General features: G+C 36.7%; 1 protein-coding gene across 2 annotated transcripts; it reads left to right on the plus strand.

Annotated features, from left to right (window-relative positions):
• Positions 1-9,986: 9,986 nt before the first annotated feature.
• On the plus strand, positions 9,987-48,906 carry PPIP5K2 (diphosphoinositol pentakisphosphate kinase 2). 2 transcript variants are annotated; one of them, XM_009574588.1, is made up of 29 exons: positions 9,987-10,130; positions 10,767-10,962; positions 11,681-11,771; positions 12,616-12,701; positions 14,095-14,249; positions 14,653-14,754; positions 16,457-16,618; positions 17,745-17,866; positions 19,413-19,514; positions 20,073-20,159; positions 21,108-21,183; positions 21,269-21,378; positions 22,425-22,510; positions 23,177-23,302; positions 23,409-23,530; positions 27,336-27,518; positions 29,513-29,654; positions 30,709-30,932; positions 32,525-32,652; positions 32,847-32,961; positions 34,273-34,380; positions 34,467-34,583; positions 35,339-35,512; positions 39,250-39,319; positions 41,356-41,475; positions 42,365-42,427; positions 46,298-46,429; positions 47,999-48,127; positions 48,783-48,906. In XM_009574588.1, exons 1-29 carry the CDS (start codon positions 9,987-9,989, stop codon positions 48,884-48,886), a joined length of 3,576 nt encoding a protein of 1,191 aa, XP_009572883.1. In that variant the 3' UTR covers positions 48,887-48,906. The 2 variants fall into 2 exon arrangements, with proteins under 2 accessions (XP_009572883.1, XP_009572882.1); XM_009574587.1 differs by lacking the exon at positions 42,365-42,427 and adding an exon at positions 37,845-38,018 and having other exon boundaries at positions 48,783-48,886.
• Positions 48,907-57,531: the final 8,625 nt, after the last annotated feature.

Raw genomic sequence — 57,531 nt, forward strand, 5'->3', positions numbered from 1 at the left:
AGCTGCTGGGCCGGGTCCGGTCCCAGTCCCAGGTGACAGCGTGGGCAAAAGCCTGCTGGTCCTCTTTGTCTTTCGCCCTGACCGATGGTTCAGCGAATCATCAGCAAAACGCGGTGGGCACGGCATGGGCAATAAGCACATCCAGCTTTTTGCCTCATTTTGTGGTTTATTCTGCTCTCGGAAACAGCTTTACTGAAATAGCGGTGACGCGAGTGTGCAGCGTGCTGTGCTGTCAGAAGGGCAGGTGAAGCTGTTCAGTACAAAGAAGTACAAGGGGTGAAAGACAGTGTTCCTAAACGGGGGTGGGGTGATACGACATCTCTTAAACCGCTGGATTCGGGGCACTCTGTTAACATCCCAAAAACTGATGATAAATTCAGTGTAAAATTACTTGGGGCAAGGGAGATTGCTATCTCCATTGTAACCAAGCTAGGAAAAAAAAGCAGCAGCAGTCCCAGAGCTGAGAATCAGTTACATGTAGTAACCAGAAAATAACCTGTTGGGAACCGAGATGGGAGAGATGTATAGATAGAGTGACCTGTGTAACTTTTTTCTTTGTTCTAGTCGTGTTTTCCTGAACCTGGGGAGTTTACTGAGTATTGGTAAGCTTAGAATACACTGGTTTTTTGGCACTTTTATTGTTGCCCTGTAGTAGTCGATTTTGTAGTTAGCCACTGTCCTCACACAAGCAGGAAGACTGGGGGAGATCTGTGTCACAACCGCAGTGAAATAAGTGGTTTCCTTTCTCATCCAAACCACTTGTATCCAGTGCCCTAAGCTGAAAAGCTACTCTTTACAGTTGTTTGTTACACTATTTCTGCATTATGTTGCATCTTTCTTTCTAAGTGTTGTATCCCTTCATCTATTTAAGCTGCTCTGTTTCCATCTTTTCTGCATCTCTTCTGCATCATTTTACTACTCCAGCAGCAAGACAAACTTTTTTTTTTTTTTGCCTAGGGTATCAAAATTCCCATAGAATCTTCCTTTGTTTTGGTGAAAATGTGCATGACTGTAAATGATGAGAGACAGCTAAACCTATGACTTTCAACAAGTTTTGATTCAACCAATAACAAAACTATTCTTGCAATGTAGAACTGTTTTTGGCATAAGGATTTGACTGATGTAATATGCCTCTTTTAGGGTTCAACATGTGAGAAATACAAGTTTTTATAATAGTTGGCTTGACTTGGTTGGCTGATTCTTTCTGTGGAGGAGAGTTTCATCCTTCTGGCAGTTGTGGTTAGAATAGATCAGGCCTCCAGAGGCTGAGCCTAACAAACTTTGGTACAAAATTTTTTGCAAAAACTTTCTCGTCTTTGCAAAAACTCTCTCATCTCTACAAAGCTGAAGTATCAAGTTCTTTGTGAGAATATCGAGGAGTTGTTTTGACATCCTTGAGCGGTATCTCTAAAAGTTCGGAAGCCAGCCGTTCTTGAAACATTCAAGCTTGCCACAAATATAAATGTCTTTGTGATGTGTTTGACAAGGTTTGATTTAGAAAGGAGCTTGGAGGTTAATGAATGTGAAGGTTATCTGTCCTGTGGCTGTGCAGGAGACACTTGTAATGCATGCCAGATGTCAGTTTGTACTAGTGTTTGCCAGTTTAAAAAAATACTGCCTTTCTATCTTGAAGGGAAGACAGTGATATTTACCAGACAAGTTTTTTCTAGACTTTTAAGGCTGTTCTGATGAAGGATGGTAATGGTTCATTTTGCAGTTTACACTCTATGATTGCGAAAGAGTTGAAAGATGCCCTGTGATAGTGCAGTGTTTGGGGCTAAAACTCACAGTTTTAACAGATGTCATTACATATGCTCAAAAGTCACATTTCTGTTGGTGAGATATTGCGGGAAAATAAGTTCTGCGAGCAAAGAATTTGGTAAGGGCAAGATTAAGATACTTGCATTGAAAAGTTATTTCACTTTAAGTTTGGTAATTCTAAACGACTGGAAATATTTTGCTTAACTAACTGTGTAATTACTAGGAAGGAAAGCAAACATGGGGAAATCAGCCAAGTAATTACTGTTTGAAAACTGTAACAGTTGTGCTTTAAGACTAGAAATCTCATTCATCAACAGCCTAAAAGTCTTTCTTCGCTGCAAAGCTGGCTTCTTAATGGAATCCTGGTTCACATGGCACGGTACAACTCTTAAGTTTTTAGTTCCCTGGGCTAAGCTGCTGTAATATGGAGGGTCAGATTGAAATCCTACTTTAGGCACAAATATTTAGGTGGCACAGTTCTTGGAAACTAATTCAGGACCCCAAGAGAAGATTTAGGCAACTCCCGTTAGTTGGCTAGCTTAGCTATATAGCATTTCAAGAAATGTAAGCACCCCTGTAAGTAACACTGACAAGAGATGTTTCCAGTAGGAAATGCCAGTAAGGTGGGTATTTCTGGATTCCTGTTGCTTGAAAATGTAGATGTCTCACTGGTAAAATTTGGCACATTAGGTACCTGCCTTCTGCTTGGAATCCAGAGCAGCGAGCCCTCTCCTGTAGAAAGAAACCCAGTGGCCACCTTTAAAGAAAACTAGTGGTGTATGGGGAAAGTGAAATTGGATTATGGTAGCCTGATGGCTAGAACAGTTGAATGGAACAGGACAAATACTGTTTCTGTTCTCTCCTGTCTCAGTGGTTTCAAGTCCCTGTTTTCTGTTTATTAGAAAAATGTCCTAACCACCAAGTTGAAAAAAGTGTGGGTAAAAGCACCTGTATGTATGCTTTACTGCTGAAGATGGAGTGCAGGTAACAGTGCAATAGCTTTTTGCCCAGGAAACGCATCTGGAACACTGCGGTGGGTTGACCTGAGCTGGCCACCAGGAAAAACCACTCTATCACTCCTCTTCCATTAACAGGGCAGGGGGAGGAAATATGACAAAAAGCTCGTCGGCTTAGATAAGGACAAGGAGATCACTCACCAGCTACCGTCACGGGCCAAACAGACTTGGGGAAATTAATTTAATTTATTGCCAATTGAACAGAGTAGGATAATGAGAAATAAGAAAAAATCTACAAACACCTTTCCCCCACCCCTCCTTTCTTCCCAGGCTGAACTTCACTCCCAACTCTTCTACCTCATCCCCCAAGCAGCACAGCAGGATGGGGAATGGGGTCTGTGGTCAGTTCATAACGCTCGATCTCTGCCGCTCCTTCCTCCTCATGGTCTTCCCCTGTTCCAACGTGGGGTCCCTCCCACAGGAGACAGTCCTTCAGGAACGGACTGCTCCAGTGTGGGTCCCCCACAGAGTCACAGGTCCTCCAGAAAACCTGCTCCTGCATGGATTCCTCACCATGGGCCGCAGCTCCTCCCAGGAGCTCCAGCATGGGCTCTCCGCAGACTGCAGCTTCCTTCAGGGCACATCCACCTGCTCCGGCGTGGAGTCCTCCATGGGCTGCAGGATGGATATCTGCTCCACTGTAGATCTCCATGGGCTGCAGCGGGACAACCTGCTTCACCATGATCTTCTCCATGGGCTGCAGGGGAACCTCTGGTGCCTGGAGCACCTCCTCCCCCTCCTTCTTCACTGGCCTTGGTGTCTGCAGCTCTCTTTCTCTCACATTTTCTCACTCCTCTCTCCCAGCTGCTGTGCAGTGGTTTTTACCCTTTCTTAAATATGTTATCGCAGAGGCACCACCAGTGTCACTGATGGGCTCAGCTTTGGGCAGCAGCAGCTCCATCTTGGAGCCAGCTGAAACTGGCTCTGTCCGACACGGGGACAGTTTCTGGTGTCTTCTCAGAGAAGCCACCCCTTCAGCCCCCCCGCTACCAAAGCCTTGCCGTGTAAACCCAATACAAGCATTTACCTGGCAAGGAAGACTCACGGCTCCTCTTCATTCTTCTGAATGTCTCTTCAAGTCTCAGTAGAGTGAAACTGAAAGGTGACTAGTCTGTTTTGGAATGGGAGCTGCTATAATTTTTCTGGTGGAGTAATGCATAAACTACTACATAGTAACGCTTTTGGAACATTTTACAAAATATTTGCAGTGTTCCTGTAAACAGAAGGAATTTAGCATGTTCACAGTTCTCATTTAGCATAGATTATGGCTCTTCATCTGACAGTCTGAGAGCTGTGCTTGGCTTGTAGGCACAACCAAGTGGCTGGCTAAAAGCAACAAATAAAGGTTACTCTTAATTTTCTCTTTTGGGAGGTTCTTGTCACGTTACTTCCTGACAGATTCTGGAGACTGCCCTACCCCATTGCGTGTAATGGAGGAGCTTGGGACTAGCTGATAGAGCTAGTCACACATTGGACTGGGAGTCTAGACAGGACAAAAAGGTGGTAGGCACCCAGACAGGGTTTCAGTAAAATAAAAACAATCCTTCTCTCTCCCTCTACTCCATTGAAAAGCAGCTGACTTTATCCACTCCAACCAGGAAGCTGCAAACCCATCACTCTCCTCCCAGACTCTCCCAGGATTGCACCACGACTTGCTCCACTGCACTCCAGCACAGGGACAGCCACACCTTTGCTACATTCCTCTCCCCATCTCAGTAATGGGCTGACAGCTGCTACTCACCACTTCACAGGATGTGTGGTAGAACAGAACAATATCTGTGTAAATATTAATGTTTTGTATTACTGACTAGTCACAAAGTAGACATTGAATATTTAAGTAAATTGGAGAGGATATGTATCTTTTGCTGTGAAGGGTACAGTAATAAACAAGTCATGTGTGGTTTGCTCACAGTGTTCTCTTCAGCAGCTTCTGTGTCTTGACATTCTTTCCCTCTTTTTCTGCCTTCTGCCTGTCCTGTCTCCTTTCTCTTCCTGGTCATCTGTCAGACCTGAGGAAATGCTATTCTTGAGCATGGGCCTTATTAGTAGTTCTACAGTCTCACATTTAAATCTGAAGTATTACCAAGTTTCTTTGAATTATCTGTAAAAAGGTGTTACGCATCCACACAGAGCACTTGGGATCTCAGTTGCTGCTGTCGGCTCTCTCTGAGTTCAGACTCCGCTGGTTCTTTTTTTTTCCCCTCTCCCCTCTGCTTCACCCTTGCCCCCTCCCCATACTTTCTGCTCCACCAGCAACCCAAGAAACTGTCTGTCGTTGGTGGTTTGTTACACCAGAAATCATGTTGCAGAATTGGAATTTTAAAACCGGTAAAATGCGTCAGCAGGAGTGAGGCAAACGTTTTTGCAGTTAAATGTACTATTAATGAAAATGTTAGGTATAGTGGTTCTAGCAGGAAGATGTAGAAAGCTTTTTGTCATCCCCCTGAGACTACCTGAAAAATTGCTATTAAAATCATTCGGGTTTTAACTACTTAGTTTGAATTGGAGGAAGCTGGTGATGGATGCAGTTTGAATACGCCTACAGTGGTAAGAACTGAAACTTTTAAGGTAGCAATGGGGGAGAGGGTGCAGGGGAGTGGGCTGTTCTGTTGTTATTATGTATATATATGTACAGAATCATGTAACAGATGAGCACCACTTAGGCTTCTTGTACAGTTACCTGTTTGTTAAATTCCACAATGTAAGTGTCACAAAGTGTTTTGTAGTTTTTTTGTTATAATGGCATTTTCAAAAGTTGTTTTCTTGAGTCGTTCGTGATTTAGAAATGTTTTATAGCTATTTAATGTATAATGTGTTGGCTTGTTTCGTGAGATAACGTATGAGAAGCATTTCTACTCTCGTTTTGTTCCCTTCGTTTCCATTAGAGTGCAGTAGAGGCAGCGTGTATTTGTTCTTCTGATAGCTGTAGCGACACAAAACCTGGTGAAATGCTTCTGTTTATACAGGAGTTGTATATGTTTTTATTCGTATTCGTAACATAGCTGTTAAAACTTTGAGCCTCTTTTACATGACTGTTAAAGCACTGCTGCTATGTTGAGCTGATTTGTTGCTGACAGTTACTGGAATGCTAATCTTTTCGTCTAAGTAAATATGGGAAACACCAGGGCTGGATTCCTGAGCTGCTGAAACATGTGGAATGGGGACAGGAAAACTATTTGTGGGAATATTTGTTAACACTTAGTGAGGACTACATTTTGGCTTATTCTCTTAGAATATACTTGTGGAATTCCTTTAGAATATGCTTGTGGAAGTGGAGAAATGTTCTGTTAGAAAAAAAGTCTGTAGTGTGCCACTGCAGTGAACACTTGGACTTGGAGTACTTAGCAGGCTACCGAAATCTGTGATTCAAATACAGTCCTATTTGTATGTTAATGTTAAGTTTGTCTATGTGTCATTTTATGTATTTAGAATGCTATTTTGTATACTTTCCGCTAATAAGTGATAATAATAGTGGTTAAACTTAAGGATTTTTACTTCTCCTTTGCAGCGTGCCATTTTAGTGCCTTCTAACCTATTAGGGAAAAATTGACATGGGTTTATTTTAAGATGAGAATATAGAATGAGCAGATTTCCTGTTTTCTTTAAACATTTTCTTTTTTTTTTTCCCTTTTTTTTTTTTTGGTCAAGATGTATCATGGGGTGGTCATGAGTAGGAAGTTTTAGGACAGGTGGAATGAACAGGCCATACGTTTGGTTGGAAGCTCTTTTAGGAAACAACGCTGTTAGTTAAATTGTGTTTTTCAAAATTAGTGGAGATTTTTTAATCTGTAAGCTGTAAAACAGAAGTCTTGTGTAACAGCTGAGGTTTGAAGGGAACATAGTCTAATTAATTTTACCTGGAAAGGTCATTGCACGGTAGGAGATTGTTGCCTGGATATACTTGATGCTATCTCTTTGGAAATGGGTCATTGTATATTCCAGCACAAAGCTTTGGGTTTTGTCTTGCTTACATTGCAATTTTCCATGGCTGAGGCATGCATGTAATCTTCTAATCTTCACTGTCTGGTGAGGCTTATGCTCATGCACCAAGTGCGAGAGGATCTAACATAGAGCGTCTCTGCCTCTATATTGCTGCTGCTGCTCACTTCTTAATACAGAAAAATGGTACTGGGAAGACTCTTCCAGGCTCCAGGGGCAGTGAGATGGAATTCTGCATAGGGCACCAGTTTCTCCCATCAGCACTGACAGTACTTCTGGGGCAGGATGACAGCTCCATCTTCTTGTTCTGCCATTTATTATTTCTCCTTGGTGTACAAGTTGAGAACCACGTTTTTATCCAAGCACAGTCTTACTGCATTTTTGACTCCTTACACGAGGAGACTTGTGTAAGTTGTTCACGGTAGTTGCAGTCATTAATTCTCATATTTCTCTTTCCATGTCTCTTTTCTTGGGCTCTTTTTATTTCACACACTACAAGAAAGAAGGGGATTTCTCAATTTTTATAATAGCCAAAGCATTTGGAGGGAAAGAATTTAAATCCCATCTCTGAAAGCATTTATTCTAAAAAATAAATAACTTATTCATTATATCCTGACTCAGATTAATGCTAATGATAGTAGCTTACGGCATCTGCTATCTGGGAGATAAGCTGGTGATCATCAGCAGTCAGAATGCCAATTTATATGCAATTCAATGAGTACATGCAGTAGTTTACAAGCCTGAAAAGTGTCAGTATCTTTTCTTGATCCTGTGTCTTTGGTCTTATTTTACAAACCAAAAACTCTGGGGCCCAGTGCCAATAGCATGGAGTGGCAATCTAGTAATTCGTCTGCCTTCAGACGGGTGAACAAAGTAATAACCTTGCAGAAAATAATCTGTTAACTCCAAGCAGACTATGTGACTGTTCAAAGCCTGTTTTCTGCAAGTGAAGCTCCACTTGAAGGTCTACTTGCCGCCAATAACACAGACACTCTCCAGATTCTTGAGTTAGGAAGGTAGAAAAAAGCTGTTTCAGATAGGTTTGTTAAGGAATTAGGATTGTCAGGTTATATCTTTGTGTCATTTGTAGACAAATATGTTGTGCTTTCCCTTCGATCTTTATTTGTATGGTTTCTACTTGCTTTGAGAAGTAATCACTTGGGGTTAGAGAGACTCAGGGAGTGCCAGAGATCCTCATGAAATACCTAGTCATTAATTGTACACAAACTTCACAACTTCTGCTCTCGCAAAGTGCGCTACAGGAATAGGCAGGGGAAAGAAAGCTGAAAAAACCTCTTTTGATGACCTCCTGCTTATCTGTTCAAGTGGTTGCTTTTCCTTCTTTATGAGAAAACCTTAGGTTTTAAAAAGCTGTTCAGACACTTGTTTCCAATTTACAGAATTTGGGTGGGGGGAGGGGAAGCTGATGCAAGAGGAACTGTTAAACTTCATTTTCAGGTCTTACCAGTTTTTTGGGGTCTTTTCTGTTTTGAACACCATTTCAAAATTCTGTATTAGTTGCCAGTATGTGTTGGCAATAACCGCTGCCTTTCTGAAGCTTGCTAGAAATAGGATTTGGAAAGCTCGCTTTCTTTACCCTTTCATAAACAGGATTGATTTATCTCAATACCTAATTTCTAACTCTATTGGGAGCAGGTTGAATTAGGTGTTTGAAATTTCATTTTGTTCTTGTTGCTTGAAGGACAAATGGCTGTAGTTTCACATTATAAGGGAAAGTAATTTTTCATTAGCGGAATTGAAGGAGAGCAGATACATAACAAATACGTTTAAGAAATTAATCTTTTTAATCCCCTGCTGTCACTCCAGGATCTGTTGTTCGGACCTCAGCTTCAGCTTCTGGATCTGAAACAGCTGTATTCTTTACCCACGCTTAACCTATTGCTCTCTGATTTCGGACAGATTCTTTCTGGGTAACTTTTGCTCTGTTTACCACCCTCTTTCACAGGAACCTGAATGGTTGATCACCATTTACTATTTGCTATTTACTATTGCTTCACTTTGTTCATAGAACAGCCAAAGTAATTTTGACAGATATTTAAAGACAAATTCAGTTCTGCTGAGACATCACTGTTGAATGGCACTTATGTAATGATCCGACTAATAAACAACCTAAAGCGTTTGATCAGATGAGCTTCTAAACAAGTAATTGCTTGTTAATTTTCTAAGTAGTAATAATGGATTATAATTAATGGTATAAAGCCATGCACAACTTACAGCAAGAACAGTTACCTAGTTAAAACAACAGAAGACTGAGCTCTGAGTCTCTGTTTCTGTATACAAGTTACTTGACCCAAGATTTTATTTTCACGACTGGTTAAAAGGGTACAATATGTGTTCACTTCACTAGTACATTAGTGCTTAGAAGTACTTCTGACAGAAGGCGGTGCTAGTATACATCTTTGTAAGTATTAATTTTTCAGTGTGAAAATAAAGCAATGCTTTGTTGGAAATAAAAAAGCAAACATCAAGCTGGCACATACATTCTACTTTCACACTGAAGACTCAGTTTTTTAAACAATAGGTTTCTATTTAAATATAGTCCTAATGGAGGCTTTATAGTTTTCATCAGCATTTTTGTCTGTTTGCCATTGCCATTTGATCAGGAAACTTTTGGGGAAAAAACAGCTGATGCAGGGATGGTGAGTTAAACATCACAAGTATTGGAGAAGATTTTTGTTCTTTTACTTTTTGTATAAAAGATATACTCTGCACTTCATCCTTCTTAAGTTAGGAAGAAAATGCATTCGACAGTTTTTACTTTTGTGAGTTATATTGTCTGTTTTTAAAATGTCTGCGTCAGTAGTTTGAAAATATCTTGAAATTATTCCCCTGCTCTAAACATACATGTAAAAGTGTGGATTGTGTGTAGTGTGCATGGTTTTATTTCTGATGCTTTGCTCAGAGGTATGTAAATGTCCAAATGCTTTTTGTAAATGAGAAGGGTTTATTTTTATGTGCCTTTATCAAGTGTGTTTTTTCTTTTTGTTTTTTGTTTGGATATTTCTTTTAGGTTAAAAGTTGTTGTATCATCTCAGGGAAGCAGTAGCCTATTGTGGATTTCTTGGAGCAGCAATTGAAACCAATAATGAGTAGATGATACCAGTGAAACAGTGTCTGGCAGACAACGTCATCACAGTGGCAACACCGCACAAGCAACATCAAAGAGCAGGGGACTTTTGTGTTCCCGAGTCAATCTCAGCTGCCCAAGCAGCTGCAGTTTCTGCATAGGTCTTTATAGATCTTGTAACCATGTCTGTTAGTGCAACCGAGAATGATCCTCCTAGATTCTTCGTGGGTGGAGAAGATGGAGAAGAATTATTGGATTCAGCCAGATCTACAGATTACGAACATTTCTATGACCATGGGGAAGAAGAGGAGGAAGAGTATGACTCTGTATGTATTGTAGGAGCATGTGTGTTCTATTCTGTATGTTGTCTAGCATTATTTTTTTTGTTTGTTTCTTTTTAGACCACTGGGGGAAAGAAATTTTTAAAAGCTTGTAACATGAAAAAAACCATAGAGTATACAGAAGAAAAGTGGAACTATGCACAAAATAGCTCAGAAATCTAGAATAGTATTTTCTGATTTACTAGTTTTCATAATTCACTTGTAATATTAGGTAATAAGATGAGAAGCCTTGTGACTACTAAGTAGATGTAGAAAAATTAAATAGTTTAAAAATGAATTGCTAGTTAATTTCAGAGTAAGCCATAAGTATGATTTCATTCAGATTTGACATTTCTGACTTAGATTTTGATCCTGTGTATTTGTTTGTGGTACGATACTCACAAAAAGTAGTGTAGAGCTGTTGAAGTTTCATTTTTTGAGACATTTTTCATAAGGATGCAGTGCAGCGTGCTTTCATGCTGCATTTTGTTGCCTGCTAGCAATTTACTTGATTAAAAACTAAATTAAAGGTGGTATGTGAATTTTAACAGAAAATATCTGCTCTAGCATTGTGCTGCTAAACCCCTGTTGTGTTCTGAGAAAACTTAAAAATAATAATTGCTTTTTTCCTCACCTCTTTAGCCACCAGAAAGACAAATCGCAGTTGGGATTTGTTCAATGGCTAAAAAATCTAAGTCCAAACCAATGAAAGAAATTCTTGAACGCCTCTCCATGTTTAAGTACATAACTGTGGTAATATTTGAAGAGGATGTTATTTTGAATGAGCCAGTAGAAAACTGGCCTTTATGTGACTGTCTCATTTCTTTTCATTCTAAAGGTAAATATTCTAATAATACCATAAATATTTTTGACATCAAAATACTTTAACTAGTTTGAGAGTCTTTTTTTTTTTTTTTGTCTTGTAATTTTATCGGATTTTCCTAGGAAGCGATTCATTTGTCTTGTTTAATATAATACAACTGATTTTTAAAATAAAAGCTTTTTAAATGATACTGGTTTCATTTCTTGAGAAAGTCCTGTCTGACATAGTATTTAAAATAGCTATTCCATTGGTAAATATTTGTGGAGCCAGTGGAAATGGTGATGTAATACTTCCTTGGTCCAATAACTGTGAAGGCATGCTACTTTCTTAATCAGAGTGTTGGGTCTCTGGCCACTTGTTCATGTATCTCTGCTAATATCTAGGGTTTTTTTGGGGGCTGGGCAGTGAAACAAAGATGAGTAGACTGAAGTTAAAAATCATATTTTCAGGCAGAGGCAATAAAACTTAGTTCTGGCCCTATGGAAGTAGAGGGCATGTGGAATGAGGAGGAGGGAATTGGACCACTACTTTTGGCAGCCTATATTGAAATTAGGCTGTAGTTTCATGACTTTCAGTCTTAAGCTGATGTTATGTTTGTCTTTGGTTGAGGGAGCATCCTCCTACTGCAGCCATATCTCTGATTGTACTCTAAAGCTTGATTATGAAGGTTCCAAACGGTTTGCTGATGTTGTGTCTTGTAGTTTTAATTTATTTGCCTTAATAAATATTTTAGGATTTCCACTGGACAAAGCAGTTGCCTATGCAAAACTCAGGAATCCATTCATAATCAATGACTTGAATATGCAGTATCACATACAAGACAGGTAAGTAACATTAATTACCTGTAAACAGCAAACTACTTCTAAGTCGGAGACTATGAGAATCTGTTGGTATTGCATAGCAACAGTTCCCGTGTATTGTACAGTAATCTAAATAAAATTACAGTGAATGTTATGTTATATTAATGTATGCATAGTTTTCTGGGATATGTCTTTAAAGGTGTTTTTTCTTTTACGGCTTTTATATTGATATCTCTGAAGACTTACTAAGGTAGAAATTTGGTGATACGTTTGTCTAAAGCTTAGCAAATAAAAAAGTTTACACTCTGAAAATATGTATAGCATAGCTATGTATCGCAACTGAACAACCTCTTGTAACTGTAGAATTCAAGACTTACTAAAGGTCTTTTCTGTTAAGTGGATACTTAACAGAAGTTGTTGGTATTCAAAGATCATGTGGTTATTCAAAGTGAATTTTCTTTTGGGGCTGCAATCATGCATAGCAAATATTAACAAAACAATAGTGAGCAAAATACATAAACATTGGAACTTTCTGAACAGTGAGCAGACTTGCTATTTTGGATGCCTTCAAGTTGCTGTCCTGTATAAATTTTTTCAACCCTTCATGTTAATCTCCTTTAACAAGAGAATTGTTCTGTGTAAATTGCTGTTGCACTGCCAGAGTGGAGAGGACAGGACTGGCATAGCGTATTACATTTTTATTGATACTGATGAGGTCACTGCAAAGGTACAGCTGTATCAGTGACCTTTAAAGCATTATATTAATAAGTAGAGTATTATATATGTAATCTTATCCTGTGTGATTTAAAAAAAAAATTTGTATGTATTTTTCTTGTCTTACTGTGCAACCTTTGTTCTTTTCTTCTAGGAGAGAAGTATACGGTATTCTTAAAGCTGAAGGCATTTTACTTCCTCGCTATGCAGTTCTGAACCGTGATCCAAACAATCCCCAAGGTGAAAACTGATGGCTAAATTATCAACCGTTGGCATCTTTGTTTCCACTGGAGAACAGTACATACATAACGGAAAGCTAAATGTCACTTGCTAGACAATTAATTAATTGGTGGAGAGGTTGATTTCTCCTCCAGTACTTAAAGTATTGTTGTGGATTAACCCCTGGCTGTGGGGGGAGTATGTGAAACAGAAAAGGCGTTGAGGCTGTGTAAGCACTGTTCAGCAATAACCAAAACATCAAGACTGTTTCTGTCACAAATTCAAAACATAGCACCGTACCAGCTGCTGTGAAGAAAATTAACTATATCTTAGGCAAAGGCAGTACAAGTATGCATCTGAAAAGCATGATTCTGGAGCCTGGGGGTCACAATCCTCTTACAGCCATCGTAGAACATCTAGAATATAAGGGCCTCCAAACGCAAGCTGAGATTCTAATACACCGCCAAAGAGAGCAGCATTCATGATGTTACATTACCCACAGTAATTAGTAATTTTACTTAGGAAAGTAATACTGACAGAAACAAGTCAGGCTATTGAATATTTTCCCTTCCAAGTACAAGCAACCACGTAAGGGAATTCTAATCCAGACAGATCTGCAGATGATATACTCTGAATATAAATTGGAATTAATTTTTTCTGTACCTGAAAACAAATGTAACAGCTTTTTCTGCTAAAATGAAAACTTACAGCAGCAATAGCAATGGCAGGTCAAGACACAAGAGTAAGAGATAAGAAAAAATAAAGAAAATTGAAGTATTACTGTGGTGTAGCTCTTAAGAGGTAGGGAATTTATAGGTGAAAATGTCTGTGTAATCTAGGGGGAAAAGGACTCATTTATGCTACAAAAGTCAAATAAAAGCTGCTGCATACAGCCAACCAGTAGCAAAGAGATTCCTGATCCCTGATTCCAGAGGACCTAATCCTCTGTGCCAGGTGCATCCATCACACAGTTTGAGACAGTTCTCAGCCTATTAGAAGTACTATTGCATGTGGCACCACAGTTCACTGTCCATCTGCCATCCCCCTGATACTTCAGAGAAAGGCACTGAAGAAAGAGAGAAACAGTCCTGCCTGCTGTCTTCAAAACATTTCTAAAAAAAATACCACCCATGCAAGCTTATGCATCTGTAGGAGACGATTTTCTGTCTGACACTGAGGGAATCAACAGAAATCCTGGAACATAGTATTAAAGTAACATAATATAGAAGTGGTACAGCAGACATGTTCAGCAAATGATCATCAAGTCTTTGTGCAGTCAGTAACAAATCAATGAACCAAAAATGTAATATATTCTTTCTATTTCAAAATTACGAAGTACAAAATCACCCCAAATCTCTAATCATTTAATTCCATGAATATATTATTACATCTGTTGTTCGCACTGTTTCTTCAGAATGCAACTTGATTGAAGGAGAAGATCACGTGGAAGTGAATGGAGAAATTTTCCAAAAGCCTTTTGTAGAAAAGCCAGTTAGTGCTGAGGACCACAATGTTTACATTTATTATCCAACATCTGCTGGGGGTGGAAGCCAGAGGCTCTTTAGAAAGGTGAGAGTATTGTACTAAAGCTATTGGAAAGTTGTAGATGTCGAACAGAATTGCAGAGTAATTCTATCCTATCCATGTGTTAGCTGGGACCTGCTTTGTCATGTTCTGCTTGTGTAGTAGTGTCAGATCAGAGAAATTAATTTCAGGAGAACATGTAGATTGAATGAAGACCCTTGTTCCTTGCAGTAGATTGTCAACCACTGCAGATTCTTACAGGTAAAAGAAGCATACACTATCAGTGCACTTTTAGAATTTTATGAAAATCTTTTGGGAATGATCAAAATCTACTTGCTTCATTTGGTACAGGAAGTGTTTTCTCAGTACAAGTGTGTTATTTTAAGGAGTTCTGAAGTTTCTCAGACAGTAGCCTATGAGTTTATTAATAGAAAAATATTCATTTCAGATTGGCAGCAGAAGCAGTGTTTATTCCCCTGAAAGCAGCGTGAGAAAAACAGGCTCCTATATTTATGAGGAATTCATGCCTACAGATGGCACTGATGTGAAGGTATGACTACTGCGTGTTCGTATTTATATTTAGAAGAATCAAGTGCTCCAAGAGCACAGTTTTAAAGATGAAAGTATATCTTTGTCTCTAGGATTAATTTTAATGAAGTTTTGGTACAGTTCATAAGTAAAGAATGTAATCCTTTCCAGCTAAACACAGTACTTGTAATGTAAAGCAGTTTTGCTTATGTTGTTGGAATCAAGTGCTGGAGGCTGATTACTCAACATATTGTCTTTCTTTTTTGTTTTATTAGTGCCAGAACAGCATATACTTTCCCTTGTAAAGAGCTAGATGCTGCCTAGATATTTTGTCTGAAGGTTACAAATAAATCTGTAATTGAAACAGATTTTAGCAACTACCTTAGTACTCTAATTAATAAACAAGTTACTTACTAAAATTATATGAAGTTGCAGAAAATGATGCATTGACCTCATCTGTAATTATTTTCACTCTTCTGTTCATTTATTTTCTTAACAGATGTAAAGATTAGGTATCATAAAAGGGTATTGAAATAGAGGAATAACAGAATAGGTATTAAGCCAGCCATGTACAGAGATCGCTTTCTTTCCCTTTGTGTTAGTTCTGGCTATTTTAAGCCCATCTCAAAACATGTGAAACAAATGTTTTGCAATGTGCATGAGAGGTCACCGTATTTAGACAAAAGGTTGAGGTTTAGAGAGTGTGAGATCTAATCCAATCTTAGGCCAAAGAGCCCTTTTATCAATTGCAGTCAACTTCTTCCATTTGGTGATACATGAGGACAATGCTTGTTTTATGTCCTCAGACAAATTCCCCGTTCTTTAAGTTGGTATGTTTTTATGAGCTATACTCTTCAGTTTCTTGCAACGTGAAGAGATGACTTCAGGGGTAGGGACTATTTTGACTACTTGTACTGAAGTCATCAAGCAGCAACTGTGGACTTTAACACCCCAAATAAATAATGGATTTTCTTCAAGTAACAAGTCTGTCAGCTTTGTATTAGGCAGCTTCACGCAACTCACCCTCTTGCCTGAATTGACTGAATTGGCAGTATTTGCAATCATCTGGTTTAGTTGAATACTTTTTTATCAAAGCTTGTTTTTAATTAAAGTGACAGCAGCTCATTTTCAAGAGCTGCTGACAAGTCTCTTCTAGCATATGCCCCAATCCTTTCGGTGAGCATCGAAACTGCGGCAGAGTAGATATCACAATCATTGCAAGCCCCTGCCTTGTCATGCTAAAACTGGACAGACCTTTGCCTTGTTTAGTCCTGCCTAAAATATGAAAATATTTTTTAATGAAGAGAATCACTTAGTCCTGCAGCCAGATTTTCATAATCAAGTAAACTGAAATAATTGTCAAATTAATCTGCTCTCCAAGTTCTGCTGATGTTTTGGAGAGGAAAACATTACTCTTTACCTCTGTACCACCATAATTAAGAAATTAATTTTTATTCATCAAGTTTTATAATTATTGTTTTTCTTTACCTGTTCTCCAGCTGTTTTCTCCTCTTGCTTTGTACAGGTTGTCAGTAAATGATGGGTGTTCTCTGAAGGCAGAGAATGCCATTGAGGAAGGTGCTTTAGAGTGATCTTATCAATGATGAAAGTAGCTAGTATCTTTTGAAGTCATTATCACATCTGAGATAAATTTAGCAAGATGTATGTATATATGTAATGTAATTTAATTACACTGAATCAAGAGTTCCTGTTTTTCAATAAAGGTGTACACAGTAGGTCCAGACTATGCTCATGCTGAAGCCCGGAAGTCTCCAGCTCTGGATGGCAAGGTAGAACGAGATAGTGAAGGAAAAGAAGTGAGGTATCCAGTCATCCTGAATGCAAGAGAGAAGTTAATTGCTTGGAAAGTGTGCCTTGCCTTTAAAGTAAGCTGATTACTTTCCTATCTGATCAAACATTTAGTGTTAATTAATTGTTTATTACATGAAACTTCCGCAGGGTTTTAGTGCACAGAGCCAGCACTGATAATTGCTGCAGAACTCCTAGGAAGGTGAAAAGTTGAACTTCCACATCCACATCTTTTTTTAATCTAGAAGAATTCTTCCTTTAATGCATTGAAAAGTTCTGGATGGATTGCTTATGTTGCATAAGTTTCCTGAATTCATGGTGTTGCTATTGTGCTTTGCTAGTCTACAGTGTCTATGTTCTATGCATAATATGTTCACACATTTTGTTAATGGTTTCTAAGTTAGCGAAACACAATTTCAGTAGTCAAGTTTTTGTAACTTTTGTTACCTAGTGTTTACATTGGGCCCAATTAAATATTAATTTGGTACTGACATGACTAGATTTTCTTTATTTGAAGTGTTTGATATTTTCCATTTTTATATAGTTTTAAGATTCCTTTGTTCAAAACTTCATTCAACCTCTTACCCTCCTTTCACCTGTCTTATTACAAGGCTGTCTTTCAGTCTGTCTCATTACTTGTGTGTAACTATGATGGCATTCTGGTGCCTGTAGGGTGTGAACCTCTATCACCAGCAAAGTGGGCTTTGAGACCTAAAAAAGTAATCTGTTGAAATAGCATCTAGTCTCTTGTACTGATAATGTCAATATTATGTCAATGTCAAAACTATCCTGTCAAATTTAAATTTGGACAAAAATGTTTTCATCGTTATTTTATCTTTTCTTGCCTGCCACCCCTAAAAACTGTGTGTAGGGGGTTAGAATAGGGAATTTGTAGGCCCATCATTGCTTACACTGTAAATCTTGAAAGTTAAGTTTGTGCACGTGTGACTTTGACCTTCTGCTGATACTGCTAGGGATATATAGAAAGGGTAAAATCAAGTTGGGGATATAAACTTAAAAATGTGTAGATGTTTGCATGACATGAGCAACCTAACATGGAACTGGCAAAAGGTACTAAGTATAAAATCGGTCATATTTTTGTCATGTTTTCAGATGAATACCACATTAAAATATAAAGTTTATTTAGCATAAGCAATCTTAAGGAAGGTGATCAATGACTTGAACTTTTATTCTTAAAAACAGCAAACAGTTTGTGGCTTTGATTTGCTGCGTGCTAATGGACAGTCCTATGTCTGTGATGTGAATGGCTTCAGTTTTGTGAAAAACTCCATGAAATACTATGATGATTGTGCTAAAATACTGGGGTAAGAGTTCCCTGATTTATTTCAGGAGTTTTGCCTATTCACTCTGTTGTATGTGACTATAGTTTATGTACTACTTGTTCCTTATTCCTAAATTAAGTATTTAAAATGAAATATCACATAAAATAAGTTATTAAATTAAATAATAAAATAAATAAAACATTAAAAAGAGTCTGAAATCAATAAATAAATCCTAAATAAATTCCTTATTCCCGAAATCATCCAAAACATCTGAGTGTTTTGTGAACGCTTAAAGCTAACTGAATAAGTACTTTGCAAGCTGGATTAAGTTCTTAAACGTAGTTGAGATTTTTTTCAAGTAGAGAAGCACCACTGAATGGTTATGCTTGCTGCTGTTTAATATGTGCCCAAATTAATGTACATTGTCCTTGATCTGAAGCTGGTGTATACTTGTATATTTGTGGATTTCATATCAGTAAATCCAAATTGATGTAGTATCAAGGTGTCTTCTGTCATACCATTTTCTCTCTGCTACTGGGAGCAAAAAAAGATATAACAAGGGATCATAGAGAATTGGGTAGTGAACTCTATGCCAGCGAAATGTTGGCCTCAAAGTAGGCTGATCCCATTTTGGCCAGTTAAACTGGCTTTACCGTAAGATTGCACTGATGAGATACAGCATGACTTTCTGCATTATCAAATGGTCTAGGATCTTACTAAATGGAGGAAGAGCTAAGCTGAAATCCTAGATAACAACTGTAGTATTTTAGGCCACTTCGTGAGTTAGAGTTACAATTCTCAGACCCATTTTGGCTTCTCTTTATTCAAATTGTTGTAGCTGTTGAATTCTCTGAAGAAAGTTACTTCGTCATTTTTTCTTCATGCTTAATTCCTTGACGTAATACATTGCAGTGTTAAGTAACAGCAGATTTTTTTCGAGCTTTTTAGAAATTAAATTTTGGCTTATGCCACTTCAAGACGCACAGTTATTTTCCTCAGTGTTACTGCTTCTTATGTAGATATTAATCTGAAGTTCAGTATATTTTGATGAAATACTTGTGAAACAGAACATTAACAAGATTTAACAACCTTCTCTAGGTGGAGGCAGTGTTATCGTTTTGTAGTTACGACCAGAGTACATTTTTCCAGTTCTATCACAGAACCTTTTGAGAAATTACCACTAAAGGTACCAGTTACTCTTTGATGAGAATGGCTTGCTAATTATCAGGGACTTTCAGTTAGGCAATGGAGTCAGGTATCTGAATATTTAAATGAACAAAACTAAATCATATCCAAGGAACTCTTTTAGGAACTGGAGTTCAAAAACTGAGGTTTCTTACAAATCCGGGGCCACTAGGCTAATACTGTCTCTGTAGCAGTTGTAGTAGCTTTAAATTGTTGTTTAAGTAAGTTTTTATTATACAGTTGAAAGAAAAATATGCATCTAGAAACTCATGACCACTAGTACTCTAAAACCACATTGATAAAAATGCATGTATATATTATCTATTTGGTTTGGAGTTTGTATATGTTGTATAAGCTGTGCTTTAAACTTAGTGGTTTTTTTTCTTTTTAACCCCCTTTTTAGAAATATCATAATGAGAGAACTTGCTCCCCAGTTTCAGATACCATGGTCTATTCCTTTGGAAGCTGAAGACATCCCTATTGTGCCAACCACCTCTGGAACAATGTAAGAAAATAGTGGCTACACCTGTATTATGCAAACTCCTAATGTAACTTTTGTGTGAATTTTCTTTTCTCTTACAAGGTGTGCCCACTTTGGCCTATGAACGCTTGTTTTGTGTGATGAAAACAAGGAAGGAATCACAATTGCTATGCCAGCAATCAGAGTTTCTGATCCTTAGTCAAGCTGAGTATAGAACAGCAGATTTTCAAGTGTAGCATCTTTTATGCATAGCTTCCTTCACTGCTAATCATTGTTCCGGCACCAACTTAATATGCGCTTCTAATAAACATGCTCTCTCATTTAATGAACCTCAAAATCGTTGTTTTAAAAACTGCTTAAAGTAGATATTCTCTAGTTACCCAAGTCTTAAAATCAATATTTATATTTTATATCTTACATCATTTTCAGTTAACCTTATATTCTTGCATATCCTTCCATCACTTCAGTAGTTATGTCAGATAACTATGACTTTGTCAATTGTCTTGATTCATGGTGGTTTTAATATTAAGTAAAAGACCCTTATATAGAGAATTGTGAAATATAACTCTCTTGACATTTCAGGATGGAGCTTAGATGTGTTATAGCTGTAATACGCCATGGGGACAGAACACCAAAACAAAAAATGAAGATGGAAGTAAAACATCAAAAGTAGGTAGAATCTTGGTAAACATTAGTTCGGATGCTTTAGAGCAGAGCTCACTTCTTGGGGATGTGCAAGCAATTAATTGAGCAGGAATTGCATCATACAAGTTATTTTTTGTTTTGTTTTGTTTTCTTTTAAATCTGACTGATGTTGCAGGTAATTAACAAGCATACATCTCTCTTTCTAAAAGGACTGTCAAATTACATGTGCAGACGTTCTTCATCACATGCTGTGCCTTGTGATCAGCCCTGATTGGTCTTAATGAAAATGCATTTGTCTCTATAGATGTCTTTATTCAAAATAATGCAGCCGAGAATATTTCTGGTTCACCATTTGATTGTGACTTCTGCCTTTCTCTTTTTATCATAACTGTTCTTGTGTGAGCTGTCATCTTACTGCACCACCTTTTTGTCTTTTACTTTTGTCAAAGTTTGATGACTGAATTCTGGTAGATACTATCTTTATGTTAACATTCATAAAGTGCCTCACATAATTGGTCTGGAATTAGGTGCAATTTCAGTAAAAAGTAATTATTTGTTTTGGGACTAGATTCTTGCATTCAGAGATACATGCTGTAAATGTGTAGGACTGCTCATTTGGTATTTTTGGTCCCTACTTCTGTTCAGGATCATTCTTGAAGATTAAGAATTGATACAGCTGTATATTCGCGTATTATGTAATTTGATATATAGAATATATTCCCTTTTTTTTTTAACGCTTAGCAAGTCAGTAAGAGATTTTTAGTGTTCTTATTTTTCTAATGTGTTGAAGACTTTCTTGTGAAATGGGATTTGAATGAAGGTTGGTTTGACCTCTGTAGTGCAGGTTTTAACATGCTTTTCAAATACTGTAAAAGTGCTAATTTCAGACCGCTTTAAGTTTAAGAGCCACTTGTTCAAATAATATTTTAATTTATTAACTGTGGTTTTTAATCAATATTCTTTCTCTTAAAGGTTTTTTGATCTCTTTGAAAAATGTGATGGATATAAATCTGGAAAACTAAAACTGAAAAAACCAAAACAGTTGCAGGCAAGTTTGTCTTTATTTTCTTGCTGTGGTATTTTGTAAGTAGAAAACTATTTATTTAAGTAAATCCTATGTTTCTTTTCTTTAGGAAGTGCTTGATATAGCAAGGCAACTCCTTGTAGAACTTGGGCAAAACAATGATTCTGAAATTGAAGAAAGTAAAGCAAAACTTGAACAACTAAAGACTGTGTTAGAAATGTAAGTGTCTAATTTTCAGGCTTCATAGCAACAAAGTTGTATCTGCTACTTTGACCTGTTTGACCAGTTACTGCTTGGATTGCAATGGTTATCAAATATGTAATGATATATTAATTCAAGCACAAGGGTTACCAAAAGAAAGGATGTCATGTTTGACATTATGAAGGAGAACTGGGCCATTGCTCTGTTTTTTCTCCTTGTCTTTTTAATTGAACTTATTGCTTTATCTAGTGTCTCAGTATACTTTTTCTACATGAAAAAGTTACTTACTTTCATCTCAAATTTTATCTTCTTCCATGTTTTTAAACTTAAAGTATTTGAGTACAGGGTCTGCTTCTTGCAGTGTGTGACGTAATGAAATCTGATGGAGCCAGTAAGAACTTTCACTGTGTGTACTGTCTACTTACAGCAAATGGAGGATTCCAAATAAATAAGGCTTTGTATATTACGCCTGAAATATTTAATAATTTTAAAAAAAAAAAAAAAAAAAAAAGAAGAGAAACCGAAGGCATCTAAGTTTGTTAAAGATCTAGGGTCTCAGAACTCTAAATGGTAGTAGATAACTTTAATTTTAAAAAAATCAGGGCAAAGGCAGTTATTATTTAAATTTATTACAATTGTTTGAAATACTGAGTTCTGCTTGAGAACTTAATTGGCTAACAAAACAGTGGCCATGAACACTGCCAGATCAGATTCTGGATACTGATAGCCACTGTAGTTGTGGATCTGAATAGATGAATTACTTGTGCAATCTGCAAATGCTTTTTTTTTTTCTTTCAGTTCTATGTTCACTGTTGCAAAACAAAGTAGTAGATAGTATTTTTAAATGGTTCATTATATAATAGTTGATACTTCTGTAGTCCCTCTGTGCTTGTTGAGTTAGGTTTGTTTAAAGCACTGCTTCAATAAATGGTGGTCAAATGCACAAATCAATGACCAGCATATATTTATTATATCCTGTTACAGGAGTATAGCCGGTTTGGAGGAAAATACTTTAAATGTTTCTCTCCCTCTTCCCCTCTCACTTTCCCCTATTCCTACTTCAGGTATGGGCATTTTTCAGGCATAAATCGCAAAGTTCAGTTAACATATCTTCCTCATGGTTGCCCAAAGACTTCCAGTGAAGAGGAAGGTATTGTATTACTTTTGCACCTAATCACTTGATATCATGTGTGTTTAAATAGTCATGGACTGGTGGTATAACATGTCTTGATGTTAAGAAGAAGGAATATGTTATTTTGAATGAATATTTGTATTGTTGGCAGGTATTCAGAGTCTCTTAATCTGCTGAATCATACACCTAAAACTATGTAGTAAATTTGTATTCTAACACTGCTTTTTTGTAACAGGAAAGTAGGATGAAAAGAAGCTTCAGTGATTCAGTAAAAACGGTGTTTCGGGGCTGGGATGGGAAAATCCCACTCAACATTTACTGCTATCTTTAAAACTTTTATAAGCTTTTCTGGTCCTTGACCCGTGGTTATTGACTGAAATAACTGTAGGGTATTTAGCATCCCATTTGTTCTAATTTTTCTGTCTTGATTTACTTTTTGCTTCAGATTTCATGCTAAATATTTTTCACTTGTGATTTCTCTGTAATTTAACTACTTCAGGTTTCTCTGTTTAAGTGCCCATTTAATTCTCCAGTTCAATATTTTCTTAATGTTAGAATGCTATTAAAGATTCATAATGTTACTGAAGCCCTGCATAGTCCAAATATTTTTGTTCATATGCAAAAAAAAAAAAAAAGATTCATAATCTACTTCACTACTACACACCTTTCTCTGTGTGCAATTAGATAATAGAAGAAATGAGCCATCCCTACTTCTCGTTCTAAAATGGGGAGGAGAATTGACCCCTGCGGGCAGGGTTCAAGCAGAGGAGCTTGGAAGGGCTTTCAGGTGTATGTATCCAGGTGGACAAGGTAAAAAAAAATATAATAATAAAAAAAAATGGGTTGAATGGCATAAAACCCTTTTGAAGATAATCAAGTGCAAAATGAGAGTTTGAGCACAATGTTTGTTTGGTAGGAGATTATGCTGGATTTCCTGGATGTGGTTTACTTAGATTACATAGCACTTACCGACATGATCTCAAAATCTACGCTTCTGATGAGGGACGAGTTCAAATGACTGCAGCAGCTTTTGCAAAGGTACAATTGAAATTGTATTGTCAATTTTAAAAATTCTGATGTTCTCAAGTTTGTTTTTTCTTTTGAAGACTGGGGGAGATTGATGGTTTATTAGAGTCCACAGTGTATAATGAGGCTGTGTTTTAAAAGAAATGTATTTTCAAAGAGTATTTAGTTCAATGTGAAAAAGTATCCAATTAATGTGCCAAGCATTTGAAGTTCTTTGAGCAGATGCAGACGGGTTTTAATTATACAGCTCTAGCAATATACCTTAGTCCTTTCCATTAATAACCTCCAAAATCTTAGAATCGTAGAATATTTTTGGTTGGAAGGGACCTTAAAGATAGAATGGTAGAATAGTTTGGGTTGGAAGGGATCTTTAAAGGTCATGTAGTCCAACCCACCTGCAATGGGCAGGGACATCTTCAACTGATCAGGTTGCTCAGAGCCCCGTCCAACCTGACCTTGAACGTTTCCAGGGATGGGGCATCTACCACCTCTCTGGGCAACCTCTTCCAGTGTTTCACCACCCTCATTGTAAAAAATTTCTTCCTTATATCTAGTCTAAATCTACCCTCTTTAAGTTTAAAACCATTCCCCCTTGTCCTGTCGCAACAGGCCCTGCTAAAAAGTTTGCCGCCATCTTTCTTACAAGGCCCTTTTAAGTACTGGAAAGCTGTTATAACGTCTCCCCGAAGCCTTTTCTTCTCCAGGCTGAATAACCCCAACTCAGCCTTTCTTCATAGCAGAGGTGTAGATCCAACCTCATAGATCCAACCCCCAGGGATACCTTCCACTACATCAGGTTGCTCAAAGCCTCATCCAGCCTGGCCTTGAAACACTTCCAGGGAGGGGGCATCCACAGCTTCTGTGGGCAACCTGTTCCAGTGTCTCACCACCCTCACAGTAAGTTTATTCCTAATGTCCAATCTAAATCTACCTCCATTTCAGTTTAAAACCATTACCCCTTGTCCTATCACTACACTCTCTGATAAAGAGTCCATCCCCATCTTTCCTCTACATCCTCTTCAAGTACAAGAAGGCTGCTGTAAGGTCTCCCTGGAGCCTTCTCTTCTCCAGGCTAAACAACCCCAACTGTCTCATCCTGTCCTCATAGGATGCAGTACTGCTGGATGCAATACTTAAGGTGGGGTCTCACGAGAGTGGAGTAGAGGGGGAGAATCACCTCCCTTGACCTGCTGGTCACACTTCTTTTGAGGCACCCCAGGATGCGACTGGCAACATTTTTAGTTTGCACCTGCTTATTTGTTTAGGGCTTACTTTCCTCAAATTTTGTCAGATTTCTGTGACAGATTGTGTGTGTGTGTGTTGGTTAAAGCACAGACGTTATAACTGATTTGAGATAATGTATTCATTTGACATGGGCAAAAATTGAAATTTTCAGTCACTTCAGTGATTTGGGCCAGAAGATTTGAAGTTCAAAAGGCAACACTTTTCATTGAAACCATCTTTCGTTCATTGATTTGTAACTTTATAGAGGAAATTAGAGGGTTTGAAGCCATTAGAAATGTGAAATTAATAAACTACTTTGCATATATTTAATGGGAAATTGTACAGACTATACATTCAGACTTTTTTTGGAATTAATAGAAGTAGTTTCCTGAAGTTGTTACAGGAGACTTTTTACTTTGGGCCTGTCAAAATGGATACCTAATAAGTAATACATGGTAGCAGTACTACATCTTGGCACTTTATAGAAATATTTTTTTACATGTATTTTTTGATGTGAAATTATAAAAATTTTGTAGTGATGTTTAAAAAGCATGAACTTTTTTTTCAGTACAAACTTGTATTTGTAGGAACTATTAATATAAAACACAGAATTCAGAACTTTCTGTAATGCTTGCCGAAGTATTCTTTTACCCCTCTTCATGCTAGGCAAATTCCTCTTTTGCTGCTCCTCCCAAGTATTCCTTCGAATGCATAATACTTCCACTTGGTAGTAATTTATTCACTTATTTCCTCATTTCAGTGATACAGATCTTTTAATTGTGTGAGAGGACACAGACAGTGCAAGTGTTTCTCTTAAGTGAATGAGTTTCAGTAATAATGCAGACTGATAGAGACGTTTAGGTTTCAGGGGGCCTCTATAGGTCATCTAGCCCAATTCCACACAGCACAGAGCCAGTTTGGATGAGGTTTCTCAGAATCAGATCCAGTCAAGTTCTGAGTATCTCCAGGAATGGAGATTCCATCTCAGGGTTTTCAATTCCACCCCTCATTTTCAGGTCATGTTTCTGTTTCTCCCAAGTAGCCCATACCTGCTTCCACCTTCTGTGTGTTCCTTTTTTGTCCATGCTAACCTTCTGCATGACTTTCCATATGTCAGAGTGGACTGCTTTTGTGCTTTGAGGAGGTTGTCTTTGGAGATCATCCACCTTTGTCCTTCAGGACACTCCTCCATAGGATCCCGTGAACAAGCTAAAGTCTGCTTGTTTGAAGTCCAGGGCTCTAATGCAATTATTTGTCTTGTTCACTTCTCCAAGGATCTGTCATAATACCAGGTTTCAATTACCAAGGCTGCCAATGACCTCCACATTCCTGACACTTCTGAGTAACAGGTCTAGAGGAATGCCTCTGCTTGGTAGTTCATCAGTAACCTGTGTCAAAGAATTGTCCTGGGTGTTTTCCAGAAATATGGATTGCGTGTTCCCTGGAATATTGCCCATGCACGATGTACCCAGGGCTAAGGGCCCCCATGGAAAACAGGGCCCACAATTAGGAGACTTTCTCCAGTTGTGTTAAGAAGTCTTCATCTATTTTCCCTTTTAAATTGGGTGGTCTGTAGCAGAGGCCCACCATGATGTTCCCTGTGCTTATTTGTCCTCTGATCTTTACAAATAAGATCTCAACTTATTTGTCACTGGTTTGAAAGCAAAGGTCCTGGTGTTCAAGCTACTCCTTTATATAGAGCCCAAATCTGCCTCCTTGCCTTCCTAGCTTCCAAAAAGCCCTGTACCTAGCTATAGCAAAACTCCATTCATGTGAACTATTCCACCACATCTCTCTTATCTGAATAAACTTAAAGCTCTGCAAGCGTTCAGAATTCTTATTTCTCTTGTTTGTTTCCATGCTGCATGTGTTGGTGCAGAACTATTTCAGTTGTCTGTCCTGCTTTCTCCTTGGTCAGCAGGATTGAGGAGACAGCACCCCATTTCCTTCCTTATCCCAGAGCCCTTCTGTTGCCAGAAAAGTAACAAAAGTTTCCAGCCTTCTCCATTTTGGAAGTCTCCGTTCCCCTGTTGTTCAACTGTAGCCTTTGATTGTCCTTCTGTGCCACACAGGATCTGGGCTTTTGCCTCTGTAGGGTCTCTGCAAAGACCTTGTCTATCTCCCATTTGTCCTCCCAGGTGCTATTTGGTTTGCTAACTCTTCCCGTAGCTGCTATGTGGTGAATCAATGCCTTGAGCAGAGCATGTCCCCCACAAGTCAGGCTGCTATTGCTCCCAGCCTCAGGGAGAAGGCACCATGCACTCCCTGCAAGCCAAGGCCTGAACAGCTGTGACCTCCCAGGAGCAATGCTGGCACCACTGAGATACGAGGGTCACTTCAGCTGGTACTGGGGATGCTTTATGGCATGCCACCATCACGGCTGCACCAACTGTAGCAATCCTGCACATCAAGGCAGTGTTTTGAGGGCCACTTCTATGCAAACATCTGCATTGTCTTTCAAGTCCCTGTTTATCTAACCCATAGGCAAGTGATAAAATTTTGAATTTAAAATAGTGGTTTGGGTGGTTTTTTAAAATACTCTTATGTTCTCATATTTATCTGTTTGCCTGATTAATCGTATTATTTGTTTCAGGGACTACTGGCCTTAGAGGGTGAGCTGACTCCTATTCTTGTCCAGATGGTAAAAAGTGCTAATATGAATGGTCTGTTGGACAGCGACAGTGATTCTTTAAGCAGCTGTCAGCATCGTGTTAAAGCAAGACTCCATGAAATTCTCCAGAGAGATAGAGAATTTACTGCTGATGACTATGATAAGGTTAGCATACAGTTAGTATCCTATAAAATTAAATAAATAGCCACACAAATTCTTGTGTAAAAGTAATAAGCAGTGATTTTATGTATCTATTCTGAAAAATTATTTGTGTGCTTGCAAATAGTTTGAACTACAAAGGAAGCTGTACCAGTTGCGATATTAGATATTTTCAGCTGTCCTGCAATTTGAGTAATCGGAATAGCTACAAACTTTGAAATAGGAGTAGATAGGGACCTCATTCGTAAATCTCTTTCACTGTTCCATTGAAAATATTTCAAATATTCAAGAAATGAAACTATACTGTTTACACTTTCTGTAATCTTTAATTTGACAATGTGTGGTATTACAAAATGTATTGCCTGCCTGCCGCAGTTGTTTCAATATTTAATCTGCTACAAGACTTTTTTATTTTAACTCTTAAGAATACTAAGATGCTGAAAACCAGTAGAATACTTTCTAATCAGTGAAAGGAAATGTCTTATTAACATGCAAAATTAGTGCATATGAATATAGTTTGTGCTGACTTAGTACAGAACACACATGATTGTTCCTGGGTTTAAATGTAAGTAATGTTTGTAACCGTTAAGAAACTTCTTTCTCTTTCAATTGCCCTTACTCTGTCTGGTGTAACAACTAAATACAAGTCCTCAAATGAGGTTTAAGCTTAAATTGCTATTTTCTAAAAGGTATTGAGAGCAAATTATTAAAAAATAATTTTACTACCCTGCATGTATACTCTATGTAGATTTGCTTAAACATATAGATTAAAAGTATCATCCAAACCACTGCCAGCAGTGGATTTAGTAGTACTAAAAAAAAGTGAGAGGGTACAAGTTCTCAAGGGTTTGCTTATATTCCTCCTTCTTTTTGCTATATAGATATAATGGGATTTGAAAGGTGGCTGGAACTAATAGAGCACACTCTTCTAAGACAGTCACTGATAGTAACTAACCTTTGGGATTAAAAAATGATAACTTTTTTGGGTTTTTTTTGTTTGGTTGTTTTTTTTAACTTACTTGCGATTTGGGAAAACAATATGGGGTTTTTTTCTGTGCCAGAGCACCTTTCCTATTGATTTACTTGGTCATAATAGGGAGGTAGAAACTGCTTACAATTAGGTAGAGGGCAGAAGTTTTCCATATTCAAATTATCTATGCATTTCAGGAAACTGGGAAAAGTGCAATATGTATGTGTATTATGTATATAAAATACTATGTAATGTCATTGTTTGCCTACTTCAAATTATGCAGACTTTTCTGAAAAAATGAGGCTAAGCCTCACTTACATGGATATTGACTGTATTGTTTTAGTGACACTCAACTTGATGGTGATAATTAGTAGCTTCTACAATTTCTATAATTAAGTCAGCTCTGAAGGACATCTTGTATGTTCTTGATATATGTGCATTTAAAGGGTTTCTTTTTGTTTGTGTTTGTGTGCTGCAGTCCTATAGAAACAAAAACCTAAAACAGGAAGAGACAAACCTTTTTTCAGGTATCAGTTACTATTGCAAATCTGGTTCTTCATTTCAGTTGTGCTGAGGATGATACTTTATAGAACAGGAAGTATTATGTGAGGCACGTAGCCTGAAGATAGCATTAGTTACAGAATTTTGTGTAAGCTTTTGAATACAGTAGTTACTTGAAAGGAAGTTGCTAAGTACGTCCAAAGTTTTAAACGTCTTTCCAGTTTTCCTGTATTGGAACAAAAAAAGAGTTTTAGGAACTCCTGAAACTGCTTACATTTACTGTATAGAATTAGTTGCCCTATCAATTTCTTGAATCTCTAGTAAATCTTACTACCTTTTGATATATTTTCTTTTCTTAATGCCTCAAAGGGAGTAGATAATTGAGAAATGGTTTCAAAAATTAATAGCAACCTGCTTGAATGCTTTTTCTCCAATACTTGGAATCTTTTGTATGTTGCATTTTACCTCCCCAGTTCTTTCAAATCTAGTCAGTTTGTTTAGATAATTTTGTGTTTATCTCAAATTGCAGCTTACTCCATCTGGAAGCATCTCATTGATAAAATCAATGCAGGTTATTAAAAATCCTGTAAAGACATGTGACAAGGTCTATTCCTTGATCCAGAGCTTGACTTCTCAGATCAGGCAAAGAATGGAAGATCCAAAGTCTGCAGGTACTTAAACATTTTTATAGATGTATTTAGTTTCTCTTGTTTACATCTGAGAGAGAACTGTAACATAACTTTTCTTCATTAAACTCCCTTTTAGCAGAACTTTAATCAAAAATGGGTTAGGGATTTTCATAGTCTGATTCTATATGCATAATTTTAGAGTAAAACACAGGAGGAACTCGTGGTCGTATTGCAGGTAAGGGTTCTTCGTGGTGTTCGGAAGTTCAGGCTAGTCAAATGTTTGCAGAAATTCTTGTCTTAATTATTTGAAACTCAGCAGTCAACAAGAATAGTAGGAAAAGCAGATGGTACTAAAGCTAAGTTACATAGGTACATTTTTATATTTAAGTATCTTTGCTGATCATAGAATTATGCTCAATATTAATGGTGCTGAACCAATGACACAGGAAAACTAGAGCTGGAAGTGACCACAGTGGTTTTTTTGGTACTAGCCAAATACTAGAATATTTGCTGTCGATGTTCTCTGCAGTGTATAGCATGCAAACAGCTTCTGTTCTGAGGTTGAGCAGCACAAGTGTAACCTGTAGATAGTGTCAGTGGTTTTTGTCTATTTGGTCTAATTTCCTGTCCTGGGATGCAGATAATCCATCCTTTCTACCATTCTCTTGGCTCTTGCTGTTGACACATGCAAGAGAGAGAGACAGATGGGATGTGTGGTCTGTTCTAAAACAGAGATCGTGTCATGCTCCTCTTCCTCCCTTCTAGAATTTTCTTACAGCTTTTTTTGCTGCTTTTATATATATATGATCTGTGCTGTAGGACACATTATTCTTGGTGCTGTAGCTTTTTTTAAAGAGCCAGTGGTGCATTTCTGCAGTGAAGCTTTCTACTGTTTTGATGTAGCTTTGTAGCTGTGATATTTTCAGCAGTAAAATTAACCATTTGCATATCTGTTCCTTCTCCTTAGAAGTAATGCTGTTAATGTATTTGATCCCTTTTATCCCTCTGTATTCAACTGTTACTACCATGTAATTAAAATTTCCCTTTTGTTACTTGGATGGTCTTGATTACTTATGAGAGATACATGTCTACCCAGATATTCAGCTGTACCACAGTGAAACACTAGAACTGATGCTGCGCAGGTGGGCCAAGCTGGAAAAAGACTTCAAAACAAAAAATGGAAGATATGATATTAGCAAAATTCCTGATATTTATGACTGTATAAAATATGATGTGCAGCACAATGGCTCCTTAAAATTAGAAAACACAATGGAATTATACAGGCTTTCAAAGGCTTTAGCTGACATTGTGATCCCTCAGGTAAGAATTTTCAGTTATTAAATAGAATAAATTGTAGAGTAAATGCTTTTTCAAATTTTGTGAAAACGTCTACTCTGTCTTTTCTAGTGAAGGTTCCTGTATTTTGAGTAATAGAAGCCTTTAACGTTACCTCTTATTTTCCAATAGCAAGCTGATTATTTTTTGTAAGAAAAATTTGATTCACAATTCATTAAGCTGTGTTCAAAGTGAATTTTTCTGGCAATTAAAGCTGTGGACATTCTGCTTCTTTTCCTGCAGTGTGTTAAAATAAAAGTGGCTCATCTCAGCCGTTCTTCATGGATTTAAGTGGCGCCCCTGTGAACAACTGTGTATTCTGAAAGTGCATTTAATTTTATTCTTCCTGCTTTTAGAAATTTCATTTTCAGGCTCTTTGCAAATGACACTGTTAGTCTTAATCTACCTCATTTCACTTGTCTTAAGCAATTTAAATTTAAAAAGACCTTTCTGCTGCTTCAAAATGCTAACTCTCCCTGATAAAAATGTACACATTAAGTTTCATAGAATTTCATCCAGAAGCAGACAAGTTAAACTTCCATATACTACAGGCTGTTAAACTCAGGTTAGCTCTAAAATGTTGTAGGCTGCAGGACATGAAATTATTTCCTGATAACAGGACAGAACAGACTAAAGCTTTCCCCAAGTGTCCATGCAGTTACAGAGCACTGTTTTAAGAGAGGTATTATCCGTATTATATGCAGCAAGTGAAGGAACTTCTTCCTCTCCCCATTTCTCAAACTCCCTGGCAGCAAGGAGGACAAAAAGAGCAATGATACTAAGTATGTGTTGTGTTATGTAGGCCTGTTAAGATTAAATTTTGAACAGCGTTAGAGAAGAGTAGGTAAAAATTAAACACAAAGGAATTAAAACAAAGAAAACTTGATAAGCCTACATAATGCAAAGAAAAAGTGGTTATGTTGCTTTCTAGGGTAACCAGAAGATCCATCATAATGATGAGAGCGCTTTCATATCATGTACAGCACAGAGCATGAAGCTTCTGGAAGAGGAGATTTTTAAATATTGCAGATACTGTAACAGATATAATCTTTCCAGTTGTATTTAACTACCATTTTCAGTATTATTTGAGGTGAATAGGAGATCTTCTGTGGGGTGGTTTACCCCAAATGAAGGTAGACATATTAAGCGGGTAATGTGCCTATGTCTCTTTATAGATTGTTTAAAAAAACCAAAAAGTTACTTGAAATCAGGTGAGATGAAATGCATCATAGATGTCTAAATTTGGGTGTGGGGGCGGAGTGGGGTGGGGAGGAGGAATAATTCCCTAGATGTTTTGCTTAAGAAAAAGAGCTTCATCATACCAGAAGGTGAATCCACTTTTGTGTTTTAACTAGTCAATAAAAAACTGTTTCTCTGTGTCAAATCAAACAGCAAAAAGGCAGACCCCTTGTTACTTGAAGGGACATCAGTAATCAAATGTAACAAAAATGTCTAACAAAACAGTTTGCAGCCAGAGCAACCTAGTAGATGACTAATTGGCTTTAATATACAAGCTTTGAATTAGAAGGCATTTTAATCTTTAACTGAATTTTAAAAGTCAGTTTCTTCTTCCACAGGAATATGGTATTTCTAAGGCTGAGAAACTAGAGATTGCCAAAGGTTACTGCACTCCTCTAGTTAGAAAAATCCGTTCTGACCTTCAGAGAACTCAAGATGATGATACTGTAAATAAGCTTCACCCTCTGTAAGTCTTTCACTTTTTTACATAGTTACATTAATTTCTGTAAGACTTAATGGAGATATTCCATAGCTTTCATATTTGAAATGTCTTACTAGCTCATAGTAATTTAAAATGTATGATTGATTTATTTGTGGATAGCTATTTCTGAAGTAGGGATACATCTTAGACCATACTAATAAGATTTTTTTTCTTTCAAGTTACTCCAGGGGTGTTATGTCTCCTGAACGCCATGTTCGTACACGGCTGTATTTCACCAGCGAGAGTCATGTCCACTCCCTGTTATCCACCCTTCGTTATGGTGCCTTATGTGACGTAAGTTGAACACTTTTTCTGTGAAAGCTCTGGTATTTTGAGAGGAACCAAAAGGACTCAATCTTACTGAAACTGTATCAAGTGAAAGCTTAATTCTCCTAAGTGGCTTTGAAATTTATCACACTTTTTCAAACATTTGATTTCCTATTATATACGCAGAGACATATTTCAAATTGCTGGTGTGCACATTGGTGGAAATGCCCTTTAAAGTAATGCTGAGTTCCATTGGTGTGTTCAGCTGTACATGTTACGGTCTCAAAGAGATTTGAAAAGGGCAGATAATCCATTTTTTTGTCTTACATTGTCACCTATAAGTCTTCCAACTCTTTTACCTTCAAGTTATCATTCAGGGTTCTCTTTTGGACTTCACTTTTGGACTGGCTTATTTTTGACCATTGGCGTATTGTCAAGACCTCCCTACCTGACTTCAAGAATGCTCATGTAGTGCAAAGTTTCTCCTGTTCAGTGGATTTCCTGTACTGTCGTAGAATACCTTGAAAGTGGTGTATTATTCTCCATCTGATTGGCTTTGAAACGAAGGACTAAAAAAGACAAGGTCTCCAGATTCAGAGATGACCTAACTGAGCTCTTGGAGAGGATAAATGCAGCGCTACAAAGCCTACACGGCCTCTTCTAAGATAGAGCTTGATTGATATACTAACTTTTGAAATGGTTGTATTGACATACTTGCTTCTGGTAATGGATGACTAAACTCACTGATGGCAAAAACATTTTTAACCCTAGACCTCTGTGACATATGCTACACTCCTAGTTTTAGGCTGATAAACTTTTAAGTTTCCTTTAAGGTGGGTTACTAAATGTATTTTTTCTAGAGCACGAAAAAAGGTGAATATTAGTTTTAAATAGTTTGGGATGTGATGGTTATTTTTCATCTCTGTACTAGAAGCCTTCATTTACTCTGTTTGACTGGTAGAGCGATATCTAGAAACATTTTCCACAATATACTAGTTGAAATGAGTTTATTGCAAAATTAACAGTTCCCATCAGGAGAGTTTAAAATGGTGCCTCTGTCTACAAGACATATATCATCATTAGCGAAAGAACATGAAAGATAAACTGAAATAAAATATGAAAGTTCTGATCTCCACTTCTCATTCATTTGATGAGTAATTTTAAGTTACTTTTTTTTTCTGGTTGTATCTGTTTTTTCCTTAGCTGTGAAAAGCTTCATACTTCTGCTGTGAATGTAAAATCCATGTAAATGGGGAAAAAGGGAAATCATCAGTCTTTAAAAAAAAAAAATAGCTGTTTTTTATTTGTTGATTTTTTTTTTTTCCCCCCCTTCATAAGGAATCAAAAGATGAACAATGGAAACGAGCTATGGATTATTTAAATGTTGTCAATGAACTCAATTACATGACACAGATTGTTATCATGCTTTATGAGGATCCAAACAAGGTATTTAAAAAGGATAAATATCTTCAGAAACAAGTAGTGCTAAGCTATGTATTAAAGCGTAAACCTATTTAATCATTTTTCTTCAGGAACTTTCTTCGGAAGAACGTTTTCATGTAGAGCTGCACTTTAGTCCAGGAGCCAAAGGCTGTGAGGAAGATAAAAATTTACCAGCTGGATATGGATACAGACCTGCCTCCAGAGAGGTAATAATTATGCCTTTCTTTAAAGTAAAAGTTAGGTTTTCTGGATTCAGACATACCTAAAATAAACACTGGGAAATTGTTAGGTAAAAAATACAAATGTGATTTTAATTTTGGTAGAAAAATTTCTAGTAAAATATAGGCAGTCCCAATGTATTATTCCATTTTGAATGGACACTGAGATAATGGACACAGATAATTTGGACCTTCTATGGCTTTGCCAGAATTTTTGCTAGATATACGAAATACTCACTATAAGAAAAGTGCTATCAGCATCAGTGTCACATCAATGATATTCTGGCAACTGAAAGAAATATTTAAGAAAGTAAGGTAGTTTGGCGTGTTTGCGAATACAGATTGTTGAAAAAGGATTGATATTTTCAAAGATGTACGGGCAGGTCTGTGGAGTTACCACCTTCTTTTTGAGAAATGAATGAAAGCAAAGCTTGGCTGGAATCCTTCTGTTGATTTGTGGGGCCAGGATTTTATTACTATGTCAACAGAAAATTGGAGTAAGATATGTTGGCTGAACAGTGTGGTTAATTAGGATCACACTTATATGCAGTGGCTCGTTAGGAGCAACTATGCATAGATTATTAAAGTCTAGAGCAATTTGTTCAATAATATGTGATTTACATCTTGTAGTTTTAAAATCCACTTGCTTTATGTTCACGCAGAAAATTGATTTAACAGCCACTTCTGTCTACATGTTGCAAGGTGTGCAGCTAAATTGAAGATGAATTATGTATTGTTTGTAGAATGAAGGCTCGAAGAAAACCTCTCACAGAAATGATAGTGATGAGGAGGCACATGCTTCTAAAAGAGATGAAACAGATCGGTCAGTAGTGATGTTCAAGCCAATGGTATCAGACCCAATTCACATACACAGAAAGTCACCCCTTCCAAGATCCAGGAAGATTGGTTCTGTTGAAGTAAGTGTTTATGTTCCAGATAATGTCTTTCACAGAAATTAACTTTTGCTTACTTTTAACAAAACAAAACCAAATGTAATTCTGCTTTTGATTACACAGAACCAGTATGATGTTATGTCTCACAAAACGGTTGCTCTTATTCTATGGGAAATCCTCCCTGGCAGTAATTTGTCTGAAGGAATTTTTTTTTAAATGAATTATTATTTTGCGATGAGACTTAATTCCTTTTTTCTTTTTAAGCCATTTTAGAAAAGCCAATATTTGAAAATGAAGACTTTTTCAGTCTAAATTTACATCTTCAAACTAATATACATTGCTTTTGTATTCATCCTTACAAGACAGCTGCTATTGGGAATTAAACAAACCTTCAGGGTGACATGCTGAGAGGGAATGGAGGGATTGGGGGCGGTAGGGGAGGTACAGGAGAGACAGTCTTCTGCTGTATTTGCTTTCATGTGGGGTGAAAGTGACTCCACTTGTCAAGCATTTTAAGGTAAGAGAATAAACTGGAAGCTTTTTTTTTTTAAGTGGGTGGGGTTTGTGTTTCATGAATTCTTTAGATAACATCTTGAACAGTCTAGTCTCCTGTCTTGAAGGCTATGACATCTAGGTGTGCTTCACAGATAATGGCTTTAATGTCACAGAGGTGGGGGGATGCACGGCAGTACCACTGATACCATTTGTATGGTTGAGTGGCAAAGCTGCAGATGGTGCATAGTGGCACTTCTGTGATATTAATGCTAGAAGCAGACTAACAGCTTCTTATTGCCTCATTTTCAGTTGCTTAAAACCATCAGAAATGAAGATTCACACCAAAAGCTTTTCCTTTCATGTTTGTGTTGGGAATGGGCTGTTTGTATGCAATGAAAGTATTACAGATTTGCAAGTAACTTGGTTATTGGTAGTATGGAGAGAAAAAGATGCATGGTTCCCTTCTATGAGGATATCTGTATAACTTCACATGACTTCCATAAATTAACAGAGATAATAAATGTGAATGTCCTACATTTTCTATTTCCAAGTTTTATCATAAACAAATGCTCACAACATCATATTTTGGATTTTTAAAAGCTGTTTTCACTATGATCATGCAAACTCCCCTCCTAGTTATGAGTTCACATACGCACAACTTAATAGTCTATTACTTCAAACTTTTAACCATTTTCATTTTCATAAATTATGTAGAAGTTACTTTTAAAAGGTATCAGTAACATAAATTGCTGATTTTGACTGTGCAGATAGTGTATGTTCAGATGGAATGTGTCTGTGCTTGTTTATTTGCTGGAAGAAAATAGCCAATTTAAAGAAAACGTACACTATGAAACTTTTTTTGAAAAAGTAAAATTGGAAGTTTCATCTGGCCTACTGAAATCTGCAAAACCAGTATTTGGAATATTTAAACCAAATGTTATTTTCAAGTGTTTACAAAAAGTCTTTGCAACTTAAACTGCAACTGCCTTGAACCTTTTTTTGGTTTTTTTTTCCTATAAGACAATTCTCTCTTCACCTATGTCCATTAATTTGAAAGGACACTGTCAGGTGTGAGATTATATGGAAGTTTTAATCTGGGATACAGTCAGCAATATTTACAGAAGGGATTACAACGATTGAGTCATGGAAATAAAAAAAAAAGCAGAGTTCTAACAGTAATACAAGAAAGTAAGGCTCATCAGCATTGGAAATCAAATTCCATATTGCTAAAAATGTTGATTGCTAATCATACATAATGATGTAGAGCATGGAGGATTCTTAGCCTGACACTGTCCTCCCTTGAAGTCTTAATAGGTGTCCAGCATCAGATCATTTTTACGGCTTTTTTAAGTTTGGAAAATTTAGGTTGATGCTACTACCAGTGAGTCAGCTGTAAAGTCTCAAAGGCGATTCTAAAAATGAGAATTTTTTAGATAAGGTTATAGCCTAGAAATGAAAACTATTAAGTAATAAATAGGAAAGTTTAATGTACTTAAAGGGGGAAAACTATTAAACAGTATGTCACGGATAACAGATGTTCTGTTTCCAACAGGTGGGAAATTCTTAAAATTATGAATCAATTATTGATAACAATTACTTTTCTCTCATATCTACTAATTAGTCTACCAGAAATTTGATCGAAGTGTTGTATTAAAACATATAATTGGATTAAAAGATGTAAGTGCAACTGATAACTTCCTAATATTGTAATATTACTCTTCCCTATTCACTGTTTAATAGTTTTAAAAGCAGTAAATAAAAGGGTGCAAGCAGATTGGGTTTTTTTCTTTTCTGTTCATTTGGCTCTGTTGAATCTAACTTTGCATGCTTTGCTGTTTTTTGCCCCCTTTCTCACTTCCAGGAAGAGAGCCCCCTGAGTGTGTCTAGCCCAGAGTGTATTGGTACCTGGCTGCATTACACCAGTGGTGTGGGTACTGGGCGTCGAAGACGCAGATCAGGGGAACAAATCACTTCTTCCCCTGTCTCCCCTAAATCATTGGCTTTCACATCCAGTATTTTTGGCTCATGGCAACAGGTTTTTAAACTTTACTTCATTAAACATTATTATGCATTCCAAGCAACAACCAACTGTCTTTAAGGACATCTAATCCCTTGTTATGGATTATGTTTGAAGCAAATTCTTCCACTTCTTAAAATTACTTCCCGAGAATGTTTGGGGGAAAAAGAGCAAGTGCATGTTTTTCCACTGAATGTGTTACATGTTTTCCTAAAAAATTTGGTTTCTTTATAGGAATTGCAAATGTTACCACTGTAAAAAAGACTTAGTCTACTGCCTAATGAAACAGATTTCTGCTTTGGTTTAGTTGTCCTTTAAGACTTTAAAAACAGCATTGCTTAATTTGGTGGTAGGTAAATTGAAAAACTTTTTAAAAATAATTGCAACCAATACCATTTAAAATAATTTATTTGGTACTTCATATTGCTATTCAAAACTTGTTTTGCATATATCATATTTTCAGTGGCCTGGTATTAACTATTGCAGGGAACAAACTCTAGCACTAATAATTCTCGCCTTCTGTATCCGGAGGTATCTGAAACTCCCAACACAGTACATCATCCATTGACTTGTACAATATTTTGAAGATTTTTCTAAATATTGGGGGGGGAAAGGCAGGAAAAAAGGAAAAGTACATTTTTTTGAAGTACCAATGAAGATCTAAAGTTTGTTTAGTATGTCGAGATATTGTTCACATGTATGACAATGGATGGTGTTCTGTTAACCATATCCTTATTCTTTGAAAATTTTCATAATTTCTTTTTATTGTGGAAAATTCTAAAACTATTTACATAGGAAAAGTTTATATCAGTAAAGGCTGTGAGCATCTGAAGATTACACTGATTGAGCCCGTGCATGGATCAGTGATTGTATGGTGTCCTCAATAGCTTGTCTGTCTTTCCTTCCCTCCCCTCCTTTTTTCAATACAGGCGCAGTTTAGGAGAGTGCATTTGGTAAAATGAAATAAAATGTCTCAAATGTCTGTTCTCATATCTGTCTTGGTCTGTGTCCTGTCTCATTCTGAATGCTTGCTTTGCACCACTTCATTGCAAGGAACTCATATGTGAAATGGACTCCCTTCAGAAGGGGATATTGCATGATCTTTCATGTTTCCTTTACATATTTTTACTAACACTTATCATACAGCTTATTAACACTTGTCTGTCTGAAACAGGCTGCTGTATCAAGTTAAATGGACGTTTCATGCTGCTGTTCTACTTTCCCTTATTTTTCTGTTTTTTATATCCAGGTCCTGTCAGAAAGCAATAGTAACTTACGAACACCGAGAACTATTCTGGAACAAAAGCAGAGTGGTCTAGGTATGTGCCTACAATTGAAATTTTGTTTGATGTTAGCAGCTTTTCATCTGCCCATTGTTCTGTACAGTTGTACATTCTTTGAATAGCTTTTATGTTAACAGGACCCAGTAGTACTTATTATCAATAATATATTGTCTGCTTATGAACCGGACGATCTTTCTGCAGCAAAACTTTTTAAATAAATCATAACTGAAAAGAGCAAATTGTTTGAGACTGTTCACACTACTGACTCTGTACTGCTCGCAACAGGTACACAGGATTATTTTTAACATAAAGTAGATTTTTAAGATAATGTAGATCATGACTGAGTTTTTGCAAGAATCTTTTGGATTGAAATGGCCTGCACTGGAAACTGTTAAAACACTTTTCTTGAAAATTAACGTTTCCTAAGGTGGGCAATTGATGGAATTGAAGGTGTTTTTCCAAGGGGAAGGGAATGGAGAACAAACCTTAAGTTTCTTGGTAATATCAGGGGTTTTGCATACATTCCCTCTCCTAAAATCAATTTCTTCCTTTCAGCATTAGAATGAATCATGCTATAATTCAATGAGATGTTTCAAATTCTTTTAATTCAAGTGGTGCTTTTCTGTTGCTTCTTTGAAACAGGCATACATATGACTGATATGCAAAAATACAAAATCTTGCACTCCTGTAAATCAATATTGCATTTTTTTCTGTGTGTCTTTTCATGGGAAAAATTAAGTGTAGAAAATGCATAAGCTATATGCATAAACTTAAAAGTAGCTTTTCCTTTCTTTGTAAAGATCGGTATTTTTTGTGTGTCTAATATTTCTGTGATACTTTTCTCCCTATTATATTTTTCCCTTAGTAAAATGCATACATCAGGTGCTCTTGTTTATCAAAGTCATGTTTTTTATTGTGTGCTTGCTAGTTAAACAACTTTCCTTTTGCCAATGTGTGACACAATATGGCTTGTGGAAGTTGATGTATTTCTGTGCATAGATTAAGGTATTAGATTTGGTGTGAAAGGCTTTTGCCACAGACCAGGCACCAGTTTATATTGGTCACATGTGCTAGTAATGTTTCCCCTCACTGGGTCATTAAAAGTAATGAAAGGAAGTATAACTGGATAGATAGTTGGTTTTCAAAAAAAATCTGCTGCTACTTATCTAAAATGTAAAAGATAAGTTCTTAGTGAAGAACCACTTCTCCTTTCAACTCGTAGTAAAAACTAACGGAAAAAAATTGCAACTTTTTTTTTTTACATTTTGTTCATTGTTGTATGTAAATTTCAATTTTTATGGTTGATGATTATAAAAGTTATTTTTATATTTCTGTCTGTGGCTTTCAGTGATTTGTTAAAACTCCCATCCTAGTGGCAGGAATGTATGAGTTATAACAAAAGTACTCTCACTTGCATGGAGATGTACAAAAGTCTTCTCAGGAAAGAAAGTCAAGCTAAACTTGGTGGAACTTTTAGGTATTTTCAATTTGTAACATTGTCAGTGACAGTAGCTGAAATACAAATAGAGTATTTCCACTTTGGTTAACATTTTGTTGGGGTTAGAAAGGAAATATTTCCATATTAAGTCTGTGGAAATGCGCAAGTACTTCATTGCAGCCTGTCATCTCAAAGGTTGATTTGGATGAAAGCAATGAGCAGTATTTTTCTACTTTATATTTGTTTCAGAACTGCAGGTTTTAAAACACACAACTTTCACATCATCATCATCTTGGTTTTGTTTTGTTGTTTTGGTTATGTTTACATTGATGCTAACTGGTAACTTTTCTTTACCAAAAGTGAAAACAGGACAAGAACTCACTTTGTTAAAGCCAATCCTCTCTTTGCACGTATAGCAGAGGGTGCTGTGTCATGAGTAGAAGCACAATAAATTATGATAGTTTCAGCCTACAAGTACCACTCTGACATTACAAGCATATTGTGAACCTGTCCAAGGCACTGCCAAAAGCTGCCTTTTGTGTGGTAAGAGCCATGTGCTTGCATGCTGCATGCATCCCCAATGTGAATGGACGAACACCTGGTTGTTGTATGTATTTTCTCTAACTCCCATCAGGGTCTCACTGTGCGGGCCTGTTTAGCACCTCAGTGCTCGGGGGTTCTTCAAGTGCACCTAACCTACAGGATTATGCTCGTACTCATCGTAAAAAGCTGACTTCTTCTGGCTTCATAGATGGTATGTGCACACTCTCGCACATGCACGCACAAACCCATGTGCCACATTAAACTTCTAAAGATAAGTTCTAGGTTACTGATTTCAATGGAATCCTAGAATCCTTTGCCTTAGTATTAATTGTGTGAGTTTCTATTGCTTCTTTATTGCCCGTAGCTTGCTTACGTTAACTTAATAGCACAGTTAATTCTTGTTTCTGTCTTGAATTGAACACTAGCTCACAGACTTGTAATATGTGCCAGGAGATTTCAGCAAGTGCATTTTTAAAGTAAACTAAAATTTTGGTTTTGAAATTCTTTTCTGATTTTAAACCTTGGGTTTTATCATTACTTATTGATCTTGAAATGAAATAAATTACTTCGAGCATATACAAGAAATGAAAGAAATAATAAACTAATAAATACTGACGGTGAAAATTTTAGGATTCCTGACCTTTTTTTTCGTGGGGTTTGGATTACAAAGGAGCAGGAGATTTTTAGTTTTGGATAATCTGGGGTAGAGAAGAAACTCTCTCACTAGATTTCAGAATGTAAAAATGCCAAAGCACACCTTTATAACTCTGAGGTGAAACAGTATTCATGCTGTTTTCCCCCCAATTCACTACTCAGTGTTCGACTCTAACCTGATATAACCTTGTATGCCAGAATCACCAGCTCATTCTGCTTGTTTTCATACACTTCATTGTACATCTTGTAGTTACCAACAATCCAAATTTTCTTCTTTTTAACCTCTATTTAGATTTTAGCCCTTTTCCTTGGTCCCTTCTGCATGCCACTCAGTTCTAATACCTTCTCATCTTTTCTTTTTTTCTTTCTTCTTCTTTTCCTTTTTTAAAATGTCCCTCTTTTGGTAGCTGTTACAAATTTCAGGTACCTGTTTTTCTCTTTCTCAGACACCACACGCGGTTCTGCTGTTAAAAGGTTTTCTATCTCATTTGCTCGACACCCAACCAATGGTACGTTTTGCTTTTATTTTAAAAACAAAAACGAAAACAAAAGGTTCCTTGCTTCATCCCTTTTATTTTTATTTCAAATATGGGGTGTACAATATCATCCAGCCGTCTGTCGTTCCTAACTTCAAGCACAACTCCAAATATATTTGTAATCATTAGATATCCTAAACCCCTTCTTTACCATTCATTAGTATAAATACAACATCAAAATTCATTCCTTAGAAAAATCCTTGAAAAAATTGAAGTGCTACTGTTAATCATGATCTCTGTAATAAATTATTCTTCCCAATTTCTTGTGTGATCAGACTGTATGGTACAAGATAAAAACAGAATTAAATCTGATCTTTATTGATACACTTCTTGATAGCTGCTGCTTCTTCTTTGTCTTTCTCCTGCTGAGATGTTTCCCTGAGCCTCCTGATTCTAGAATAAATCACTGAATTGACAACTGGAGTTTATGACTATCTTCTTGAAGTGATGCTAAATTAAAAAAATAAAAAGCTTTGGTTCCATTCCTATGCTGTATTTGTCATCGGAGAAAAATTTATTGTACCTTATACTTCTTTGTTCATCAGATGTGCAAATTACCTAAATATTGCACTAAAAATCACAGCAAGAGAGCTGCCTGTTGCTTACATTGACCTCTTGAGCTTCCAAAAGTGAGAGTTAACTTGTCTTCAGTCTACCATAGTTACAAAAAAGTCTGGTTTAACACACAGGACAGAGGTATGTCTTTCTCTTCCTCAGCAAAATATTTCGTGCCTACCTTTCTACATGATTAAACAGGCCCAAAATGTATCCTGTTCATGAAAACCAGACTCGGTCTTCAGCATCCACCAGATCTTAATGTAGCTTTTCCAGATTTCTTAATTGCAGTTTTAAAATGTGCATGACTGCTGGCTGAGTACAGTGATGGTGATATTATTGAAACTGCAGTGGAAAACATCAGCATTTTCATGTTAGATTCAAAATGTTTTTGCTTAGAAACAAGGTTAAAAAAAAAAGACTGAGTTTTTGTTTGGCTTTGCTGAGAAGCAAAGTAGTCCTTTATTATATTCATTTGGAATCCGTAGTGACTTTTTGCACTGCAGTGCTTCTTGAAGGGAAATTGCTATAGGAAGGCTGAATTAATACCATTAAAACTGTGTTTGATCTAAAAGGCCAATTCTAGTGTCCTATTTCAAATAGGAAAGTTAGAAGTCCATTTTTTGTCTTTAGACTCAAACCAAGTATTTCCAAAACATACAAGGTCAGAAAGTAAAAACTGCATTTGAGCATCAGTGTCTAATAATATGATTACTTTCTATTCCATTTAGCACTATCTTTTTGTGACTGCATTCTTTAAAAAAGGATCGAAATTGCTTTTAATGAATGCATTGATTGTTCTGATTCATTTAATACAGCAGTTTTACCACACATCTTTTGCAAGATTAATGCATGATCTATGAGCTCCTATGAAACTTAAGTATATTGCAGGTTTCCAAGGGTTTTCTACTAACATAAGAACATATTGATGTTGTTTTGTCTGTCCTCTGGACTATCATTTTGATTCTCCTTGTCCCTTTCACTCTGTTTTTTTCTTATTTTTATGTTGTTATCACACCCTCTTAACTCATTTCAGACTACCCCCCCATTTTTAGTTCAAGGAACATGGTGAAAAAAGTATCTTCTCACAGTGCTTTACCTTATTTTCTGGGCCTCTGTGCAGAACACCCACACCTCTTTAGGTGCTGGTCCATTTCCTCTGTGGAATTTCTAGGCTCCAGTGGTATGTCTCTATAGCTTTTAAATGTAAGCAGAGTGGCTTTTTGAGATGCTGCGTTAACCCTTTCATTGTCTTGCCTTTTGATGGGGACAGTGCTTTAAGAATAAATATGGCCAAAACTCAAAGGCTGTTAGTTTTGCAGGAAATTACTTTTTTAAAGGGATACTGTCAGGCTGCTTCATCATTAAAATTTAAATTTATTTCTCATAACATCATAAAATATTTATCATAAAATATTCAAATAAAACACTGCAGATAGATTTCCAGGGTATCTTTTAAGTCATATCCCTTAGATGCAAAGATACTGCAACAACATGCTGGGATATGGCTGTCTGATAGCAGAATTGTCAAAACTGAACAAAAATCTGTGGAAGGGAAATTCCTGAAAGATGATGACTTTTTTTATTTTCATTTTTTAAACGGCATGGATGTATTTTGAAATTTCTTTCTGGTTTTCTGTAACACTGCACTATAACAGTAAGAGTTATTAAAACGTTAACCTGACATTGTCCCACTATGCTTTTTGCAAAATTAAAAAAATAAATTCTTATTCAAGTAATAGTGACTTTTTTTGTCAGGGTGAAGAGATAAATATTCTATTTTACTGTAATGCAAAGAAAGGGTTTGCGCTTTGCATGCATGCATACTTATTTAGGATATTAATATGTATGCCAAATATGTAAGTGCTTACACTGAAGCTTAGCTACTGCTTTTATAGAAAAAGAGAAATTAAGTATGTGGTGGTATTTCTTTTGTACATGAAAACCAAGCTTCCATGAAATGCAACATTTTATTTGTAATATAAGTGAAGCTGACATAAGTACACTTCAGTTGATTGTATATTTGAAGCGACTGTTCCTCAAATTTGAGTATGGCCAAGGCGGATCCAAATGTAAATAGACATTTGGGGGTTGAAATTTTGTTGAGTTACTTCTCTATGCAAAGCACTAAGGGGGGAGTGAATGGGGAACACAGGATATCACAGGAATACTGATGCTTATTATTTTAGGGGAAGGAACAGCTCACAGTCATAATCCTATCTCTTAATAAATGTACCTTGAACTGAAATTCTAAACATTATTTCATTCACTATTGTTTCTTCATTTAAATATCTTAAAAGAAATGTAGCAACTGTAAATTTACAATATTGAATTGCAAAGTTGTAATGTTATAGCTGTATGTTAAAAACACTAATGGACATATTTTCCTCTTCTGAAATGCAATTGGATGAAGAGCTGTTCATTGAGTTATCAAACTTGCATCACTTCAGAGAACTGCAATTTTTTTTTTGCCAAGACGTTTAAATGATTTTTAGTATGTTAGTAATATGGATATACATGGTTGGTGTATGATCAATACTAATGTAGAAAAGCAAAGTCCAATAAATTTTTAGATTTTGGGTTGCTATACTTACCTGTTCTAATATATGAAACTTCTAGTCTTTTAAGTACTGTTTTTAAATGCATAAAGGTAGGTGTAAATCTGTCTTATAAAGTTAAAACATGTAACCTCAAGGTACAAAACTGCTAACAGTGGTTTTCCTTTGATATTTAAGGCAACAGTTTGTTTTCACAGAATACTGAAGATGGTAGAACGTGAATTCTGCAAATCTGTTTCTTGGAAGTTGTAGCATTTTTAGGTCTTGTCTGCTAACAGTTGACAACATAGCTATCCTATTTTACTTCATGAGCGAGTTATCAATTTAGTATTGTGCCAGTGCCAGGTATGAGAATGAATAGGAGAAATACTACCATATCCTGACTTTTTTTTTTTTGTGATTTACTAAGTTTTTCTTAGAGGAAAGTCATCTTTCACGAACTGATTTGGGAGTACAGCACAGTTGTAATGTTTGAAGACCACTTTATGTGTACATGGGATTTGTAACCCATGGTATGTTAAATGGTACCTTTAGTTTAGCACATCCTGGAAATCTGCACATCTTGTTCCAAATTCTTTAATATTTAGCATCCACGATTTCAAGAGTAGTATGTCTGCATGTGCTGATTTAAAATAAGTACGTCTTATCATGGTTTAATACTTGCCCGTGCAATAGCTTAAATCCTGTCTTATGTTTGGAAATCTCTTTTTTTTTATTATTTTTCTTTCAGGTTTTGAACTATATTCCATGGTGCCTTCTATTTGCCCTTTGGAAACTCTACACAACTCCTTGTCTCTGAAGCAGGTGGATGAATTTCTTGCATCTGTTGCTGCTCCATCAAGGGAAAATCTACAGGAGACAGGTACTGATTTTAGTTTGTAATTATGTTCATTTTAAATTGTTAAATATTGTGTAGTTAATCTTTCTGGTATTTTACAGCTAACAAGTAAACTAAGAATAGTGCTTTTAAAAAATGAAATATGTACATAAACCATAATTTTAATTTTTGCAGTATCCTTTTGCAGTATGGACACTGTAATAATTCATTGAAGTGATGTCTCTGTTTACTGGGGTAGTAAATTAAGCATTTAATGAAGTCGTAATTGGTTTATTTCCTCACATTAAGAACTTCTCTGTACTGTCCACACTGTCAGCTGAATTACAAGGAATGCTTTTTAAATGAGCATGGAGTATTTCCAGCTTTATACTGTACTGTTGTACTGGCAGTAACCTCAGCAGAGTAGTGTTGCCTTTTACAAGCCTTTTACATCTTAAAACTGTGTTACTTCCTCTTTCTTTCAATATTACTTGGGGTTTCTCCTGTGAAGTGTCTTGCAGTTACTTAGTTTTTTAGTAGTTTGTGCTGTATGTTTAATGTTTAAGTGTTCTTGAAATGAAATGCAAACTGAGTTCTATCCATCTGCATGTCTCTGGGAAGATGACTTCTCATTGTGATTCTACTGCTGTGTCTTTGGAAAGAGTTTCAGTTAGGTCAGATTTACCACATATTGGGATGCTTGTAATTCATGTGTCAAGTGATTGAAAATTGTTCTTCTTGAGGAAATGCCTAAAGACTCATGCTTTGATCAGAAAATTTGTACTTGCTAGTACTCATACAAAGGTTACCTAGATGTTAGGATTTTTCCTTTTTTACTGTTATTTTAGTTTTATACCATTTAGATTTTAATCAGAGCTAATTTGATAGGGTAGGCCGCCTATATCTGAGAAGGAAGATAAGCAATTTAAGACAACTGATGTTACTGAAAAAGAACACAGGGAGGCTTACAGGTATTTCAAAGTTCTCAGCTATTTAAAATGCTTTGTTACACTGGTTAGGAAGTTCGTGTCTCTTCAAAATCATATCAGAATTCAGAACTACAGAGGATGAAAAAATATTTTAAAAACCTATCATACTTCTGTGGTGGTTTGGTTTTCACCTTTCTACAAAGGAGTGGTTGGAAATTAGACCTGACACATTGGGGCCATAGGTGCTTTGTTCTCCTTCTGCTTTCCTATAACATTTGGAAGTTGTCTAGAGCATAATCTATTGTATGCACTTTTCATAGGTGTTGTGGACTAAATGCCTATTGCAGTGCAATCTTCATAACCTATGAGAAGTAGCACTAGTGCTTTTGCCAGTCTTCTGGCAAGGCAGCTGTTCCTGAAATTTGGCTTAGCTGCCTAAGCAGCATGAAGTTATTGTGTCACTTTCTGAGGTAAAAGGGAGATTTTTAGATTTGTCTTTCATGCTTTGATGTTTTGACACTAGAGTCAAAAATCGGTAGCTGAGCTGCAGGTTGTGTAACTGTGGCATCTATACTGTTGGACAGATACACAGTTCTGTGGCTACTATTTTTGACGTTTTGCTCAGGTGAGAGTATTTTTATTATTAGTTATGTGTATCTTTTTTTTTTTTCCCCCCTCATTTCAGCTTCTTCAGCTTACATGATTCCACTGTCAGGAAGAAAAATTTCTTTAAATACATATACCCCTGCAAAAATTCAACCAACACCACTTGAAACTTTGCCTGAAAGGCTAGCAACAGAGAAACCAACCTTATGTAAGTAACTTCTGTCAGAGGCAGAATGGCTAACTTCATTACATTATTTCCAGCAGTAGGATCTTTCTTATATATTACATAAATTCTTAGGGCAGCTATTTTTTAACATTCCCTGTGTATGATATAAGTGGGATCATTTTACGGGTCAGCAAGAACTCAATAGTTTTAGCAGTAAAACTGTGCTAATAGTTACTTTCTCTTATTCTATGAAGTGTTTGAAAGAATTTCTATGGCCTGAAAATTCATGGCATTTTGGTTTGTGTTGAAGTATGGCAGTATTTCCAGCTATCTCAAAGTAAGACAAGCAAAGGAAATTTATTTATTTAAATCGCAGAATTTCTAAGATGTTTTCTAAACATCTGCCATAGAGCTCCATGACTAGGTTCTGACTGAAGCTGCCAATAACATGATGATGCATTTAATCAGTAGTATATTCAGTCTGAACTGTTGGCCAGCTACACTGTCTGCTTTTGGATAGTTGTGCTGTTTTGAGGGCCTCTAGAACAAAATCCCGTTTCATTTCTGATCTCATTAATGTAGCTTTCTGTGTGTTTCTGTGGTAGGTAACTTGCATTTTTCTTGCTTTTGATGCTTTTTAGCATGGATATTCTTAAGGGTAAAACCTAATACTTTTTTTTTTTCTTTATCTGTACAGCTACCCCTGGATCTTCTGTTTGTGTATCTAATGTTAAGCTATCTCTTGAAGAGGCCTCACTAGATGTAGAACTTAGTGGTGAAACTCTTTCTGAGAAGAAATGAAGTTGATCAGACAAAACTGGAAGCAACATCTTAAACAATTTTTAATGTGCGTTCAACTAAATTACTGAGCTTTCAAAAGCCATTCGTGTCTGCAGTTCATAGTGCACTTAAGAATCTTTAGTTTATATATGGTTAACTAGTGTGCACACAACATATTTAGGTCAAAGGTCTTTTTTCTAAAACATTTCAGGAAATATATTTATTTATCAGTTTGATGAACTGCACACCTTTAATGGAAAAGCTGCACATGAACCTTTTCAGTGTCTTCAAATATTTACTGTAAACTTGTACAAAAAGAAAATACCAATGCAGTGGTATGTGTTACAGTGGCTCTGCTGATGTCACTGTAATGAAGGCAGTCTGTTGTCATTATAAACTTCTATTTTCAGGAGTTTATAATCTCCCTGTGAATTTCTTTTGTGGGCTGAAATGTAACACATCTTGGCTAGAAGCTTTTTATTAATTTAAATACATTTCCAAAGAGATCTCTTTTGCCTGGTTTTGAAGATAAGCAGATGTTTTCTGCATTTGAATTATTTTATATCATATATGCTGCAATAATTAGGCATGATGGAGTGAGTTAATGTATTGTCACTTTTGACTGTTCTTATTTTTATTCTGTGTTTACATCAGACCTGTAACATTCAGATACACCTTCTCTTTTGTTGTTTAGTATACAAGCTTGTATACGGGTACCTGTATATCATCCAGCGGATAAAACTGTCTTTTATATGTTTTTATCAAAAACTTCTTTTGTTTACTAAAAAGACAGTTTTATTTGCTTTGCCATATGTTTCTACAAAAAGGTGATATTAAAAAACAGGTTTTATAAAAAGAGAAATGGTTACAGCTGGTCTGCTAGTAAGTGTATCCTAAAAATTGTAAATATTCCATCTATGCTTTATTATCATCCCTTCAGAGTAGAGAGAGACTGTGGTCTACCAGAACTCAGTGCTTACTGTTGCAAAATACTCAGGATTCATCATGGCCTGGGAATTTTCATACCTCTCTCCTTCCAATCTAGGTGGTTGACAACAGCTCTCATAAAAAAAAAACATTAAAGATTTTATAAGAGCTGTGAGAAGCATTAGTAAGTCAGTGGAACTTCGAGTTATTGGGTTATATAGAGTAATCATCCAGTCTTGGCAGTTCTTGTGATTTTATGTGTGTCATGAAAAATTATTGAATGATTATAATTATCCCAAGTGTATGAAAATATTGTCCACTTTTGTAAGTTCAAGTGGCTGATTATTAATAACTGACTTCATAAACTGCAAGTTAGATAATTCCTTTCACATTTAAGTTGCAGAAGACATAGCTTCCAAGTAATACTTTTAAGTAGGGCTCTTACTCATGTCCAGAGCCAGTGCAACTATAATTACATTCACTTTGCCACAGGGTCTGTTTCCAGTGTTTACCACACCACACTTCAGCAGACTAATTCTAAAAATGCTGGTTAAATACCAAAAATATGAAGGGTTTCACAGCTATATACTTAAAACATTTCATTTTCTGTAGTGTAATTGTGTTATTAACAGTGTTGGTCTTGCACACAACTGAATGTACACTTGTTTACCATTTAAAAAAAAAATACTGTTAAAATTTAAGTATGCGTATCATTCCAGTCAACCAAAGCTGTGGCATAAGTTTTTTTTATGTGCTCCTAAATAAAACAAGGTCGCTGGCAACTTCTCTCCGTTTTGTTTTCTTTTAAGAGCATATGTGGAGTACAGTGAGTAGTTGATTCAGTAGTCTCGGTGGAAAAAAAATTTACAAATAAGCCATTATTATACAAATAAGCCAAAATTTCTCTTGGCGGTGAAGAACATGACTTACAAGAAGTGAGGGTTTATCATTTTTTACTGAAATCAATCCTCAAAAAGGTAAACGGTAGTCACACATTCTGCAGTGCTTCCTCATGTTCCAGAATGGTAACATTAAATACAGAACTACTGTGAGTGCTCTTCTATTTCCTATTACTACTCTGGCAGTAAGGCAGAACATGGACTGTACTGAGCTGATTTGAACCTACTTTTAGTCCAATTTCTTTATGCACTTGGACTCTCTTTCACATTAAACTTTTTGAACTGTACATCCTATTCCAACAAGAATAAGTTCACAGAAAATCAGTGATTGAATGACTTAACTCCCACAATACTACCACCCTGAAATGTAGTTTAACTAAGCATTAAGCATTTCCTTCAAAAATGAAGCATCATTACCGCACAGAGCAAAACACAAAAATGTTTGTAAAGACTCCTAAAATTATTTTTAAATCTTGTTTTATCTGTTCTATGTTTGTTATAATAAAGACATAAATTTGAGTTCTCTATCTAATTATACTAGCAAGTAAAATTTGTTAAGAGAAAGCAGATGTGCTTTCATAGTTCAATTTTGTACGAATCCATATGAACAAGCCTAGGGAGTTATACATACAAAAAACAATGATCGTACACTGATCAATAGCATCAAAACCAGCGGACTTCAAAGGAAATGGCAAAAGAGATGTAACAAAGACTTTTAATAACGATTTCAATGCAATAAACTATCCAAGTGGCAGAATGTAGAGATTTAACACTGTTTTCTGTCATCTAACACAGATGGAAGCATAATGTTCCTTTATTTTTCCTGTATTTTTTCTTTATCAGTTTACAGCAATTATGTTGTTGACAGACCCGTAAGTAACTTGCTAAAGAAAAACCTGCAAAAACGTTTCCAAAAAGTCAGTTCTGGAAAAACTGGTAGAAGAAAAGAAGGGTACTTTCTAGTAGTTGGTTGGTTGTTTTATTTTTCTTTTTAAACAATGGTTTTAATTTTGCTTGGTTTTGTGGAGAGGACAAATGTCATTGAGTATTTTCAAATACTACTTTCTTGTCTCCCTCACTTAGCCCTTAAAAACAACCATCTTCTGCTCTGAAATATAAAAACTGGTGTAATAACAAAGCAGTCCAGAGTCTATTACCGTGGAAAACATGCCGAATAAAAAAATAAACCAAACATCTTATCTATAAAGAAATAAAACTCTAGACCACATACGGCTCCATCAGCTTTCTAACTATTCATTTTTAAAGGTAACAGTCCCGTGGCCTAAGCAAATACAGTTCCATTGAGAATAGCAAAGACTCAGTATTCCAGCTCTGAAGTTCTCTGCAAAATAGCTAGCTGGAGGTCTGGCTCAGTCTTCAAAGGATGTGCAGTTCTGTCTCTGATCCCTATTTCTTCTTTCAATGAACAAGTTGAAGTGTGACACAATATGAGAGCCCTGCAAATCATCTGTGCTTTGGAGACAAATTCTATTTGCAGTTCACACTGTAGAAAAATCTTGGAGAGATCCGAGTGTGTGTGAGTGGCATCAAATGTGGGCCTTTGAGGAGGATGGTGCACAAAACACAGAGAATATCCGTATCACAACAGAGGTAGAAGCTAGTATGGGAAAGACCTTACAAGAAGTTTTTGCATTGATACAAAACCAGTTCTAACTTGTACTTGCTTAAGAAAAAGAAAAAAGAATGGATGAAAAACGGTTTGTCACCATGCCGCATAATGTATGAACGTAGTATGCAGAAATAGACTTCTAGTCCAGACTTCTAAGAATTATAAATTTTCATGTGATCTGCTACTAAGGGAAGAATCAGCTTTCTGAAATAACACTGAACATGACTAGAAATCATTTTTTGTCTTCCTAGAGATCAGTGTATATTTTTCTATCAGAAAGTTTCTGGAAAAGAGGAATTTCTATGTAGCAATTACGATGTCTAGTCGTGTATTCCCTTTCAAAGGGAGTTAGTCTAATATGGTGATAATTGCTCTGATCTAAACAGGATTATGTGCTTGACAGGTTCTAGTGAGAACTTTTTTGGTTTTCATCAAGGGATAAATAAGAAGTCCAGGAAAGGAAATTCTCATATTTTACATGGGTATCTCAAGATTAGCCTGAAAGGGAGTTATATTAGGCTATTTTTGCCTGGATATATCTTTTATCCAATGTGTTTTTTAGAAATCCACTTTTTGTGCAACATTCTTGATCTATATAATCTGATGTCCAAGTAGAATGGAAATACCATCAAAGCCATTTTTTGATGCACCACACTTAGAGAGCTCCATTCTGTTCAGTAAAACCAAGAAAAGTCACCAACACGGTAAAACAAGGTAATTGGATGATGCGCGTTTTGTACCAGATCAAGAATTTTCCTAATATAATTGCAGTATCTTTGCTTCCAAAAAAGCCTATTTGGTCTGGGTGCACGTCTCACTAAATCTCCTGTTCTAATACATCTCTCCAGAAGAGGGAATAACTGCTCCTTTCATAAGATTATTATTATTTATTGTATACTAATGTAAATACTAAAACTCTTGTGAATCTCTTAAAATCTGAGTATAGGTCCATTTGGACCTCCTGTCTTATTCATCTTCAGATTCTTGATAACTTTTTAATTCCTCTTTTGGGTGAGGGCTGCGAATATATTTAGACTTAAAACATCGCTTCTAAAGCCTCCATAAATTATTTTAAATAATTACTCTGGGAAATATTTTGAACTATTTATGAATCTTAACGAAGAGTCTATAGTCATTTTTAAAGAGGACTTGCACAGGAAATCTAGGGTTCAAACTACTGACGTCTGCAAAGGAGAAAATCAAACCAAAAGAATTCAAAAGACTGAAATGACATTGTATTTGAAATAGAATCAAAAAAAGGAAAAACTTGAAGATTCTTGCCTTTTCTAGGCTAAATATTAGTTATGAACAAGTAAACACTGACTCAGACTGCGTGCAGTTCTGGGCCCCACAACTTAAGAAGGATGTGAAAGTCCTTGAATGCATCCAGAGGAGGGTAACAAAGCTGGTGGAAGGGCTGGAAGGCATGTCCTGTGAGGAGCGGCTGAGGACTCTGGGTTTGTCTAGTTTGGAGAAAAGGAGGCTGAGGGGCGACCTCATTGCTCTCTGCAGCTTCCTGAGGAGGGGAAGTGGAGAGGGAGGTGCTGATCTCTTCTCCCTGGGCTCCAGTGACAGGACGTCTGGGAATGGCTCAAAGCTGCGTCCATCAGGGGAGGTTCAGACTTGACGTTAAGAAGCATTTCTTTACTGACAGCGTGGTCAGACACTGGGACAGGCTTCCTAAAGAGCTGGTCAATGCCCCATGCCTGCCAGTGTTTCAGAGGCATTTGGACAATGCCCTTAATAACATGCCTTAACTTTTGGTCAGCCCTGAATTGGTCAGGCAGTTGGACTAGATGGTCGTTGTATGTCCCTTCTAACCGAAATAGTCTATTCTATTCTATTCTATTCTACTCTAAACCATTATTAATTCCCATACATTTTTACTTCAACATATGCTATGCATTCAGTCACAAACAATAAGGTTAAACAAGGATTATAGGAACACAGAATAACTCAGGCGGGAAAGGGCCTCGGGAGGTCTCTAGTCCAACCTCTTGCTCAAATCAAGGTCATCTGTAGACCAGACCAGGTCACCTAGGACTTCATCCAGTTTGGGCTTGAAAACCTTGAAGGAAGGAGACTGCACCACCTCTGGGAGCAACCTGGTCCAATCATGAACATGTCTTCATTACTTCTTTTGCTTATTTAATAGATTTACATTTTGGTTTTGACAAGCTTACTTAGGTTCACTTACCAGATCTAGAACAACGTTAGCAAGTACCTTCTGTCGCCTTCTCCTATACATGTGCACACTAAATGCATCATTTGCCTAAGACTGGTCCAAAACTTCACTTCCCTTTCCCAGTAACTTTTAAATCTTAAAGTGTAGGACAGAGTGCATCTTTTCATGCGCCTTGGTTCTATTTATTGCTTCGAGATGGTCTGAATCAGAGTTGGTACTAACCGAACATCTGCAAAGCACACAAAGCTCTAAAAGCACCACCTTTTTCACATTCTTTCCTGTGCTTACCTCCTCCATCTGGACACAAATTCAGCCTTGCTTAAGTAGCCTGAATTCCTACTGAAATCAGCTTAATTAGGCAAAAAGTGAATTTGGGCCAAGAAGTAAATCAAGGGACACTTTTTGCACTCACTTAGCCAAATAGCCTTTTAAGATATGCTAAAAAATTACTAAGCTTTTGGGTTTGTTGCAAAAGTTGCTAAATTGTATGAAAATAGATAATATTTCTCTTTTTTTTTGTCTTTTAATATAAAAATATTCCGGTTTTAATGATTTTTCTCAGTGTAAAAGTTATGCTACTATTTCAGCCATACCCTGCTCAGATTTGTTTTTCTCTTCCCTCTTCCCCCACGCCCCCCAAATAAATACTTTGTATTTTATCCTGAATATGATCATGGATTTCCAGCAAAATCCAACTTTTCAGAATAATGGCTGCAATCCTTAATAAGGGAAAAGAAACTGAATATTTAATAAAAAATATTTGTCTCATTAGGCTTTGGAATGAAATCCACGTGCACAAAAATAAAGAATTAAACACACTGAGTAAATATTCTTTCAATTGCTCAGCTTTCAGCCCTTGTGATTTAGTAACTTCATTAATGCTCAAATCACCATAGCAGTTTCCAATGTACAAGCCTGGAATATATAAAAGCAAGGAAAAAAAGTCTTTTGATAAAAGCGCTCTCAGGGTAATAAATAAGGAAGCACTTACAGAGAAGAAATGGAGCCCTTTTTCTGTGTGTTTTACCTTTAATATTACGTTTCCTTTTTTAAATTGAGTTACATTGTCATTCGAATTGACAGCCATTGATGCAGGAACCTGCTGATGAGCACAGCCACCATAAGATGTAGGGTACTTCATGTTCTGGTCAGGGCGACGATGCAGAGAAAATGGTCTGTAATGGTCTGTGTTTCTCTCTATGTTGAAGCAGCACCAAAAAGTGTTAACCAGATCTTAAGTGGGGAAAACAAAGCCCAAGCACTTCAAAGTATCTTGCTCTGCATGTAAAATCTTGGATGACTTTAAGAGCACTGCAAAAGAATAGTGCAATACAGTAGTCAGTCTTGAGAAAATCTTAATAACATTGCTGGTGCATGGAAAATGCAGAACTTTGAAAATTATGGGGGTTTAGGAAGACCTAGGTTTATTTTCAAATATTTGGTGTGCAGTATGGATGCTATCTTTGGGAGAAGTGAAATTTCAGGATCTGCCTTTCTTTTGGTACCTAGAAATTTAAAAGACAATTTTACACTACACTAATTCTGTCAGTGCGATAAATGTTATTAAATATCACAGTTTATTAAATGTTAAAATACCTGATTTGTGGTGTGAAAACCGCTAATCCGTAAAGCATGTTTTACTTTAAACAGTTACTTAGCTAGAACACCCCCAAGCATCTGTTATCTCCTGAAGTCATTCACCACTGCTGCCTGCCCCCCATCAACCTTGGAAGTCCATCTCAGAGACTGACTGACAACTCAGTCGACAGCGAAGGGGGGGGAAGTTATGGGGGGAAGTTTGTTGGGGGAAAATTGTGATATATGGACTCACAGGATTTTATAGCCTCATTTATACCGCAGGACAACATAGGAAGATAGAATTTCTGACTCAGGCTAAAACTACTATTGCAAATGTCAACATGACCCAAAGGAGTTTGTGTACTGTAAGCAACACAGAGCCATAATGACTCTGAATTACACTCCAAATTCCTTTTCTCACACTGCTGCTTGACCAGATATATTCTCCATGTTCCGTACTAAAACTACTAAGTTAGCTCTTAGAACACTTTTGTGAACTTGCCAAATGACTCTTAAAGGCTTGCAGAGCTAAAGAGACTGTAGTTAAAACTCCTTACAAAACCCTTGTTCTTTCTCTGTTGTTTGTTCTAGCTGAGAATTTCCAAGAAATGCAAATTTCAGGTGCATCTGGGCGCACAATGAGCAGCTAGTCTGGGGGCATACCTAATGCTGACACCTTTCACTGCAATTCAAGACCAGATGACCTGCAGCCTTCTTGACCATTGGGACCAGAGGGAGACCAGAGCATGGCCTTTCTACAGAGGACATCTATGCATTCCCAAGGCGGGTAATAAACTTTAGCTATGTATTTAAAAATGTGTCTTTAAAGACCCAGTTTCAGGAACAAAATCTGGCTCAACTCCGCTGCAGGGGGATTAGAAATACCACCTGTGTGGTTCAGGTCCAACAAAGCTATATTGAGAGGGGAAAAAAAAATGACTAGCATGTTACTCTTTCTCTTCCCCTCCCCTTTTATTTTTATTTACAGGAGGGAAGTTAGGCAATTGTGTGCAAGGTTCTGTGCAGCATTTTTGCTCAATCTTTGAGTAGCAAAGTAAAATAGGTAAATGATCCAACTGGTTGTTGGCAAAACCGTTACTAAAGCTTTCTATCTAGTCAGTGTCCAAACTTTGTAGATGTAGAAATACCACAGAGGTTACAGACGGAGATGGGTGGTATTTTGGTGAAGACAAGCCACCAAGAGACGGTTACTTGACCACTTCTTATAGTTGCATACAAACTGAAAAGATATATAAGACTTAAAGCTTACTAAGCCATAGAGTATCAGAATAGGTGGAATGGGTGGAAGGCAAGGCTTGTGCCAACAAGGCTCACCGCCTAGCGCTCCAGAGAGCCGCCTCAGCGGGGGGATCCAGACACACATTCCAACTCTTACGGCCCAGCTGACTTGGTGCCTCCACTAGCGCAGCGCCCTGGCCCTAAGGCC

Source organism: Fulmarus glacialis, unplaced genomic scaffold, assembly GCF_000690835.1.
Source record: "Fulmarus glacialis isolate BGI_N327 unplaced genomic scaffold, ASM69083v1 scaffold563, whole genome shotgun sequence".
In the NCBI taxonomy this organism is placed as follows: Eukaryota; Metazoa; Chordata; class Aves; order Procellariiformes; family Procellariidae; genus Fulmarus; species Fulmarus glacialis.

Bases quoted from the DNA above. Each gene is read 5' to 3' on its own strand.
- PPIP5K2 (XM_009574587.1), top strand. From the start codon at position 9,987: ATGTCTGTTAGTGCAACCGAGAATGATCCTCCTAGATTCTTCGTGGGT. The intron at 12,702-14,094 runs GTGAAAACTGAT...CTGTTTCTTCAG, and splicing joins TGATCCAAACAATCCCCAAG to AATGCAACTTGATTGAAGGA. The intron at 30,933-32,524 runs GTAAGAATTTTC...CTTCTTCCACAG, and splicing joins CTGACATTGTGATCCCTCAG to GAATATGGTATTTCTAAGGC.